Source organism: Talpa europaea (assembly GCF_964194135.1).
Source record: "Talpa europaea genome assembly, chromosome: 10".
In the NCBI taxonomy this organism is placed as follows: Eukaryota; Metazoa; Chordata; class Mammalia; order Eulipotyphla; family Talpidae; genus Talpa; species Talpa europaea.
This window is the reverse complement of record NC_140077.1, coordinates 35,739,386-35,811,474: the sequence shown is the minus strand read 5'-3', so window position 1 is coordinate 35,811,474 and position 72,089 is coordinate 35,739,386. Positions and strand designations below refer to the sequence as shown.

The 72,089-nt window shown below is 42.5% G+C and overlaps 3 protein-coding genes across 3 annotated transcripts; 2 read left to right on the top strand and 1 right to left on the bottom strand.

Moving 5' to 3' along the window:
- Nucleotides 1-8,631: 8,631 nt before the first annotated feature.
- On the bottom strand, nucleotides 8,632-14,752 carry DYDC1 (DPY30 domain containing 1; the record flags this gene model as incomplete). The annotated part of the gene is made up of 6 exons (XM_084245661.1): nucleotides 8,632-8,661; nucleotides 9,806-9,898; nucleotides 10,429-10,485; nucleotides 12,308-12,400; nucleotides 13,815-13,916; nucleotides 14,606-14,752. 6 exons carry the CDS (start codon nucleotides 14,750-14,752, stop codon nucleotides 8,632-8,634), a joined length of 522 nt encoding a protein of 173 aa, XP_084101787.1.
- A 12,909-nt stretch (nucleotides 14,753-27,661) lies between these two features.
- DYDC2 (DPY30 domain containing 2) lies at nucleotides 27,662-47,761 on the top strand (the record flags this gene model as incomplete). The annotated part of the gene is made up of 3 exons (XM_084245438.1): nucleotides 27,662-27,808; nucleotides 28,173-28,295; nucleotides 47,756-47,761. 3 exons carry the CDS (start codon nucleotides 27,662-27,664, stop codon nucleotides 47,759-47,761), a joined length of 276 nt encoding a protein of 91 aa, XP_084101564.1.
- A 9,630-nt stretch (nucleotides 47,762-57,391) lies between these two features.
- On the top strand, nucleotides 57,392-66,026 carry PRXL2A (peroxiredoxin like 2A; the record flags this gene model as incomplete). Its single annotated transcript, XM_084244422.1, has 5 exons — nucleotides 57,392-57,569; nucleotides 59,667-59,758; nucleotides 62,663-62,803; nucleotides 63,157-63,321; nucleotides 65,913-66,026. The coding sequence occupies 5 exons, from the start codon at nucleotides 57,392-57,394 to the stop codon at nucleotides 66,024-66,026; spliced, it is 690 nt and encodes a 229-aa protein (XP_084100548.1).
- Nucleotides 66,027-72,089: the final 6,063 nt, after the last annotated feature.

Genomic DNA, 72,089 nt, shown 5'->3' with positions numbered 1-72,089 from the left:
ATCGAACCGGTGCTTCAGAGGCTGTGGGCAGCTTCACAACCCAGCGCTCAACCGCTGCGCCACCGGGGAGGCCCAGGAGAAAATTCTTAAAGAAGTTAAAGGCCGGGTCTGATGACCATGTATGTAATTCAGCAACATGGCAACCAAGGAGCAGGATTTCCAACAAGGAGCAAAAGGCAGCTCTGAAGCCAAATAAGTCATTAAATACCTAGAAGGCAGCTGAGCCTTCCAGTCTTTGTGGGAACACTGATTCTGAGTCTAGGGTTACACCAGAGGGCCAGGTTGGCATTTCCCTCTCTGCAAGGCAGATTTGTGCTAGGAAGCACCATGCCCATGGGTGCCGTCTCAGCAGTGGCTGAGCTGGCAGCAAAGGAAGGTGGCAGCTGGTCAGACTCCACCAGCTACACAAAACACATGCACCTTCCCATTGCCCACCTTGCCCCTCACATTCATTCTCTGAACATGAATTCAGCACCTCCTCCATGCCGGTAGTAGGGTAGGCCCTCCATAGTAAAGACAAACACAGGCATGCCAGATGACGCTAGGAGACCTGTTCCAGGTGACAGAAACAACACTGATGGAGGCCCACAGCTAGAGAGCCCAGAACCTTCCTGACAGTTCAAACGAGGCTGGGGTGTTCAGTGTGGGCTGGGGACTGGGAAGAGAGAAGAGTGGCTGAGGTGGTCGAGGCCAGATCATTAAGGGCTCTGTGCATTGTTTAAGGAGTTCAGACTTTTTCCCGATGACAAGGAGAAGCCAAAGAAGGATGTCAAGCAGATGTGCGTGGATGGAGCAAATGCCACGTGTCTACTTTTACAGAAACAAGCCACTGTGCTAGCTCCACACCATATGTGGAGAATGTACTTAATACGGCTACCCTGGAGGCAGGGAGATTATATGGCATAGCCCAAAAGTAGAAGTGGAATTTGATACGTCACTGGATATAGGAAGGAGTGGGAGGATTCAAGGATGAATTCCAAGTTTCTGACCTGGGTGAATACGTGGGATGCCAAAAAAGAGTAATAATGACAATTATTGTGTTCCCAGGGTGTGTGTGGCACTGCCAAGAGGTGAATAAGTGCTGGTGTTCTAGGCAGGACCAGGTGCTGTCAGTGACCCGTTGCAGTCTCCTAACCTGCAAACACTAGTGTTGCCTTTTACGTGCACTCCCCAGGTCTCCTTCCAAGTAAACAACTTGCTCAACCCATCAGGATGTATTAAATAAGCATCCAGAAAGTTTAAACATTTTTATAGATATGAAATACAAAAACAATCCCACACCCTGATAAATAGTCTCTACAAGGATTTTAATAAACATGTGATCCTCTATTAAATAAGCAGTATTTCGAAGGTTGTTATTATCGTTAAATAAACAGTACTCATTTTACATAAGCAAACACGCTTGCCAGGGTAAATGTCCAACTGAAGTAAAAATGGAGCCAACATGGGTGTGTTTAAATTAGCCAGTAATTTTGGAGGAAAAAGCAGGAAGTTGGGTGGGCTGGAAGAGCAGCCCACGATTGGCCAGGTGTTCCCCAATAAAGGGGACTTTGGTGGAGGGAAGGAAAGGGGGGATTGCACAAGCCCAATTGTTACTAGGGGATCAAAGATGGTGATTACATCTCTGGAGTTTTCTGCTTTACAGCTGTGCTGTAATTGATTCTTAATATATTTAAAGGAGAAAAATGTGTCAAACATACGGAGCAATGCAAAGCAGTCAATACAAATGCGAAGTAAACTATACCTGTTTCCAAGGTATTGGCCATCACCTCTCAAGTTTAAATTTCTTCACCTAGATGATGGCTGGGAGGTATTTAGCCATCTACTCACATCCCTAAAGACTGCAGTTAACACACATAACTTCCATTTTGAAATAAAATCATAATGGCCAGGACCAGTCAGTATAAATCAGTTTTACTTTATATTTTAAAATCTGAAGATGATCTCAACTTATTAAATGTATAGAAATGTAAAATATTGCTTCTGTCCCTCTAAATCAACTCACCATACACTCAACAAGACAAATGGAAATCAGGGAAGTGTATGAACTGACAGAGAACTCTATGACCTCAGCCTACACTTTACTCACTGGGTTACATCACTGACCTTAAGTTTTGCAATACTATAGCTAAAGGGTATGGTAGTGACAGAGCCATCTTTTTCCAGAATACCGTTTCTTCCCTAAACAGATTCTCATGCCAAACAAGTAAACAGGGTAGTAGAACATTTTGGAAGCAAAAATCAGAGAAAAAAAATGTCAGTAAGTAATTGAGCTTTAGTTTTCTGTGATTTTTGGCTGTCACTTACTTACCCTAGAAAACATACTTTCAGCCAAAATGCTGCTCCCATCCAAACTATTATCCCAAAAACAAACAAAATTTGGGCAGGACTATTTCATACTTGGAAAATGTCCACTTAAGTTGTTTCATTTGGGGGTTTTAAAAGCATATTTAAAATCCTGTGTGGAAGCAGCGTCCCATGCCCACACTATCTTAGATGCCAATTTTCTGTGTTAATAAACTTACGCAGATGCTTTTGCATTTACAAAGCACCCCTCTAAACTCCCCAATGACTGAGCAGAGAGTGCAGTCTGAATTTAGCAGAGGGGGAAACTGAGGCCCAGAGAGATTTGGTGATTTATTTGTGGTCACACAAAACTCAAAGGCAGCTCTTCCAACTCCAAGTATTTCCTCCTTTTCCCATACTGTGCTGCCCGCTAACACTGCTGCTCCCCTTTTCCCCCCTAATTCAAGATGATAAAAAGTAATTACCCACAAAGTGTGGTTACTTATCTGCTGCAAGCAACCCTGATGCTTCTGTTTCCAGAGCTTAGAGGAAGCCTCTCACAGCCTCATTTGCAGATTGTGTGCCATTGAATGCTCCAGAACCATACCCCAAAGGCCCCTGGACAACAAAGCAAACATCACTGCACAATGTGATCTCCTTCCACTGACTTTTGAGCCACAAGGATCACTTGTATGGCAGTACTGTGTCCAGTGAATCATCAGATGCCATAAAGGAGAAAGTAACACTGTACTCATCCTGAGCTCAGAACCTACAGCATGAGACAAAGGCACTGACAGCACTGTGCCCAGCATACCCACCTCCACCATACCAGGCACCCTCCATGGCCTTTCTTACAACTGCTGCACTGCCGCTCTGCCCTCGGACTCAAACTCCTCCAGCCACCCCGTATCTACCAAACACTCCACCCTTCTTTTCTGGCCCAGTCTCCACCATATATACTGCTAAGCAAACCCTGGGCCCTTGTTATTCAGTGTTCCCTAACCAGCAGCTTCATCATCTGACCACTTGTTAGAAATGCAGACTCTGGGACCCCGGCCCCCCCCTCCCCAAGCTAAACTCAGGAAACAGAACCTACACTTTAACCAAACACCCCCATGATGTCCTGGGGTATCAATTCTTTGGACTCCCAGTTACCATCACCAAGTTCAAACCTCCACACCAACCTATTCATCTATTCCCCTAGTGTATTTAATTCAGTGAGGTTTAACAAAATAATCTGGGCTACTTTATGCTAAAATAATGAATATTAATGTATAGCTAAAAACTCCTACAAACAGTAGACGCTGATGGAATGCTACCGAGAAAATAAAGGAGTAGCAAGAAAGTCTTAAAGTCAGAGAAAATGTGGGTTTGTATCTTAGCTCTCTCAATGATTAACAGTGAGAATCTCAGAAACTTCAGTAAGTCTCTGAGTTTCCACTTCTGGTTCTGTAAAGTGAATTGTTTTGGTAGCTATCAATTTACCTGTCAAAGGCAATAGACACGCTAACTATCTTGCATACCATGGTGGGACATAGTGTTCTCTTTCTTGAATGAATGAATCATAACATCAGAGATAAGTGACTTTCAAAATAGTGTTGCTCTAGCCAATGAGACCTGATGGGAGACAATCTGGCGTAACTCAGCATTTCTTGTAACTTATAAAATTGCATCTGCCAAACACCGTCAGGTTAAATACTAGAAGTCACACACTGCACACCTTCCACCTGGTAAGTTCTCCTGCATTAACTTAAACTTTGGAGTCCTTTGATTCAAAATCTTTTTTTTCTTTCACCTTGTATGAAAGTGCTTAATCATCAAATTACAAGACCAAAAATATTTGTAGGGGTAGAAGGAGATTGAGGTGTTTAATCTACAATAGGTTTACTTTTTGCATTCAGAATATCAATTCAGCAACATCACCAAAGTGCAAGTAATAAATTAAAATTGCTTTTACTATTCAATATAACTGGTAAAATTATTCTTTACCTGCTTTTTAAATTATTGATTTGCTTACCACCTACATTTGAAGGGAAATTAATTTTAAAATCTAAAATGAAATACATGAAAATATTCATAACAGGCAGATAAAGAAACAACCTAAGTGTCCAACAGTGGATGACTGAATAAAGAAGAGTTGGTATATATACACAGTGGAATACTACTTAGCCATAAAAAGAAAGAATTAGACCATTTGCAATAACAAGGATGGATCTTAAAGGGGATTAGGTTAAAGACAAATACCATAATTTGTGAACTATAAAGAAACAAGGAAAATAAAACAAATTCTTAAATCTGACAACAGAATGGTGGTTACCAGAGAGGAAGGGGATGGGATAGAACAGGTAGAGGGAACGACCTGATTGGTAGTGGTTGGTGAATGGTCATTTGATGGTGGGCATGGTATGATAAATATAGTTGTCAAAGTGAAACTGTATGCCTGAAACCCATATGGTATGTAAACCAATATTACCTCTAAAAAAATAAATTACGTAAAAATAATTTGTAAAGATAATCCTTAAATCAGACAGTATATCTTATTCATGTCTCAGAATCAATCATATTTCAAGGCACAGAACATGATGGAAAAAATAGTACATCTAACTAAAATAAAACTCATTATTTTTGCCAAACAATAAACACCATAAACTAAGTTAAAAGACAACCTACCACCTGAGAGATTTCCCAACACATATAACCAACAAAGAAAATCATTAAGAAAAAGACAAACAAATCAATAGTCAATGTAATCAACATTGAACATGTGATTCCCAGAAGAGCAAAGCCACTGTCCAATAAACATGAAAAAATATGCAACGTCACTAATAATCAGGGAAAATGAAAATTGAATAACAAAGAAGCTATCACACTACACTCCAGTGATGGGTAAGACCATTGAAGTGTGGCATTACCAAGCATGAAAAAGGACACACACCATAGGAACTCCCATATCCTGCTGGTTGGGGCAAAATATGACCAGGTTGGAAAGCAATTAGGATTGTGTAGTATCTTGAAAATAAGCACCAGAAATTGCACAGGTGGACTTATGCATCTTAGGGCAGTGTTTTTAAAAGTGTGATTGCACAGCAGCAGCAGCAGTAGCAGGGAGTATGTTAGAAATGCAAATTCTCAGGCCCACCCAAGTCTTACTGGGGGTGCATTTTAAGAAGCCAAACGAGCCAGTATGCAGGCAACCAGATATCTTCACATGCATGTTATTTACACATAAAGATACATACATGGGTGTATGTATAAAATAAAGCATTTAAGAAAGTTTAAACAGCTGCCAATAGAAGAGTAGCCATACTGGTACATCATACAGCAGTTAAAATAAATAAACATGCATGTATAAATAGAGGTAAATCTTCAATTTATAACACTGAATGAAAACAAGCTGCAGAAGGACACCTAGAGTGTAACTCAACATTAAGTTAAAATATCAACCCCAGGGGCCTCCCTGGTGGCACAAGGGGTTAAGTCTCAGCACTATGAAGCTATCTGCAGCCACTGCAGCAAGAGTTAGATCCCTGGCCAGGGAGCATCTAACCCACATGGTGCAGCAGACCTCTCCTGTCTCGCCCGCTGCTCCCCTCAGCAGTGTATTTCAGTGGAACCACCTGCTCTGCTCCCCAGTCTGTCTCTGGTGAATCCTCTCACCCCCTGCACCTCTGGCAGATACCTATTTATGCTCTTGTATGCATAAATAAATAAAATAAATCTTTAAAAAATATATCAACCCCTATCTATGTAATTTCTGGATAAATATGCATCTGTAGGAGGACATCTGGAATGTTTCACCTGGGAAGTATATCTATTGATCTTGAAATAATGGCTATATGAAGAAATGAGAGGCAAGGGATGGAGCAGTACAAAGAAAACAACTGTAGGGCCTCCCCGGTTGGCACAGCGGTTGACCGCTGGGTTGCGAAGCTGCTCTCAGCCTCTGCAGCACCAGTTCAATCCCCGGCTGCCAGGCGAGGGTCCCACATGGCGCGCAGACCTCTCCTGCCTCCCGCTGCTCCCCTCAGCAGTGTACTTCATCACTCTGCCTGTTCTACTCTCCGCTCTGTACCCCAGTGTTTGTATAAATAAATACATTAATTTAAAAAAAAAGTTCAAAGTTCAACCTGAAGATTCTTTGAAAAAAAAAAAAACTGTAAAACGGTTTTTTTTTTTTTCAAAAAGTTGTCAACTATATGGTAAAAGATTAATAATAACCCTTAAATTTGGGGGGGTAAAAGATATTGTTTATATTAATCTGTGTACACTTGTGCTTTTTTCATAACAACTTTAATATTTTAAAGTGGTATATCATTATACTTGTGAATACTAGAAAACCTTATTTCTTTAATTTAGGAAATATTTCCTAAAAGTCTTCTCTTTTTCCTTTTTAAAAATTTTTTTATTGTATTTATATTGGCTTACATCCCTGTTTCCATTACGGACCTGTAGGATCCCCCTCTAGGCGTTGCTGTCATAGTGTGCCCACCACCAAAACCCCCAGTCCCCCAACACAGACTTGTGCTCCCTCCCTTCTGTGTTCTCCTGTGTCTCTTCCCTTCTCTTTGCCCTTCCCATTCTGGTTACCCCCATTCCACAGTTAGGTTTCAGGGTTAGTTTTCTAGTTTAGCTTCATTCGATCTTTACCATTGAGAAAACCTTATTTCTGTACAAAATGAAATTTTTTCAAAGCCACAGCCTCAAGCATTAGGGCTCTTAAAAACTGATTCTTTGTGACATCTAGTGGTAGCAGAAATAGTTACAACTTAATACACCATTAGAAACAGACTGGATTCAAGAGTATTAATAGCTAGACTCTTGGTTGAATTACGTATTCACAAAATTTCAAAGTCTTGTTTTTTGTGTTTGTTTTCAGTGGTCTATGTGTGAATGCTTTCAAAGTGGATGACACTTTGGGGCAAGGTTATTATCTCCTATACAAGAATTCTGTGCTCTGCCCCTGGTGTCCTGAAAAATGAATCAGTTATACCAGACTAGTGTCCCCCAAATAAGAGCCCCCCTGCCAGCTTACTCTCTGGGTCAATGAGAAGCTCTGGACTTGTCCTTTACACCTGTGACATACCTGAGCAGGCCTCCCTCCCCAACCTAGGCCTGATCTCTCTTGAGACCTCAAGGCTCCCCACTCCAATTGCTCCAGCTTTGAGGACGCCCTTCACACCCATCTAATCACCCACCACTTGTTTTCTTTACATCCGCTATATTGTGAATGCCTTGAGAGCAGGAACCATTTTTTGCACAGGTTCCTCCATGAGAATCTCATAAGAGTTGTTGGCAGGTAGCAAGCACACAATAAACGTTCATTAAATGAATCTGTGACAGCACAGGTTCACACCTTCATGACCTTTGGCCTCAACTCTGACAACAGCATCCTGAGCAGAAGCCATTCTAAATACCACGCAGAAAACATCTTAAAGCCTCTCTGTCACATAACGCCTCTTGCTCACTGCCCACCCACAATGAAGTCTTTCAGTGTACTAGTCCTTCTTCTCCACTCCACTGCTGGCACATGCTGCCTCAGCTTCTTAGGTTGAAATTGAATACATTTTGCAGTCTGGTCCAGATTGACTTTCTTGAACTTTCCTCCCTTGAACTTGAACATGCCTTCCTGGATCTGCTATCATTCAAGCATCGCACAGGTTTTCTCCCCTTCATTTCTCTGTTGACATTTCCCACCCTGCCCCAACCTCCTAAATAATCTTTGTCTTCTGTGGGTTATGTGTGTGTGTGTTTTGTTTCATTTTGTTCTTTTGCTTTCAGGAGGCGAGAAGCGACTTCTCCCCACATAAGAAGTTGACAGCGCTAACTTCCACACTGGTCTTTTGGAGCTTATGTCATGACGTACTGTCTTGCCTGTGCCCTTGTGCACTCACCGCCTGGGGCATCTCTCAATGACTCGACCACCTGTCACACCCGTCTGCACACTCAGAACCTTGCTAGCATCATTTCCCTTGCAATGAAGGAAGCCTTTGCAGCCCCCGCCCAGGAGGAAATGCTGTAACTAAAGCATCTCAAGTACTTCAGAGACCTACTTTTTCACTCTTAACTTCTGAAGAACCAGTAATTTTCACCTCAGACAATTGTTCTCCCGAAGCTGGACACATTCCTTCCAGCCCATCCTGCTGTTGCCCTCTGTAGCACTCCTGGAAGCTCTCCTTCCTGTTCTCTCTGTGCAGTCATGTGGGTAACCAGTTGCATTGGGGAATGCAAAACACTGTTTTAAAGTGACCCTTGAAGCCCAAGTTTGGGAGACAAATGCAATGGGGAATCTCATACTTTGAAACTTGAAACAAGCAGAAAAATTTATTACTCTTGGGTTGGTTGAGACTATAAATCTTGATCAATGTTTAACGCAACCTAAAAGCAAAATAAAAGTGAATATACTTTAATACATTTACAACTGTGAAAATTCAAAGGCAAAAAAATAGTTTAGAAAATTTTTATGTGCCTAGGTAATGGGACTTTCACGAGTTTCAAATTATTTCAAATAAAACTCAAATTCAATATCATAGTGATTGCGTTCTCAATGTATTCATGAAGCCATCTTTTCTTCTGCTTCTCTTGCTGTCCTCACTGATGGTTATCCTTACCCTTCATGTGGGACTCCTCTCTGTACCCATCCTTTAAATGTCAGAATTTCTAAGGGTCTCATCCTGACCCAATGCCTGCCCCACATTCTGCATTCTCTTCTGGGTACCTTGCTGGCTCACCTAGCTTCCCTCAGCATGTATGCCAAGGATGGCTGGATTCTTCTCTCCCCAATTTGTCAGGGCACACTGGTGAAGGTGACTAAAGACCTCTCTGCCACAATAGTCCTGGCTTCTACCTGCTGATCTGTTTTAAACAGTAATAAGTTATTCCTTTCACTCTCAAAGCCACTGGTCACCCTGACAATGACTATTGTTTGCTCAATTGTCTGTTTCTCCTCTAAACAAGGTCAAAACTATCTCTTTTATTCATACCAGAGCATCAGGCACAGTTCCTGGCAAACAGGAAACACTGTGTGTTTCTCACAAAAACAAACCCACTTGTATACAATGAGAATACGTGCTTTTTCTGGGATATTTTTTCAGTTCCAGTACTTGCTCTTGAGAATTAAAATGTTGGCTCCCTCCCCAAATTAAAGGCTATGATTTTCACCAAATGGTTTAAAATACATATTTTGGAGACACTTTTGAATTTGCAAAGCCTCACTCCAAAGCATGAAGACACCCTCCTCGCCCCCACCCCCCAACCCCCTGCATGCCACATCAGCTCCCAACTGCCTTTCTGTCAGTGTCGACAGGATCTGTCAAGGGCAGGCATGTGCCCACCCTCACCCTAGTGGCCCCCGTTCACAAAGGGCAGAGGCCAGTTAGGGATATGGTCAACACCCGGGAGCGGGTTTTCTTCCTATGAAGCAGAAGGCCCATTTGTCGACCAACCCTGGTCTCACATGCATTAGGCTTACCCAGAGTAAAATAATCTATTTTTCACGGAACATTTTCCTACAGGCACTTACATCAGATAGCATCGGCTCATCAAGCTCCTCCACTCTGCTCAAGTTAGGCGCCCCGTACCGGTCGCTAATTTCGGCTAGTGTTTTGCCTGATTCCTAAAATCATAAAATTCATTTTTACTTTCAAATGACTTCAAAATGAATATATTAATTTTCCTTTGATTTTGACAAGAAACTTCAGAATTACAAATTAAAATCCGACATTATTAATTAATGGGATACCTGTTATGACAAGACAATCCTAGAATAAATGCTAAAAGTTGCTAAAAGATACAAAAGTGTCTACTCTGAAAAGTAAAGTAAATCATTGTAAGTAATCCTGGAGTTAATATCTCATGACATTCTGGTTTTCAAAAATGCAAACACAAACCGATGTCCAAGTTTTATCCAATTTAAGATATAGAGATGTAAACCTACTTTACTTCAAGAAACATAATTTGGGAGAAAACATTTTGCTTTAAAGCACATCATATTTGTGGGTTGTGATTATTAAACTATTTGGACTATCGCTTTTGATTGTTTCCTTATTAAAAATTTAACCAGTAATGCATCAGAATTAAGAATTACATTTCAGGATACTTACTCATTTCATATAACATAGAGGAACTGAGTAACTTTAGTCTCACCTCTAAATGGGGGGCATCTTCACCCTTAACTATATTTTCCATATTCATTCTTGCCTCCTATAATATATAAAAATGAAGAAAAATACTTTATACTTTTCAATTTGATTCCATGTTTGATTTTTATGCATTTTATTTGATAATGTTGTAGCCAATTTAAAGCAACACTGTTGTCATAAGGAGTTTGTTTAAGGAGTGATCTGAACACTCAAGACTGCAGACACATTTAATCCTCTCTACCAGCAAAGACACCCAAATTTGTTGATTAAATGCAACTTCTTTTAAAAATGAAATGTATATATATTAAACCCGAAGCCAAGTTATTAGCAAAATGTGAGACATGACAAAAGTGTTAATAGAGAGATTTTAAAGAGAACTTGGCAGGTAAATGCATTTTAACATAGTAAGAAAAGTAAATATTAAATGTAGGAATTGAAATATAAAAAATGAGGGAATTCATCTGTGAACACACAGATCATGGGTGTGACACTATGGAGCCACAAAACAGAGTCCAATTCCTCCTTTAACTTACAGACTTGAAAGCATTCAAACAGAACTCTCAAGTAACCTTAATAAAAATAGCTTTAATTTTTTTGTCATTTTGATCACTGTCTTCTTGACATGTTCTAGTTTTTCTTTCTTCATTTTAGATCAGTGAATCTTAACTGGAGAGAAAGGGCACATATATTTATGTGTGTGTGCAGGCATGTTTATCATCTGTCCGATGCACTCAGTGGAAGTCACTAATAAACATTTTATAAAGCCTGCTTCTGTTTTTAATTACGGCATACACAAGAGAGTAACAGTTGAGTAGCAGATACTACCTATAAACATACCATATGAAATACCCCCTTGAAAAGTATAGCTCAGTGTAGGGTAAATGGTTTTCAGGCTTTTCCGCCCTGACAGTAGGATTGCCCTGCCTGATGGGGCTCCTGCAATTGTTACATTGTTGTAAGCTGTGTTGTTTATTTCCGTGGGCCAAGATTGCCTTATTGAGATATCTGCAGGAGAAGCAGAGGCAGGAGAGAGGCAGGAGAGAGAAAGGAGAAAGACATCCAGAGAAGCCCAGAGTGAAGACTTGCAGGGGCCTTGGAGGCCTTCTGGCCTCCTGGCCCCCCAGCACCCCTGCCTGCCGTGTACCTGGTTGCTGCACTATGTATAAAAGCTCAATAAAAGCATGAGAAAGCCACTGAGGGCTCCAGGACTCTTTTTTATTCCGTCTGCTCAGATCATAGAAATCCTGCTCCGTCCCATCCTGCCCCTACACTCAGTTATTCAAAAGTTTGGTTTATTTGATACTTACCCTTGGGACACCAGGAAAACAGTGGTAAAAACTAGAGGTCTGATATACAGACACAGTCAATGGAGACAGAATTTTCCAGCATAAGTTACTGCATGTTTTATTTAATGAAAGACACGAATATCCCATCTAAAACATGTTTTTAAATGTAAATTATCATTGATAGCACATCTAACATGAAGAAAAGAGATTTATTACTATCTCAGGTACTAGAACACCCTCAATATTAACAAGAACTTAACTTCATCGGCTACCACAATTAGGAACAACTATCTCTTGACTAACACATTGACACTATCTGAGAACTCTACTGTTCACTAAGCTGTTGCACATGCAAGGTTTTATTTGATCCTTATTACAACCCAGTGAGCTATTTCTAATAATGTATACTATTGCCCCAATGTTTCAAAAAGGTTAACTGAGACTGAAAAAAAAAAAAGGCTGTAAGATTTGTCTAAGTTGCACAGCTATTGTGTGACAGGTGTTTAGACTAAGAATGCCAAGCAATAACAACTGGAAGAAACTGAGTAATCTAAGAGATTTTTAAATAAAACAGACATTTATAAAATTTCAAATCACCTTCTCCATTATTTCTTCCATTTTCTTTAGTTCTTCTATTCTCGCTCTTTCTTTTTCTTGCATTTCCAGCTCTAGCTGGAAGGCCAGTTGTTGCTGAATATTTAGGAATAAATAAGTCATATTAGAGTCAGATCAATTGAAAAGAATTAAATTCATCACTTTGAAATGTCCCAGGATTATTAAGTTTATGTCCACCTAAATTTCAGTAATGTGTAAAAAAAAAATGGTCACAGTCACTCAACATTCAAGGATTTACAAATGTTTTAATTTACAAATAACTCCTGAGGTATAAAATTAAAAAGGAAGCTTCTTTAAGTGTTAATTATAGAAAAACACTTTCTACAAAATCTAGTCATTCCTCTGTACTTGTCACTATAGAGGAGACTGCAGTAATTATTTTTCAGATAAAATTTCTTTAAACATAGATGGAGCCTCAAAGATAGCCAAACCTTGGTTGTAGACAATTGATGAGAAAATCTTAAGACGATTATCTGAAATCATAGATAATCTACAGTTTAATTGATCCCAACTTAATACAAAGGCATGTTAACCATGTGTCCTACTATACCTCCTACCTTACCACCTCATTCTGCTGGCCACTTCATAGAGAAGAAAGTGTTACACACAAACTGTTTTCCACTTCATGCCACAAAACCTACACACCCACACACACCTATGCCATCTCTCCTCTTTCCCTCAATCCAAGAATCCAAGAAGGACCCCTCTACTTGCCTAACCTATATACCAGGCCCAATTTTTTCCTGTCTCCATGGAAAGCTGACTCTAGGAATTAACCCCTCTATTTCTTTCTTCTTCTTCTTCTTATTTTTTTTTAAACACTAAGCTTGGTATTGCTTTATTTATTTATTTATTTATTTGTTTGTTTGTTTGTTTATTTAATTTATACAAGCACCAGAGCGAGAGCGGGGAACAGAGCAGGCAGGCAGAAGGACCGAAGAACACTGCTGAGGGGAGCAGCGGGCGGCAGGAGAGGTCTGCGCACCATGTGGGACCCTCCTCTGGTGGCCGGGGAGCAGCCGGGTATCAAACTGGCGCTGCAGAGGCTGCGGGCAGCTTCGCAACCCAGCGCTCAACCGCTGCGCCACCGGGGAGGCCCAACCCCTCTATTTCTTAACATCAACCACTGCCCTTCCATTTGGTTTCCTTAAAGAAAAGAAAAAAACCTTCCCTGGAAATCTCCTTGAAAGCATTACCTGCACTCACCATCTCCTTTGCTTTACCACACTCTATCCACACTGCCCCATCAGCATCAGCAGGGATCTAAAATCACCAGTCTTGCTAAGACAGTCTCTCCTCCTGGCTTCTGCAAGAGCATGCTCTCACTACCTCACTCATGCAGCTGCCCCAGCAAAGAAGACACATACAAAAAAAGAAGCTACGAGAAGCCATAGCCAGAGATGGGGAGGGTTTTTTTTTGAACACTTGGGTTGTACCACATAAAGGTAGACCTGGTAATTGCAGTTACCTCTGAACTCTCTTGTCTTACCTCCTGAAACATGAGCTCCTCTGCTTTGAGCCTCTCCATCATTTCCTGCTCCATTAGAGCTATTTCTCTTTCACGTTCCAACTCCACCATTTCCCTTTCTCTCTAGCATTAAAAACAATATCACATGACTAATCGGAGAAAAAAACTTTGTAAAAACAACCTTGAAGGCATCTTACTGGCCGAAAATAGGATAAGTGTTAAGCAGAGTATAGTTTATCCATTTGGAAACTGTATAATAATTTGGGGAGATGTGTTTTATTTAAATAAAAATTAAAATTATACACTGAGTATGATCATAATTATGCAGAAAAATCTACAATATGTAGAAAAAATCAAGAAGAAAATACCTAAAAATTTTAATAAAGGTCTCCTTTGATTATTGTCTTCTTTCTACTTTTTCATATGGTCTGAGCTTTCATATAATAAGCACTATTTTTATAGGGAAGGAAATAATAGTGAAGTTTAAAAAAAAGTCTGACCAATTATTTTATTTTCTAGTTTTCTTTTTTTTTAAAAAAAAAGATTTATTTATGCATACAAGAACTGGGGTACAGGCCAGAGATGTGGGGGTGGGGAGGTGAGAGGATTCACCAGAGACAGAACGGGGAACAGAACAGACAGACTGACTGAAATACACTGCTGAGGGGAGCAGTGGGTGAGACAGGAGAGGTCTGCTGTGCCATGTGGGTTGCTCCCTGGCCGGTCAGGGATTGAACTCATGCTGCAGAGGCTGCAGATTACTTCATAGTGCGGTGCTTAACCCCTTGCGCCACCAGGGAGGCCTTACTTACTGCTTGCTCTGCAGTCACATTTTCTTTATATTTGTAAAGCCACAAAGCTAAATATTCTATTGGATCCACTGGACGAACTTTTGCCACTTCTGCAAGACCCTGCGTTAGACATGCCCCGAGGTGCTTTTGAAGATATGCTGACTCCATTCCTAATTCTTATACACCAACTTCTAAAAGATAAATACTTTGCATTAGCACAGGATATTTTCAATTAAGATACAATAAAAGTGAGGCCAACAAAGCATTAATGCCATCAGTCATGGGAACTTATCATCAGGGACGGCCCCAGGAGACAGTTTCCCAAAAGATTCCACAGAAGATACCACAATTAAAATAATTTCAAAATCCTGAAGGACTCTCAAGTCCAAAGGATAATGTCGGTATTGAGTGAAAGATGACAACATGCCAAGTAAAGCGAGTCTAACAGACCTTGCAACATACCTGAAAAGTGTAGTTACCATCCCAAATGCATTGTGCAGTATTCCCAGTGCACCAAGTAGATGAGGACAGCCGGGCACACAGAGCCTATGTGAACACTCCAGGATCACGTAGGTAGAAATGGCATTCATACCCAACTTTTGATTCCAGAGTCATTATTGTAATGACTCTGCCAAGAAGCTCCTCCCCAGCCATGAGAATCATTTTTTAAAAATATTACATTAATACTACAAAAGAAATTAATGAATCTCCATGGCCAAAGAATAAAATAAAATTCAACCTTCAAAGAACAGCCTATGAGGCCCCTCACCCTCTGGCCCCAATTTTGTCTTCTGGCTCACCACCAAACATCTCTTCCACATCTAACATATACTAACTACACTAAACTTGTTGTCAATTTCTGATCACACCTTGTACATTTCAATCTCTATGACTTTATAAATATATATATATATATTACATCATCATGCAATGTATGATTTCCCCGTATACCATCAATTCACCCCGTGCATCACCAGTTCACCTGCGCACCATCAACATAGTCGCTTGTACTCTTCCTACCCCATCCTGATTTTAGACATGATGATCTCTCAGTCTCTCAGCTAGGAAAATAACTCAACTGCAAGATGTCATAGATCATCTCTCATTCCCTGAGCTTTCTTAGGCCACACAGTACTTGTTACACTTTCTGAGAATGACCTGTGCATGCCCTTATTGGTTCTCCTACTAAAGATAAGTTCCTCTAGCTCCTCAAGAAGTGTGTTTTAATCATAGTGGCAAATGAATAAGCTTCAGTCTCCTAGTAATGGTCCAGAGCATTCAATTGAAGATGAACAGGAATAATCTTAGACCAAAATTATTTTTTTGATAAGAAAGTAACAAGCACTATATTTCAGGTGCTTTGAAAAAAATTGGTCACTCTCAAATTACTCTATTGGCCTAGACTTTTTTGAGAATGTGATGAAATATATAAATTGTTAATATACGCAGATTATCTATTATTATGTGAGGCATGAGCAATTGTAGAGGATAGAATGCCAGGGTATCTAGACCTGTCCCTAGACAAATGTACCTAATATTCTGCATAAAATTTCAGAAACAATGAGCACTGGAGGCTTGTCCATAGATCTTACTAATGTTCTCTCATATGATAATAATGTGAGTGCAAAATGGTGTGACCCCTATAGAGGGGAACTTGGCAATATCTAGAAAATTACGTGTGTATTTGCCCTTTGACCCATGAATCTCACTTCTGGGATACTATTTTGGAAAAACACGAAATGATATATACAGTGGTCGTTTTGCAATATTACTTGGAAATAGCCTAACCAAGTCTCTATCCAAAGGTGCATTATTAAGGGATTGATGGGCTAATGCAACACACTGGATTATTGTGCAGATGTAAAAGGGAATGAGGAAAATCTCTACAATTGGGAGTTATCTCTAGGACAGATGTGAAGTGAAAGAAGCAAGGTGCAGCAATTGCACATACTACATAATCTGTTAACAACCAGTGAGGAAACGAATGTGTGCATATACATAGATGCAATCATCAAAACTAAAACTATGAAACCAATGACTGGTATAAATGAACCTGTTTGCCTATCGAGCTGGCACTGGTGTCTAAAGCACAGAGAGAGTAATATTCCATTGTGTATATGCACCACATCTTCTTGATTCAGCCATCTATTTTGTGGCATTTGGGTTGTTTCCATAATATACACAATGGAATATTACTCAGCAATCAAAAAAGATAAACTTATGCAATTTGCAGCAACATGGATGGAGCTGGAAGGGATCATGCTCAGCAAAATAAGCCAGAAAGAAAAACAAAAATACTGGATGGTCTCAGTCATAGCAGGAATTTAGAAAACCTAAATAAGGAACCAGGAAAAAGACTAATTATAATAAAGTAAAAATCAAAATCAACAAGCAACTATAAACCAGAGACACACATAGGGTGGGGGGGGAGAAGGGAGTTGGATCAAAACCAGGGGGGTGGGAATTGTATGGGGACTATAACTAAGATGAAAATGCACACATTGTGCAAAAATGAAAAATGATATAAAAAATACATAAAATAAAAAAATGAAAAAAATAAAGCACAGAGAGAAAATAATTCTTACAACTGAGTCGGGAAGACGGTATCTTCACCGTGCTTCTTCAATGGAATATAATCCAAAGACAAAAATAACTACACCGACATCTTAATGTCGTTTGAAGTAGAGCTCATACAAAAGAAAACAAACTCCTGTTCCTACTCCAGAAAGAAAAAAACAAGGGAAGGGACCATAGTCCCTACGGTGGTTCTCAGATCCATGGGCGCTGCTGCATTACATTATCAGTGGGATGCCAACGAGGCTGTTAGTTACCTGGTTTGGCGTTTTTTTCTATGCATGAAACAGAGATAATACCCATCTCATAAAACTGTTGTCATGAATGTTTTTCATTCACTAACAAGCAAGCATCTTGGCTCAGCATAAAAAAGCCCCTTCCCACAGAAACAGTCGCTTCAAATCTGGAGAGGTTTTCTCAAGAAATAGAAGCCCCCAGATCCAGCAATTTGGAACCCAGAGTGCAATCCAGCTGCCCCACCTCCAGGGAAGTCTGTGGGACTTCAAGACACACCTTTGTAATTAAACACAGAAGAAGGAGATATTCTGTGACAGTGACCATCAACATACTCAAAGTACCACTGCCTCACTAGACTTCTGGCATAACAGTATTTGACTCATTTGGACTGCCAGTTTCCAAAACCCCTGAAAGAGCACACCAACAAGATGCCGGTCAGTACCAGCGGCACAGTGTCCCAACGCATACGGCAAATTAGAAGACAGGCAGCAGGGAAAAGAAAAACTACATGCAACATAGCAACTCCTCAGGAAAAAGACACACCACAAAAAGAAAACCACCCACCAGCTTGCAACAACAGTGACTTGGAAGAACTTCTGAGCCTTCCGGAAAAAGAATTTAAAATTGCCATGATGAAAGAACTGACGGAAGTCATTACGGAAAACAATGCTCAGAAGAATGAAATTGAGTCCCTAAAGAAGGAAATGAAGGAAATACAGGAGATCAAAGGATTAACAGAAGAGCTAAAGAATGTTGGGAAAAGCAGTGAAAACAGAATAGAGGAAATGGAAGAACAAATAAGCACTCCCGAAGACACAGAAATAAAAGAACCAAAACATAAAAGGAAAGAGAAGTACGAATGAAAAAGACTGGCGAAAGACTTCGGGAACTATCTGACTCCATGAGGAAAGGAAATATAAGAGTTATAGGAATCCCAGAAGGAGAGGAAAGAGACCCAGAACAGAGAAAATATTCAAGGAAATAATTGAAGAGAACGTCCCAAATGTGAAGAAGGAGCTGAAAATAGACATACAAGAAGCAAGAAGAACACCAAACTTTGAAAGGAAAAATGCAGCAAGACACATAATAGTAAAGTTCCCCAGAATCCAAGACAAGGAAAAAATAATGAAGCTGACAAGAGGGAAGAAACAGGTAACATACAAAGGAAAACCTATCAGACTGACATCAGACTTCTCTGAAGTAACACTACGGACAAGGAGAGAGTGGAGAGACATAGTCAACAGACTCCAAGACAACAAATGCCAACCAAGAATACTCTATCCTGCAAAGCTCTCCTTCCTCTATGAAGAAAGAATAAGGACCTTCCCAGACAAACAGAAACTCTGGAATTTCATTACGACTAAACCCCCACTCCAAAAAATACTACAAGGAGTCCTCAAGCCAGAAACTCAGAGGGACGAATAACAACGGAAGAAGGCCAAAAAAAAAGTTATTAAAAGAATAAATAAATAATATCAAAGGAAAGACAAACACAATGGCAAATACAGATGCTAACATCAATATTAACTCTAAATGTAAATGGACTAAACTCTTCAATAAAAAGACACAGAGTCGCAGGCTGGATTAAGAAACAAAACCCAACCTTTTGCTGTCTGCAGGAAACACATTTAACTACAAAAGATAAAAATAGACTCAAAGTTAAAGGATGGAAAACAATCCTACAAGCAAATGGACCAAAAAAGAAAGCAGGAACAGCTATACTAATATCAGATAAAACAGATTTCAAACTCAAAAAGGTAAAAAGATACCCCAACGGTCACTATATTATCATCAAGGGGACAATACTTCAAGAAGAAATAACACTCATTAACATATACTTACCAAATGAAGGAGCACCAAAATATATCAGACACCTATTATCATCGTTGAAAACAGACATCAGAGAAAACACACCACTATCAACAATGGATAGATCAACAAGACAAAAAATAAGTAAAGACACTAAAGCTCTAAATAAGGATGTAGAGTACTTGGGCTTAACAGACATTTATAGAACACTAAACCCCAAAAAATCTGAGTACACATTTTTCTCAAGCACACACAGATCATTCTCCAGGATCGAACACATACTGGGACACAAGACAAACATCAACAGATACACCAAGATCGAAATCATACCCAGCATCTTTTCTGACCATGAAGGCATCATACTAGAAATAAACCATAAAAAGAAGGCAAGGAACTCTCCTACCTCATGGAGATTGAAACCTACACTGGACTAATGAGGAGATCAAAGAAGAAATTAAAAAATTATTTGAGATGAATGACAAGGAGGACACCAATTTCCTAAATGTATGGGATGCAGCAAAAGCAGTAATAAGAGGAAAACATATAGCAATAGAGGCTCACATCAAGAAACAAGAAAGAGGGCCTCCCCGGTGGCGCAGCGGTTGAGCGCTGGGTTGCGAAGCTGCCCGCAGCCTCTGCAGCACTGGTTCAATCCCCGGCTGCTGGCGAGGGTCCCACATGGCGTGCAGACCTCTCCTGCCACCCGCTGCTCCCCTCAGCAGTGTATTTCGTCAGTCTGCCTGTTCTGTTCCCCGCTCTGGCTCTGGTGAATTCTCTCACCCTCCCGCGCTTCTGACTGTACCCAGTGCTTGTGTAAATAAATAAATAAATCTTTAAAAAAAAAAAAAAAAAAGAAACAAGAAAGAACTCAAAGAAAAAACCTAATCTCAAAGCTCAAAGCACTAGAAAAAGAACAACAAAAATACCCTAAAACCAGTAGAAAAAAAGAAATAATAAAAACCAAAGCAGAAATAAGTGAAATCGAAACTAAAAAAACTATCCAAAAGATCAATGAAACCAAAAGCTGGTTCTTGGAAAAAATATATAAAATAGACAAACCCCTAGCCAGGCCCACAACAGAAAAATGGAGAAAGCACAAATAAACAGGATCACAAATGAAAGAGGAAAAATCACAACGGACACAGCAGAAATCAAAAGAATAATCAGAAACTACTATGAACAGTTATAGGGAAACAAGTTCAACAATCTAGAAGAGATGGACAAATTCCTACAACTCTACAATCACCCAAAGCTAGATAAAGAATAGAACACCTAAACAGACCAATTACATGCAGCAAAATTGAAATGGTAATCAAAAACCTCCCCAAAAACAAAAGCCCAGGACCTGATGGATTTACAAATGAATTCTACCAAGCATTCGGAAATGAATTAGTGCCTATCCTTCACAAACTCTTCCAAAAAATTGAGAAGGAAGGGATAATACCAAACACATTCTATGAAGCCAACATTACACTAATACCAAAACCGAACAAGGACAACACACAAAAAGAAAACTACAGGCCAATTTCTTTAATTAACACTGATGCAAAAATCCTCAATAAAATTTTAGCTATCAGAATCCAACAACGTATCCATTAGATAATTCACCACGACCAAGTAGGATTCATTCCAGGGACACAAGGATGGTTCAACATCCGAAAATCAATCAACGTCATCCAACACAGCAACAAAAAGAAATATAAAAACCATATGATAATATCAATAGATGCTAAGAAAGCTTTTGACAAAGTACAACACCCATTTATGATAAAAGCCTTGGGATACAAGGAACATACCTCAACATTATAAAGACCATATATGACAAGCCAACAGCCAGTATCATTCTCAATGGTGAAAAGCTGAAAGCATTTCCATTAAGATCTGGAACAAGACAAGGTTGTCCACTCTCACCACTGCTGGAAGTCCTAGCCAGAACAATAAGACAAGAGAAAGACATACAAGGAATCCAAATAGGAAAAGAAGTTAAACTATCACTATTTGCAGATGACATGATAATATACATAGAGAACCCCAAAAACTCCACAGAAAAACTAATTCAACTAATCAGTAAGTTTAGTAAAGTGGCAGGATACAAAATTAACACACAAAAATCAGTAGCCTTCCTATACACAATAAATCTGAAGAAGAAGAAATCACAAAAACCATCCCTTTTATTATTGAAACAAAAAAAAATCAAATACTTCGGAATAAATCTAACAAAAGAGGTAAAGGACCTATACAAAGAAAACTATAAAACACTGTTAAAAGAAATAGAAGAAGACACAAAGAAATGGAAAGACATCCCCTGCTCATGGATTGGAAGAATTTACATCATCAAAATGGCCATCCTACCAAAAGCAATATACAGATTCAATGCTATTCCAATAAAAATTTCAACGTCATTCTTCAAAGAAATAGAACAATTATTGATGAAATTCATATGGAATCACCAAAAACCCCGAATAGCCAAAGCTCTTCTGAAAAAAAAAAAAGAAGGGAATGGAGGCATCACACTCCCAGACTTCAAACTATACTACAAAGCCATAATCATCAAAACTGCATGGTATTGGAACAAGAACAGACACACAAACCAATGGAATCGAATAGAAAATCCAGAAATAAACCCACAGATTTATGGTCAACTAATCTTTGACAAAGGAGCAAAGAATATGCATTGGAGCAAAGAAAGTTTGTTCAATAAATGGTGCTGGGAAAACTGGGTCGCTACATGCAAAAGAATGAAGCTTGACTACTATCTAACACCATGCACAAAAACCAACTCAAAATGGATTAAAGAATTTGACATAAGACCTGAAACCATAAAATACATAGAAGAAAATATAGGCGAAACACTACATGACATGCATATCAAAGACATCTTTACAGACACATCACCCAAAGCAGTGATAGTGAAGGCAAAGATAAAACAGCTGGGACTACATCAAATTAAAGAGCTTCTGCACAGCAAAAGAGACAATAACAAAAACAAAGTGAAACCCCACTGACTGGGAGTACATTTTTGCACACAACACTAATGATAAAGGACTGATCACAAAAATCTACAAAAAGCTGATGAAACTCAACAAAAACAAAGAAAATAACCCAGTCAAAAAATGGGCAGAAGAGCTAAAAAGAAACTTCTCTGAAGAAGAAATGCAAATGGCCAACAGGCATATGAAAAAATATTCAACATCACTTGTAATCAGGGAAATGCAAATCAAAACTACAATGAGATACCATCTTACACCAGTGAGAATGGCACATATTAAAAAAACTAGCAACAACAAATGTTGGCGAGGGTGTGGAGAAAAAGGAACTCTCCTGCACTGCTGGTGGGAGTGCAAACTGGTCCAACCACTATGGAAAGCTGTGGAGATTTCTTGACCTACTAAACATAGAGCTTCCATATGATCCAGCAGTTCCACTCCTAGGTATTTACCCAAATGACACAGAAACAGTAATTCCAAAGGGCACCTGCACCCCTATGTTTATAGCAGCACTGTTTACAATAGCTAAGCTATGGAAACAACCCAAATGCCCCAAAATAGATGACTGGATCAAGAAGATGTGGTACATATACACAATGGACTATTACTCAGCATTCAAAAAAGATAAACACATGCAGTTTGCAGCAACATGGATGGAGCTGGAAGGGATCATGCTCAGCGAAATAAGCCAGAAAGAAAAAGAAAAATACCGGATGGTCTCACTTATAGCAGGAATTTAGAAAACCTAAATAAGAGACCAGGAAAAAGACTAATCAATACAAAGTGAAAATGAAAATCAACAAGCAACTATAAACCAGAGACACACTACGGGGGCGGGGCAGAGGGAGGGGCGGGGAAGGGAAGGACTAGTGTCAAAATAAGGGGGGGGGTGCAATTGTATGGGGAATATAACCAAAATGAAAATGCATACATTGTGTAAAGATGAAAAAAGATGTAAGAATTATATAAAATAAAATATTTAAATTAAAAAAAAATAGACGCCTCCAGTCCAGGCTTGAGACAAAGCCACCCAGGGAAGTGGGAAGGGCTAGGTTAGACTGCCCAGTTTAGCAAATAAAAATACAGGGTGCTCAGTTAAATGTGACTGTCAGATACTTGAATGATTTTGTACTACACTGTGCTAGTGCTGAAAAGGTTCTCCCTTTTTCTCTGAAATAATTGAGACCCCATATCTTATCTGGCAGCCCTCCACCCAGGGAGCTCTTGTTCCTTCTCCACCGTGGGTCCACGGATGGGTACCCCGTCGCCTCCGGTCCCCCATAGTGAGGCATCGGTCACCCATGAGAAGTAAGAGAAGTCAGCCAATGGCCCGCCCTGAGCCCGGGCGCGGAACTCACCACGGGCTCAGCTGCGGGAGCCTGGGCCTCTGAGGAGCCCAAGGCGGTTCACAAGATTCAACGGCCAAAACAGTCTCCTCCCGCGGGTACCCAGCCTACCTTTAAGAACGGTTTGCTCAAAACGCGCCTGCGTCCTGGGGCGCACACCCTCCGCACCCGCCTACCCAGTACCGGGGAGCCGCGTCCCGTCGCTAGGCAACAAGCACTCCGGCCTTGGGTGCCCGGGAGACCGGTCGCCGGCAGTGCCCCGCGATCCCGCAAGCGAACAGAGAACACAGGGCGAAAGGAGCGGGGCACAGGAGTGAGTGGGGGCGCGGGGAGCGCGCGTGTGAGTGGGGGTGACACGCGAGAGGGAGGGAGAGAACTCGAGGAAGCAGGGTGCGCTGGCGGGTGAGCAGAGAGGCTCGGAGGGCGCCACCCAGACGGGAGGGAGCTCACGGTTAGGAGACTGGGAAGAGTTGCTACCTGGTGGCTGTGAGGAGTGCGGTGCGCTCTGGGAGAAATAAAGGAGCAATGGTGTGTGGGGAGAAGCTGCCACTAGTATGTGAGGGGCGGGGGGGGGGGGGTAGCACCCACAGCCCCAGAAACAATCCCTGCAAGTACGATGACCCTGTAGTTTCACGACTTCGCCCCTTTGCTTTTTCTAGTGAACTCTACTTGGTTCCTATCAGAACCAGTTCAGGTGCCCCCAACTCAGGACTCAGCCACTGCAGTATCCTGGCCTAGCCCTCTAAGCACAATGCTCTCCCAGTGTCTATAGCGTGCTCCGTTGGTTTTTTTAAATTAATATATTTTATTTTATATAATTCTTACATCATTTTTCATTTTTGCACAATGTGTGCATTTTCATTTTGTTTATATTCTCCATAAGGTTCCGCCCCCCCTTATTTTGACCCTAATCCCTCCCCCTCCCCCCCCAATTTATAGTTGCTTGTTGCTTTTGATTTTTCTTTATTATAATTAGTCTTTTTCCTGGTCCCTTATTTAAGCTTTCTAAATTCCTGCTATTAGTGTGACCATCGGTATTTTTCTTTTCTTTCTGACTTATTTCGCTGAGCATGATCCCTTCCAGCTCCATCCATGTTGCTGCAAATTGCATGTGTTTATTGCTGAGTAATATTCCATTGTGTATATGTACCACAACTTCTTGATCCAGTCATCTGTTTTTGGGCGTTTGGGTTGTTTCCATAGCTTAGCCATTGTAAATAGTGCTGCAGAGCGGTGCTGAGCAGGAGAAACTTCACTAGACGCTGGCTGAGGTAATCAGTGCTAGTGTAGGTACTGACCTATGGAAGGTGGGCCAGTTTGGCGGAAGGTAACATGATATATACCACACCCCCACCCCCTCCACCACTACCTCAGACTTTAATTCTCTTATTCTTTTTGAAGTCAGAAATCCAAAATAATTTCATAGGGCAAAAACCAAAGTCAACAGGGCCCTGGGTTTTTCAGGAGGCTTTAGAGAAGAATCCACATCCTTGCTTTTTCCAGCTTCTACAAGCTTTTCTCATTCCTTGGCTCATAGCCCTGAATCACATCACCTTTGCTCCCTCTACTTCCTTTTTCGCATCTTCTTCCCTGTCAGATCTTACTGTTTCCCTCATATAAAGGCCCTGATGATTACATTGTGCCTACCTAGATAATACAGTATAATCTCTATAAATTGAAACTCTTAATCATTTCTGCAAAGTCCCTTTTTCCCTATCAAGGTAACATTTATCAGTTCCAGGTATTAATACTTGCACACCTATGGGGTTCATTATTCAGCACTACCACCCTGGGTGTTTCATAAGAACAAGGACATTTCCTTACTCAGATTTCAGCTATCTGAAACAGAAATTTTAATCTGATATATCCCAGTTATATAATCTACAGTTCACTTTGTTTATCCAGTTTTCTCAGCCATGTTTTTTATAGAATCCCCCCCCCACACACACACACATCCAATCCAGGATCATGTGATCATGTGTTGCATGTGGTTGTTCTGCTTCTTTGATTTCAGTCTTTCAGGAACAGTTACAAACTGTCTCTTAGTGTGGTTTTGTTTGCTTGTTTCCTCAATTAGATTCAAGTTTTGCATTTTGGGTAGGAATCCACACAACTGTATTAGGCCCCACTAATCTAAGCCTCACATCAGGAGACACATGTCACATTGCCCCTTTATTGGTGATGTTGACTTTGATGACTTGGTTACAGTTGTTTGAACCAGGTTTCACCACTTCAAGTTTCTATATTTCCCTTTGGAATTGATATATAATCTGGGTAGGGACACTTTGAAAATACATAAATACTGTACTTCTTATCAAATAGTCATATAATTTTAGCACAAATTGTTTCAGTTACACTATGATGATTACAAAATAGTGATTTTTTTTGAAGCTTTATTATTCCTTCCAGATTCTACTTGCCTCCATTCACACTCACTTATTTACTATTATCTGACTCATAGATCCTTATTTTATTCAATTAGTTATAACTCATTACAATCACTTATTTTGTTGGACAAATTGTCCTAGATTGGATATTAGCAGTGACTTCAAGCTGAGTCTTGTTTCCCAACCATTTTATTTTTTTAGCATCTTTTAACTTTCTGGGATAACAAAATGTTCTTGGCTTACTTGGACTTTCCCTTTTCCTTGGAATTAGCCATTTTCCCATGGAACAATGATTTCCTTTAAGTGGTGAAGGGTATTTCAAAACAAGGCTGAATGTTCAGTGTGCTTATTGTTACTGAGGTGTTTTTACTATAAGCCTTTGCAATACAAAGGGATGAGAATTTTTCTTCTATACCCATATCTATCTACCTATCTTTCCTTCCTTAAACTGAAAAATGCCTCCAGAAAAAAAATGCCCCCAGGGCTGGATTTAAGCCTTTATTATTAGCTCTTTTGGAGTTAAACTATATAAACTTCAGGAATAGAGTTGGTCAAAAATAGGCCAGGGAGGAGACCATTTCCTGTCACAAACTGTTAAAGTTAATATTTAATAAACCAGGGCCTCCCTGGTGGTGCAGCGGTTGAGCGCTGGGTTGCAAAACTGCCCACGGCCTCTGCGGCGCTGGTTCGATCCCCGGCTGTTCCCCGGCCACCGGAGGAGGGTCCCACATGGCGCGCAGACCTCTCCTGCCGCCTGCTGCTCCCCTCAGCAGTGTACTTCGGTTTACCCAGTGCATGTATAAACAAAACAAACAAACAAACAAATAAATAAATAAAACATGCCTCTATTAAAAAAAATTAAAAAAAATATTTAATAAACCATATGCCAGGTTAAGACTTTACATGTATGTATTATCTTTTTTAATCCTCACAATTGCAAGGCACAAGTCTTTGCTATTCTGTTCAACAGATGAGAAAGTTGAGACTCAGCGACACTGGATGACTTGCTGAAGATCACACAGCTGATAAATGGCAAAAGCAGCACTGGAACTCGGTCTGTCTGATCCCGGAGTCTGCGCTCATACAACACCACACTGCCACTCCTAATTTGTGGTCTACCTCAGGCTGAAATCTGATTACTAATAATTTGAAGGGTATCAACTCAACCTGAAATGGTTGCTTGCTTCAACAGTAGAGTGGAATGTTGTATTAAGGGCTGCAAGTCCCTGACCAGGAGCTACAGTGCCCAGCATTTTCCATCCCTTTCCTTCCCAGGGCTTCTCAGTAGTCCATTGTGAAATAAGTTAGCCTGCTGATCTGTCACAGATGACTGTAACTTCCACTGTCACAATGGTACAGTCGCTGACTGCTCACAGCTCCTCTTGGCACCTCCTGCCTACTTGGTTATTTCCTGCCTACTCAAGGGTAGAACTGTATGGGTAAGTGGAAGCCACTGCAATAGCTATCTATCAACTTCTCTCAGGGCTGATTATCTCCAGGATTTATTATCTAACCTAGGACAGCAGGCGAGTTTTAGGGAAAAAAGCCCATTTGAATGTTAGTGCTACCGGTAATTCTGTATTGATTGGTTCTGTTTCTATTGGGAAGGATAGGATCCAGAAACAGCTCATATTTGTCCTGAAATGAATCTGTTGGTTAGTATGTGTTTATTTTTTAAATCAAATTAGGTTTGTAAAATAGTGTGACTCTCTTTTGGTGCTTCCCAGGTCCATAAGAATGGAAACTGAATACCTGAAGAGGTGCTTTGGAAATAGCCTGACCCAGGCACTGGAGGAGGTGGCAAAAGTTCGGCCAAGTGACCCCATAGAGTACCTGGCTTACTGGCTTTATCATTACAGGAAAACTTCTAAAGCAAAAGAAGAGGTGTGTGTACACATTGGATTGGCTTGGGGAAGCCTTTTAGCTTTCCCAAGGTAACTTGAAATCCAAAGCACAATTCCAGAGTTGGCTTGGGGAATTTCTTATTTTATCCAACTTGTGAAATGCACTTAGGCCCAGATATTCCAGAAGTGTTGGGAGTCTGGGGACAGAAAGAGTGAAACCAACCTAGAAAAGCTGTGAGTTAGTGGGTTTGGATATACTAGCAAGGTAACACTAGTTATAGGAGTAAACTCAGGAGTTTGAAGGCCTGGGACCTGAGGTCTGTAAGGTGTGCAGGGGGAGTGAAGGGGTCTCTGTGCATGCCTCCGCGGGGCTGATCTGACTTGACTCTGTCACATCACCCCAGAATAAGAAAGAGCAGATCCAGCTGAAGGAGGAGCAAGATAATAGCCTCAAGGAAACTGAAGCAACAGAAATACTGAAGCAAGAAGAGCATCAGATTCAACAGAGAGATGAACAGTGTCACAAGGTAGGAGGAGGAACACAGCATTGGGCACACACATCTCAGTGATGGCCCCAGGAAAAACCAAGTCAGCTAGCCTGGGTGCAGAGCACTTAACACTCCAATTTGACTACCTTTTCTTCCATATTCATATGTTTATATGTAAATCAATCTTACTGACAATTCTTGTCAACAATATAGTTGCCAATGAAAAAAGAAAATGTTCAAAGGCGATTCCATTTCAGATTTCAAGAAATACCCAAATGTTACTGGTTTTAAAATCAGATTTTAAAAAAATGAAATATGTCACTGTGAGACACAGGGCAAGCTAGGGTTATTAGGCAGTTTCAGGGACAGTGCAGGAGGGACCCCTGAAGAATTTAGGGAGGCTTCAGAGATATAACCAATTCCATTGAGAAATAGCTTGCCCTGTGTCTCAACTGGGAGCAAAAATATTTTCAAATAAAATCCTTTGAGTCATTTTCAAAATGTATTTTGAAAAAGATCAAACATGGTTACTAGTAACCATGTTCAAGTGTACACTGCAAGTGTATACTATTTGCTTAAGTATTTTCTTCACTAGATGTTATTAGTTTATGTATCAAGCCACAGATGCCACCTCTGTGAAGCTATAATAGTGGTCATAAATTATTAACTTCAAATAGTTGAAAACAACTGTGTATTTATTAGTCTAACAAGTATGTCTTTTATCTCCAAGAATTTTTGCCACTGTCTTCTTGAAAACTTCTTGTGCCATTTTTCATTTTCTAGAAAGTACAAGATACCTGGATAGGAGATTGATTTACTGGGTTTGATATCTGACATCATTTTTACGATCACTATATCCTGTGTGTTAAAATCTTTAATGCAGCCTTGTACAATTCCCTAGCTTTTGCTAATTTCCAAAGTCAACTTTGATGAAGACATGAAAATATTAGGCTTATTTATATTTATACTAACATGCTCAGCTTTCTTCTCGAACATTGATAGATATATTTTTTTTAGTCCAGATGTTTTATTAATAAATTGAAATGACAATAGTTTCATACTATTGTTAGACTATAGTCTAAAGGAACTCTCTCTCAGAAATAATTCATTCTTCCAACAGCTGAGAGATGATAGAGGTGGTATCAGTAAGCAAAAGTTACCATGACCTTACTGCCCATACTAATGCTCTTCTGACACAAGCTTCACTGTTAATAGAAATAGAAATATAGAAGGCAGAGAAGGACTTCCACAACTCTACCTTGGTTTTATGATGCCTTTATTAAATAAAAATTGCTCACATGAATATTTTGAATTGTCCTTTTGTGTAGTGCTCAGGTTTATTATCCTGTAGCAGTATTTTTTTTAAAAGATTTATTTTTTATTTATGCCTACAAGAGCTAGGGTACAGGCCAGAGATGCGAGGGTTGAAAGGATTCACCAGAGACAGAGTGGGGAGCAGAACAGGCAGATCTACTGAAATACACTGCTGAGGGGAGCGGTGAGTGAGACAGGAGAGGTCTGCTGTGCCATGTGGGTCACCTCCCTGGGCGGGGATTGAACTCGTGTTGCAGTGGCTGTGGATTGCTTCATAATGCTGCGTCTAAACCCCTTGCGCTACCAGGGAGGCCCTATAGCAGTATTCTTTAGCAAGATTTAGTTAAAGAAAAGTAGGCTCTTCTTTTGCCAAGTGTGAAACAAAGGCGGTTGTAAGGGAAGATGAGGAATGAGAACCAACACAAGGCTGGGCTATGTACAATTCCTCAGTTTTTAGGGAAATGTTCATATGCAAGTTGTGGTTATGGAAATCAATTCTTTTTGTTAGAAGGAAATAAAGAGAACCCAACAGTGATCTCCCTTCCTGGTAAAGGAGGGCTGCATTATTCAAACAGAAGTTACTCTCCTAGTATAAATTGAGAGAGCTAGATAAAGGGCACAAAGGTAGAGATACATCAAATAAGATAAGCATCTCAGTTCTGGTTTCTTGTTAGCTCAAGGTGGCTTGCAAACTATCCCTGTCTATTGGTTACCTTCAGATTTTTTGTCATTCTATTCTAAAAACCGGTTTCAAACAGGCCCAGGATGGGCTGCATGTAAGGTTTCAGCAGACCTGCTGATTTAGCCAATGGGTTTATATGCACATGCTTAGAGCATTGTGAGATTTTTCTTAATATCTTAAAACCATCATTGCTTGTGTACAACTTAGAAAGTCTTTTGAGTATCCCAGATTGAATACGAATGTTCCAGTACATGTATTCAAGAAGGAATAGAAACAGAGCAATATGTGTGGTAGAGGTCATATCCAATTACAGGAATCAAGAAAAGATGGACACAGGAAGTGGCATTTCAGTCAGAATTGATCCTGGGACCTCTGGGCTAAGATGGGGGTAGCGTGTCCATTTCTCTCCTTTAAATTTGTGAAACTATTTATAATAAATGTTTTAATTCCTTGTCTGCCAATTCTATTTTCTTCATTTGTGGGGGTCTGTTTCTAAGAGAAAAGTACTTTTTCTCTTAATGATGGTTCACATTTTCCTACTTTTTCACAAATCTAATCTTATTTATATGCTGAATATTATAGATGACACATTTCAGAGCAAGTCTAAATTCTACCATTTTCCTTTAAAAAGTGCTGAGTTTTATTCTGGCAGACAGTTATTAAAATACTGATGGGTCATCTGGGTCCTATCAAGTTTTGCTTTTTACTAATGCAAGGCTATTAGGTTTTGTTCCTAGGCTTAGGCATGAAATGAAAATATTCTGTTCTTGCCAAACTGAGTATGATTTACTCTCTACCAATAACTTTTTTTGTTTTCTATTTAGCCACTGACATCTGTAGCTAGTTCCACAGAGCAGACCAAATCCATGCAGGAGAACGCAAAAGCCCTGAAGAAAGAGGCGATAGAGCAGGAATCCCTGCCAAGTACTTCTATTATGAGTCCAGGAGAGCCGCAAGAAATTTCTTTTTCAGTCATTCAGCCAGACTAACTACAATGTCCAAACTCCAGAAAAAATAAATTACCAGGATTTTCTACATGAAATTGCTCACAAAATGCATCCTAGCTCCAAATCTCCTCCTTAGGTTGTCAGAAAGTGGTGTTCCCAGTGGTACTTGTAAGCAGTGGCGTTGTAAGCAAAGCTGCAAGCTGATAAAATGACCAGGCAGAGAGCTTGTACTTGAAGATGATAAGTATGTATGGATTAAACCAAGAACTGAGGGACTTTGGGAAGAGGTGTCTGCAGGGACTCTGCAGCACAAGTCCTGTTCTGATAGCCATGAAAACCTCTTAATCATGTGAAAATTTGAACTAGTCACAGGCAAAAATAAACTCAAGATAAGGATTTCTAAAAAATAAGTGTTTGAGAATTTTTGGAGATTAAACAGTAAAAACACATCACGGATGGTCCTGTCTTAGTTTTAGCTGAACTTGCAGTCAGAAATTGTAAAAAGATAGTGTGTTTGGGGGAAGGTTCATTTCATCGTGGAGTGGTTATCTATTGTTAAATTAATTACTTCTAGGGTGTGACTAGGTTGATTTGTAAAGATCAGTGATTCTCTCCAATGGCCTCAATTTCCATATCTCCACTTTTGGTCTGTGCCTCGGGATACTTTTCGGTAGCAGTATGATACTTGCTAGAGCAGATTTTTTTCATTTCTGTAGCTGGTTTAATAACATTTTATCATTTCTACCCCCACCTACAGCTTCTGGTCTTGGTTGTCTCTTCCTAAATTCTTTACTCTTAACGTTACAGAGCAGGAAGAAGAGTACCCCAGAACCCTCAAACCTGCCTGTTCTAAATAAGTTCTGCCATCCGCCGCATCAAGACAAAACATATAAGACCTTTCTTGGAAAGGAACTTTTACACAATTAGTGTGCAACAACAAAAAGAGAAGATGGCTTTCAAATCAAGCACCAGAAGTTACACATCCCCTTGTAGGAAATGCCCAGCCAAACAGGGCTGGCCTAAAGCAGAGCCACTGATGCCTGAAAGCCTGCCCATAAGTCTTAAGGCACCTTCCTATGGGGACCCATAGAAAAGGGTCAGAAACAGCCAGACAAGTTGGAAAGGAAAAGAGCAAAATCAAAATCAAGATAAAAGCTGCCATTGTTAACCTCACCAACGTGTCTCTCACCCACATCTGTTTCAACCAGTCCAGTACCAAAAGGCAAGCGCAGCTTCTTCACATGTCTCTCTGCTCCATGTTCTTCCTCCAGGTCTCCTTCTGGCTCTCCATCCTGCCTCCTTCCTTCTCCAGTCTCCTCTCCAGCTTCTTCTCTTCCCTCCTCAGCTCCACCCTTCCTAGGGTGTGATCAGGGACCTGGAAACTCCCCTTTTCCTGGGGACCACCCTCTTACATTAGCCTCCATCACTTACTATGACCCACCAGATTCTATTGATGAGGAACCAAGGTTCAGAGGCTAATGACTGATCCAAGCTTAAACAGTTAGAAACTGGCACTTGGGTCTGTCTGTCAGGAGCCCACCTACTTGGCTGCCAGGGTGTGCTGTCTAGCACTTTCTAATGAGGGAAGTCCAATTCCCCTGCCCACGGACATTTTGCTTCAAGTCAATTAAAGTCTTTTTCTTACCTCTTAGATGAAATGAAATCTTCAAAGAGCTTTCAGATGCTCATCGTTATCCAGAAGCATTTAAGTTCAGTCATGCATATTTTATTGTCTTTATGATAAGCCAAAATTAATAGACACACTAAGCATTTACAATCCCAAGCAGGATATTTCAAATTCATGTTAGATCCTTTAGAGACCCTATAAAAGATAAGTCCATAAATTAAAGTTTTTCCCAGTGATAGAGCAGTATCTTCTAGTGCAATCATTCTTTTGAATAATAAGTACTGAGTGATATTACCATATTTTTATGTAGCTTATAAATATTTTTCAAAAGGTTGAATAATGTCCTGTGGGGAAATAAATCCCCCTTTTCTATCTTTAGAAAGTGAATAAAAAGAATGACTTGGGGGGAATATATAAGAAAGCTGTGATATCACAAGATAATTTCAGAATATGGGAACAAAAGGACTTAAATCAACTAAAGATGTGGTTATAAGAAGGTGCTTGTCAGCAAAGAAAAACTGGTGAGTGATTCTCCTGACAGGGTTAAAATTTGTAATTCATATGAAGGCAGTTCAATGTTTGAGCCAATAGTTCCTCCAGGATGGCTTGCAGCTGAGTCATTTTGCTTGTCTAATAGCAGTAGAGGAAAGACCCTGGGTCTTTCTACTTTCATATTCAAGTTCTAGTCGTCAAAAAGAAACTTCTGATGTCTTTTTAAAAAAAAGCAGCTCCAAATGTCACAGATGGAGGAGAGTTCCAGTAAGGCAGGCCTCTGGAAGCATGGTTACGAGTCCTGCTGGCACTCGATGGGATTTCTTGGGTCTGCTGTCTTCTCAAGTCAGGGGCAAAAGATACCTGATCTAAATAAATAACTAGAACATCCTTCAGTTGCTGTTGTCAGAAAGGATGACCTCCAGGAATAAAATGACAAGATCCAAAGATATCATTGTATGAAAATCTCCACTCATTGATGAGTTTAGCCAAAGTGAAAAGGAATAAACAAAAACATCAGGAGAAACACTATTTGGGGCCTTTTGGGCAAAAATTGCTCCACCAGAGGTGGCCGAAAGGAAAGAAAGAATCTACTTATATTGCCAAGAAAGAAGAAACTGATGGGCAATCATTAACCCTAAAATTGTAACCGATGGTATTTTCAACCAGACAGCAATTATTCCCTTCTCCACTCTCCCCCCAAAAGTCACCATTGGGGACACATCCCAAGACTATAATTGCCAGCATGAAATACACCAGATCATTTGTCTGAAGAAACATAATTCTGTGGATACAACTAGCTGAGGAGAGACTTTGCAAGAATTATTACCAGGGGAGATACATTCTGCATGAATAATGCAGGCCAAGGAAAAACACCCATGAATACTAACCTATAGAAAACAATGCTTATGAGAAAAGTTAGCCAGAGAAAAATTCTTCAATAATCATTATTGTCACAATTAGTGCATAAAATCTGGATTTCTCTGTCAGTTTGGTTCAAATGCTCCTGAAAAGATTTGTAAGGATTCATGTCTTGGTCAACCTCTTTTCTAGATCCAATTCCAGATTGAATTCCCCCTAAAGGAGATACTTGGGGAATTGGATCCCAGTTCACTTTAGTTCATTAATAAGATATCCATTGATGTCACTTGAGGAAATGTGCCCCAATCATTTTTCTTAAAATTATACGCACATTTGTGTGTACACATACATGTGTATATATATGCATGCATATATATATGTGTATATGAATGAGCCTTGTCTTAATTATTTTTATTCAAGGGTCTCATGACTCCAAGTAACCTTCCCAGACTAATTATTTTATGACTAATTTTATTCATGGGATTTCTTTATTCAACAACTGATTTTTGAAGAGCATTTGACAGAGAAATCCAAAGGGAAATTCCTTCCAAATTTTGATCCAGATGAAGTATTTCCAGTGCTACCTTTAGAACATAATTATTAAGAAAATGACCTTCAAAAGAGAAATTTCACCAGAACAGAAGATGTTCAGAAAATTCATCAGAAAAAATATTCAAGGATTAAGGTATTCAGGAAAAAAAAAAAAAAACACCTCAAAAGAGGCAGATGCTGAAGAATGGTTTGCTGACTCAATGATAAAACTAAGCAAATTTCAAAATCAAGAGAAATTATATCCACATAGATAGGCAAGGCTTGTGGGCAAAGTTTCTTGGGATGAATCTTCAGGAGCAGACCAGGTTTACCAACAAGGTTCTACAGGGTAATAATCGAGAACATGCTTTCAGATAAATCAGTATCCATCACCAGAGCTCTTTAAAACTAAATATCAAAAGAGTAACTGTCACGAGAAAAACTGCATAAAGAAACTTAAATGTTAACAAATTCCTTAGCAAATCCTAACCACAAATAATAGTATATAAACCTAGTTAAATAATACCATCTGAAGATCATGTGTAAGATTAGACAGGATAAAAATTTTATAAGCAAATCTTTAGGAGAGGAATAAGTAATGAATACTTTGAGCCAGAGTAATTCTCCCCTACAAAAGGGGTCAGAAAATCTATGGTTCCCACTCAGTGAAATTCCTTGGCACACACACTTCCAAAGGCAGAAAATCTTTCTCCAAAGATAGCCAAGACGAGATGTCTTAGTATTTGGGAGTCCTTTGGAGACAGGCTGAGCTGACTGAGCCCAAAGTCATTTGCCATGGCCCATCACCATGTGTTCCTGTTTCCTCTCCTGCAGAACTTATCTCAAGAGAGGTCCATTATCTCAAATCATGTCTTTTCAAAAAAAAAAAAAAAAAAACCCAACTAGATAACCAAAATAAAACCCAACTAGATAACCAAAATAAAGTTAATCCAAGGCAAAAATATTCCCATCATGTCATCTCACTTGAAGCTCTGTCGTCAGGGTTACCCATGTTAAAACTTGAGAAGGGGGGCCTCCCTGGTGGCGCAACCAGTTAAGCACCGCACTATAAAGCAATCCGCAGCCTCTGCAGCACTAGTTCCATCCGGGCTGGCCAGAGAGAAACCCACATGGTGCAGCAGACCTCTCCTGTCTTGCCCGCTGCTCCCCTCAGCAGTGTATTTCAGTCAGTCTGCCTGTTCTGTTCCCCACTCTGTCTCCGGTGAATCCTCTCACCTCCCGCACCTCTGGCCTGTACCACAGCTCTTGTATGCATAAATAAATCTTAAAAACAAACAACCAACTTGAGAAGGGCGTCCATCAATAATCCACCACCAGAGGGCAGTATCAGCAAAGTGGCTGACGGCAGGGTAGGAGCTCCAGGTTTAGTGAACATTTCCAAGCTTTGAGCCCTGCCTTCCACCCACCCCTTTAAGAGTTTTGTTTACACATCTTGCAGCATCAACTCCAGAATCTTGCAGTAGTCTATCCCAGATGCCAATTTACTTAGCATCTCACCTTTTCTTAAAGCAAAGATATGAGCATTTCCTAACAATGTCACAGAACAAAAACACACACATACACGCTAACAATTCTGAGAGCTGATTCCAATAAGAGTACTTTGATTTGGTATTTCATTTATTGTCATCATGAAGACATTCCACCATAATTATTATGCAGTCATTGAAAGCAATAATGTAGAAAGATGTGTGTTTACGTAGCAAATGTGTTATCTCAGGGGTATGTGTGTGTGTGCACGTGTGTGTGCATGTATGCATATAGAAATATATAGAAAGATGGTTATTTGATAGCATCTCAGCTGAACATTTTTGTTATACTTTTCTGTTATCTTTATAATGACTGTGAATGCTGTATAAAATTTTAAAATTATTTTAAATAAAGATATTTTTTCCATTGGGGAAATAAAAATTTTTAAAGGAAATTGTATCCAACATTTCTTTATTTTGAAAAGCTCAGCTCAATTTCTTTATTTTGAAAAGTATGGAATGTCTATCTGTAACTCTGCCTCTTGAGTGTAGACAGAATGTCTAATCCCCCATTTGTGTTTCACAGGATTCTCCACCAATCTCCAGGCTGGGTAAATAATGGAATGAAATGTTTTGGTTACGTTCTCTACCACTGCTTCCTCTAGGAGGAAATATAGCTCTCTGTTGAGATTGTTGGGTACCTGCTAGTCTTAGGGTCACAATTCTCTGCTGGGCAGACTAAGTGTATTAAATATCACACTATTTTATCTTTTTTCCCCTTGTAACCTGTCAGTACTTGTCAGAGACAAGTACCTACAATTCGGTGGAAAAATCTATTAGAGGCAGCTGGAGACACTACCACAGTTTTCAGTTTACCTGATTATCTATTTCCTGAACATAATTCTAAATAAACTGTTATGCTACTGAAATACAAGAACCCACAGAAACAGTATTGTCATAACACTGTACTTCAGATTATTATAATGGCCTTTGCAGTTGCTCATATCACAGTCAGTACTTATTATGATCACAATTATCACCATCATTAGCCAAATGTTTCTGACTCTTTCCTAACAGGCATAATCCTCCAGGTTTCTCATATTCAGTAAGTCAGTCTCCGCTTATTTCACCCATGAACATCTGTCTCCAAACTTCCATTTCCCTCTGACACTTAAATGAGCTAATTCCCATATGCACATAGTGTTGTGTGCCTGGTCCAAATCCTTGGTAACATCAACTGTCGCTGCTACTGCTGTGGTGGTGGTGGATGTGTCATTATACAAAACCCATATAATTTTAAACCTGCAGTTGACTCTTTGTGGATATCCCCATGCCCCCCCACAACCTCCATGTTGTGCCCAACGTCGACCAGTGCAGCCCCCAAGGACACAGACAGCCGATGCAAGAACACAAAGGACTTTATTACGGGCTCGAGTCTGGGCTCACGACAAGCACCGATGCAATGGCAGAGGTCGAGAGCCCTGAACAGAGGAAGCAGGGGTCTCTTATAGGGTCCCAGGCTGGCGCGAATTTTGAAACAAGCTGGCAATTGTCCATTGGCTACTACAAAGGCATTTTGGTGTGCACGGTTATAGTTTCAAACTGATTGAATGGTTAGTGATGCTGTCCCATTTATGGATAGGACTGCCCTCATTGGCGGCTGGGATGGTCTGCTTTTTCGTCACCAAGTGGAGTGAGGGTTGTGACTTGAAACTATGTCCAGCATGTGGCTGTATAAGGACTAACATATCAAGGTGGAGGATATACAAAATGGGGAAACCTTGGCTAAGCTTGGTTCCACACTCCACTATTTTCTCTGGACATTGACCAAAACCCAGACTGTGTTTCCTCTCGCAGCCATGGGGTGTCACCAGCACTTCAACAACTTTCATCTGAAATGATCAATAATTTCTGGAGGTTTTTCAGCATGGATTCTGTTGGGACCAAACATCTGCTTGTACAAAGAGCCAACTTTTCTGGTCTGCAGAAAAGTTTATTTTGTTGTCACAGAGGTTTACTTCACATTTAATTTTGTGTAAAATACTCCTGTTTTAACCTCCACATTTCTCATCTTAAGATGAGATAAGTAGATCAAGGGACAACTTGAAAGTAATTATGGTTAATTATTGAGCACCTACTAGGTGCAGTCACTGTCCTAGGATACAGAAGTCCCTACCCTGCTGGAGTTTACAGAGTAAACTGAGGTCAAGTACAAAGACAGAGTTAGAGGAAGGACAGAAGCCACTGGGCAGGTAATGCTGTATAGTTATGGGGCCTATCAATGTTGCAGCCCTAATCTGGGTCTGGACTAAAGGTTGCCCAAAACAGCAGCCCATGATGTTTGGGGGAAGCCAGCTGTCCTCGGGCTTGCATAATTGGTTTTTTTTTTTTTAATAGAGGCATGTTTTATTTATTTATTTGTTTGTTTGTTTTGTTTATACATGCACTGGATAAAGTCAGAAGCGCGGGAGGGTGAGAGAATTCACCAGAGCAGGGAGCAGAGCAGGCAGAAGGACCGAAGTACACTGCTGAGGGGAGCATCGGGCAGCAGGAGAGGTCTGCGCACCATGTGGGACCCTCCTCCAGTGGCCGGGGAGCAGCCGGGGATCAAACTGGCGCCGCAGAGGTCGCGGGCAGCTTCGCAACCCAGCGCTCAACCGCTGTGCCACCAGGGAGGCCCTTGCATAATTGGTTTTAGGTATGAGGTGGAAATTTATAAATGAAATGATGGTCTGTATGTGTGTTTCAGTTGATCATCCATTCATGTGGTCATGAATTAAAACTCCAGCTCTACCTTTTCCTTGCTCTATAACCTTGGTCAAGTCACTTAAGCTCTCTAAGTCTCCAATCCTCATCTCTAAGAGGAGGGTAGTAATGATTTCTTCATAGAACTCTTGTGAAGATTACCTGTCTAGCCCTGGACCAGGGAGATCATGAGCCCGACCACAATTGTTAGTTTTTATCTTCATTATTAAAACAATTATGTGTACACAAAACCATTAGGTGGAAATGCCTAACAGCTCACAATTGTGGAATTGATCCAGCACAATCCTTACAGGACAGGATTGTGCCCTACAGGAGGTTCTAATCCAATAGAGAAGCAAATCATACACTAAGTAATAGCCACACAAGGAATCATGTCCCAAGAAAGGAACCACAAGTCTTAAGAGAATCAGAATCATGAGAAGCTGCTGTAAAAAAGGAGAATTGGTCTAGACCTTTGGATCTAAACATCAGTAGGGGAGATAGGAACAATGGTCAGGGCCAAGTATCCAAGATGATGCAGAGGGGAGCCAACCCACTGACCAGGGTTCCATTTACTGGGTAAATTAGAACATAGCCTGTACTTACCAGGAGGGCCCATCTGCATCCCAATAAAGTCTCCTCCTTCTTTTTCAAGGCTTACAGTAACTGATAACCTGAGTCATAAAGATTGCAGCCTGAGGTCTCACATCTCTCTTATGAAGAGAGGAAATGTGGAATCTGCTTAAAGAACTTTCAGATCTGCCTGGAAAAGGACTAAGCCCCTATCTCAGATTCTGGTGCAGCCTGCATTCTATGACTACCCCTGAGGGCACATCCAGTGAGACCCATCTGCATAGCACAGTGTCCTTACACGGCATTACCAGCATTATCGGCCAGAGTTACACAAATCAACCTAAAAATAAAAAAAAAGCAGATAGTTTCTTGCTGAGAGGTTCAGGGAAGGCTTCAAGAAAGAGGGCAATATTGATCTGGATCTTGGTAGGGTTTAGGGAAAATACTCTAGAGAGAAGAGCAAAGCAAGACAGCGGCAGAGGATGGAATAAATGCCTGACCTTGTCTGCATTTAATGAATGAATCCTGGGCAGACCTAGTCCCATTCCTGGCCTTCCTGGTGCCCACAGTGTCTGCCCAGAGAGGAGTCACAGCTTTCACTGTGTACCTGAGTGTACAAGGCCCAGGATGGAGACTAGGTATTGCCTTGTGGGTGAACATGCACTCTTTCCATGGCCTTTGCCAGAAGGGGACCAGGGCTAATGACAATAGTTTCAGTTTCTGTTCGTCTGAAAGAGTATTTACATGATTTCAGTTTCTAGGTAACTATTTTCTGGAAAACATAATCTCATCAAAGTCCCGCACACTATATATGGTTATCTGCTTTTCCTTTAAAAAAAAAAAAAAAAAAGAAAGTTCAGACTTAGGGAGATAAGACACTGCCTAAGTTTATAAAGATAAAGCCTGTTAAAACTGAAATTCAACCTTGGCCCCTAGTCTAAGCTTAAGTCACAATCAATATTAGTTTCCAATGAGGTAAGATTGAAAAGTACATTAGGGTGGGTTAGAGATGGCCTTGAATACCTCACAGAATGTTGTATTCAGTGAGGATATTTTGGAGGCTCCACGCTCGTTGTGGAGCCTCCTTAATTAAGCCTAAACACAAGGGAGCTTGTAGACCCAAGCCTACAAGCCCCCCAACTTGCAGTCTAGAAAAACTGATTTGAGATTCAACAGCATCTGCTGTGGGTGTAGCTCTAGATCCAGAATTCAGGAAGTCTCCCCAGGTGCTGGGTGTGCTCACTCTGCCATGGTCAAGCAACTCTTCGAATGCCTATCATTGTCAGGACCAAGGTGGCACTGGTTTTCACAGTGAGGTACTGTTGTGCCCTGTAAAAATGAGTAAACGAGGAGGCTGATGAGGGTAGAAGGAAGAAAAGAGTGTGATTAATGAGAATTTGGTGTCTCCCAGGGCCTCTCCTCACTGCCCTGGCTTTATTTGGGAGTATCAGGGGCTCTGGGCTCCTCCTTTCCCCAATGGAGAAAGAGGGGAGACTCACCAGAACTGCTGGAGCACGAAAAGTATCCACTGTGAGTCAAATTACCTTAAATAAGTGGAGAAGTGGAAAATCTCTGTGCCTTCTATATTATTGCACGAGATAGGATTTCCTTCCTTTTCAAGGCTGAATAGTATTCCAGCATATGTTTATCCATTTATCCATTGATGGACATTTGGATTGCTTCCACTTCTTGGTTATTGTGAAAAATGCTGTTATGAACATGGTTGTATAACTCTCTTTTCAAGACACTGCTGGATTCTCACATCTAAGAGGCACTGAGTTCAGGTGTATGTTTTATTACTAGTTTTTTTTTTTTTTTTTGAAAAGAAAAAAAATGTCTACTCTGAAAGAGTAGACATATTGGAATTAACCCTTCAGATGGCCCAGGGACATACTCATTTTAAGAATTTCACACACTCAAAGCTAAGATTTTGACACTTGACAAACTCCTAAAGCTGCACCACCAGAAGGAGTTAGGGCAGTCCTAAACGTGGGCCTTGCAGAGAGAATCCTGCATTCTGTAGTGTTGTCATGAACTTCAGTCACATTATCTAGGGAGCCTCTGCAGAGATAATGCACATCTATTAATGTAAAATTTTATCTTAGGATGAGCCATGTATTGACTTGTTGGACAAAATGGGAGATTACACACCAGGTGTGTAGAAAGTCATCCTTCAAATGTAGTCATGTATACCTTACCCTGAGGGGAAAGCACTTAGAATTCATACATTTTCCTTTGAAAGGAAGGTTTACTTTTCTCTCCTGTGTAGATTGTTGAAAGGTCTGGTCAAAGATCAGGCTTGCAGGCCAAGGATCAGGCTTGCCATATTTACATTCCTAAATATTGGAAACTACCCCTCCAGCACAATGACTCAATGGGGTGGTGGGTGTTTTTTAGATGACTAATTGTTTAGTATAGGCGTGCCTGCTGGTTGGGGTGCAGAAGTTACTTAAATCACTAATCACAGAATCCTCTTCAGAGAAAACTATAGTGAAACTTGGCTGATCCATTGAAAGTTTCCTGTAGGAAGAGTCATGCCATTCTTCTTATTAACAGTCACCAACCCATTGTCTGGGAGTGTGAAGATGACGAGCACCATCTCTACCATGGAGAACCTAGTCCAGTGGGGGAGACAGGACTGGGGTGCAGTCCTGGGGTAATAGAAAGAGCAACAAACTATGGAGCCCAGAAGAGGGGAAGTAATTTGGGTAGACTGTGAGGAAAAGCATCACACAGATGAGATTTGACCCGGGCATTGAAGGATGAGGAGGAATTTGAGAGCCAGAACTCTAGGCTAGGGGAATGGTATATATTCAAAGATAGTGTAGTGTTTTGAAATCTATAAGCAGGATTGAGGCTACTAGAGGGAAAGGGAGGGTAGGAGCAGGAATAAAGGGGGTAGGAGGCTCATTGGTCTAGGGTAATACATTATTAGTGCTTTAGTTGTGGGTATGGTGTGGTGAGATGGTTTCACATCTGAGACAGTGTGAAGCTATTCCCCTAAATCATATACAGTGTTGTAAACCAATGTTACCTCAATAAAGAAAAAAATGAAAGGACAGTGCCATTAAATAACAGAGGGCATGTGAGGTTGAGACTTGTGAAGTCCTCTAATAAAGAACACTTCAGAACAGGGCCACAGTACTCCAGGGACTTCTGCCAAGAGCCTCTGGGCAGACCCAGTCCCATTTGTGGCCTCCCTGGTGCCACAGTATCTGACCAGCGAGAATCCATAGCTTTCACTGTGCACCTGAGTACCCAGGGCCCAGGATGGAAATTAGGGATTGTCTCCTGGGTGGCACAGGCACCATTTTATTTAGTACCTTGGTGGGGGAAGGGGTTGTGTGCTAAATCACTGAAGAAGAGAACTTGCCAGGTACAGTTTTGGGTGGTATTTCCTGGGGTGAAACCGAGGTGAGTGTGCTAAACACCCCCACTCTAAGTCACATTGTTACTATCTGGCTTCAGTCATATTAACTTGAATTACAATGACTATGGTAATTTTGATATTTGGTTATTCTTTTGTGTAATTTTGAAAAATATTCTCATATATTTGTGTGTCCTTATAAAATCTGAATTCAGCGTTAGTCAAATGCATGTAGTACAAATGCACATTGTTTATTCTCCCTGGGTTGAGTTTAATTGTTGTGTGAAAACCTTCTAAAAGATTACATTATGACTGGGCACTGAAATAAAAAGGTCATTGTGAATGCAGAAATTCAAGGAAATAGCAATGGAACATAAATTTGATAGTAGTAAAGGAAATTTTGTCATCAGAAGAATGACCTCATTTTCCTATTTCTTACAAAGCAACAATCAAAAAGTTCATAGTACTAAGAGAGAAGCACCCCTCCTCCACACATGTGCATGCACACATACACACACACGCAATCTATTGTGTCTTGCTGCTAAGATTGTAATGCCATGGGAAATTTGCCAAATCTCTTGAAGAAGATAAAGAAATCCCAAAGCAGTGAGCAGCTGGTGTCATCATTTTGTGTGTTTTGAAGGACTATCGTTAAGATGTCAAATATCTATTTATCAAAATTTCTTGCTAACTGTGGGTCTGCTAGATTTAAGCGGCCTATTCGGCCACCATTTTTTTTTTTGTAACCTGCAGTTCTGCATTCCTATACAAGGTCAGAACTGCCTGGTCAATCAGTCACAGGAGCAAAACCTTACAAGGTGCCTTTCAAATCAACCAAGAGCAGAAAGCTTGATCACCCTGGGAAGGGAATGCATCACGAGGTATGACTGGGAACACCCGGGGGGCCGATGACCGATGTATGACAAGGGACCCCAAAAGCTGATCAGTGGAACGCCTTGTTGATAAGACTGGAACTGTGGCCGGGGTCTGGGGTATAGTTTCAGTTACAACACTTGGTCATCAAGCAGATAAGAATTATCTGGTCAGCAGACTCATGTAACTTGGAAGCCCTAGATGACAAAAGAACATTCTTTAGTTTCACCCACCTTTTTCTCTTTGTGTTCCTACCCCGCATAACTGATGCGGTATGATTATTCTATCAAATAAAAAGGCCAGGATCTTTCTTGTTCAGCAGCATCCAGCATTGTGCTGCCTGCTCCAAGATATCTGTTTGTCAGTGTGGTGTTGCTGAAGCAACTGCTAACTTTGAGCAAAAGGCAACAGTGAAGTCCTCGGAAATGCTGTGTCACCCGTGTTCCTAATAGTCCAAGGATAATATTGTACAACAAATGCAGGTATCAGTGACTCTGAGGCCAAATATAATAAAGAAAAGTCAAGTTTTAGATGTGAAGATATCTTAGGAATACTTTAACAAGCTATTTTCACTTCTTTTTTTTCTTCTAAGCATATAGACAATGATAAATTAGATGGAAAACAAACCAGAACTAGTCCCATCACCGTACAGCAGTGCCCTGATCAATGTGATTGGCCAATCAGAGCGAGGCTTGGTCTGACTGCTCCCTCCCCATGCTAGAACCTGGAGCTGCCCTGTGAACACAGAGGAGGCACCAGCATTAACATGAAGCCAACACAGCACACAGACAGCATATGAGAAAAGCAAAGAACCTGGTTCACTGATGACATGATTGAATGTCTGGATTTCCTTAAGGCAGTTTGAGCTGGATTCTATTGCTTGTAACCCAAAGTGTCCATACTGAATGAAGGTTCAGTAAATGTTCACGAATACAGCAAATGATATGCGGATTTTTCAGGCAGCACCCCCAATCTGGGAACAGAATGATCCCACTATCCTATCCTCAGTCAGTTACTGATTCAACTGGTGAACCATTCGTCTATTAAGGGCTCCAGAAAGAGAATCTTAAAGCCCTTGCTGGGAGGCACACTCTGGAAGTAAAGCATTTTTACAGACTTTTAAAAAATGAGAGTGGAATTCAGGGATATTGGCAAGGAAGAAGTGATGTGAAGCTGATCCGTGCACATCAATTTTTGTGGCACATAACAATTTCAGCTCTTGTTTTGACATTCACACATCTACAGAATGGGAATCTTGTCCTGAGATAATGAAGATAAGCATTCATTTTTACTTTATTTTCATTTCTACTTTATTTTCATTTCCATCCTAGCTCCTTCACAAACTGTTCCTACTGAGTGCAGGCACACTGCAGGACTATTAGCTTTAAAAATCTTGTCATTCTGATGGCCTGGATCACTGCTGAGTGAACAGACAAAGCGAGCTCAACGTGGAGGTGACTGTGATCCTGAGTCACAAGTCTTTACCCATGTCTGCCTCCTGCTTGCAGTATTCTTTGCCTGCCTCTGAGGGACAGAAAAGTTTCCCAGTTTCTGTCAAGATAACAAAGTTGTTAAAAAGATTCCAGTTGAACTTAACTTCTACTTCCTCAAATTCAAAATCTAGGTTATTCTATGACCTTTACAACACTAGAATTCTTTTCTCTTTAAGACTTGGCATACAGGTGTTTTTGTTTTTGTTTGTAATCTTGAGCTTTGTACATAAGTTTTCCTGTGCCTACTGCCCATAATTTAGTCTTCTTGTCTGAAGACTGCTTTTTAATGAGTTTAGCTTATACCTTCTGGACAAATTGGGAGTGTGAGCAGTGTGTTAATTAGCTATCAGATCTAGCCTGGCTTTTGAAGTCCGGATCTTTGGAATGTTACATGAGTGTAAATATACTCATGACTTCTTTTGTATCTGGTGAATAATTTTATCACAGCAAACCTCAGGGAGCCTCCCAGGATTCTGACCCTTGAATAGGTCTGTCATTGAGCTCTGGAGAACCATATCCAAAAGAAATGGTTCCTGTTTTTTTCTAAGTGGCTCTTCTTCCTTGCAACCTTCCTTACTGTTCACCAAATATCCTATTTCAGCTTGGAGAGAATAAGTCTTCCCCTCCCTTTCACCAGGAAAGGAGAATGAGGCAGGATTGAGAAAGGTCCTCAGGGGGGAAACTCTGCTTAAGACTACACCAACATTGTACCAATTTATACCAAGTATGCTCAGGTCTTCAAATCAAATACATGCACAATCACTCAAAAATGATCCCTGTCACCACCAATCGTGACCCACACTCTCATAACACTTTGCAAGTAGATCTTGGTGCTGACCCTGGACCAGGTTCCCAGCCCCCACACGTAAAGCAAAGGAATTCAGTCTGGTTATGGGAGAGACTTCTTGAACATACTCAATAGTGTACAAGGAATCTGGAGTCCAAGTGGTTGTTTAGGAGTTTGGGTATCAGGATGGTCAGGGAAGACTTTGGACTGTATACCAGCAGCGTTCCAGGTGGAGGCAGTGCAGGCAGATGTCCGCGGTGCTTTGCCACTTCTTTGCACACTACCCTGACATGGATCAAGCTGTTGTTCCCATGATATTTGAAGTTCTGTATTGTGAATCAGTTCTTCCTGTCTTTGAAAAGGTGTCCTCCCAATCCGCCCATTTTCCTTAAACAGTGTGGACTGCCGAGTGAACGGAGGGAGGAACGGAACTAAGGGGTCAAGCCAACTCTAGTGATATTCAGAATCTGCGCAGTCAAGACACATGGGGGGGGGCGCGGGGCGGGGGCGGGAGGGGGCGTGCTCCAGGTGAGCTGTCGCTCACCACCCTCTGCCTAATGGCCAGTATTTGGGGGTGAAAGAGAATATGGAATGAGGCCAGAGGTTGGCAATTCTGAGTTTGCTCCTAAAGCTTAAAGTCACACTCATTGGAAAGTGTCGGTCCTAAAGATCCCCCTTCCCTATGGTGGGGTGGGTGGGTGAAAAAGCACCACGAGAAATATTGCTCAAGCCCTCTCGGAGAACGGCAAGGTGGTGACTGCCCGACATGAAAGGTGCTTTCAGATGCCATTAGGACAATCAGGGTCTCCTTTTGCAACCGGCAGAGGCCCTAGGAATGCGTCACGGTTTTAAGATCGCCGCTTTCTCAGGACTGAACGAAGCTGAAGCTGTGGGAAGAAAGCTCAGGCGCGCGCTGCAGGAGACTGGCACTGGCTCGGGGCTTTGATCCCAGGGGGTCGTGCAGCCTCGGCTGGGAAACCTGCACCGAGAAGGAGCTCCTCCCACAGTGGGCACAGTGGGCGGGGCTTATCCCCGGAGAGGGTGGAGGGAGGAGCTCCTCCCAAGGAGGGCGGGGCTTCCCCGGGGAGGGTGGAGGGAGGAGCTCCTCCCACAGTGGGCACAGTGGGCGGGGCTTATCCCCGTAGAGGGTGGAGGGAGGAGCTCCTCCCACAATGGGCGGGGCTCATTCCCGGAGAGGGTGGAGGGAGGAGCTCCTCCCAGAGGGGCGGGTCTCGGTCACGTGGGAGAGGCGCAGCGGCGCGCAGCGAGGCGCAGGCGCGCACCTGCGCAGGCGCGGGGTCCACTCCTGGGACCCTTGGGGTCCGGGAGGCTCAAGTCCGCTGTCCCCCTCGGCGTCCGCCGGGAGAGGAGGCGGGCGGGAGGGAAACACTAGCGGTACGTGTACGCTTAGGGCTCTGCGAGGCAAGTGAGGTTCGCGAAGGCGGAATCCGCCACGGCAGGTGAGGAAACTGAGGCAGGATCGGGAAGGCGGGCCGCGTGGCGGTGTGCGGGGTGTTGATGAGGCCCGGAGCCGGCGTGATCGCCTTTCGTTCCGACCCGAGGCCTGCACCCTCCCTCAAGGAGGACGCCCCCTCCAGCCCCGGCGGCGCCCCTTCCTCTAGCGCGGTGCTCCTCGGTCGGTGGGAAAACCCCACCTTTGGGGTTAGAGCACCGGGGGCCGGAACCCACCCAGGCATAACCCCCTTTTCCCCTCCCCCAGGCTTGAGGCTGGTGGCTTGATGGCACTGACCTGCCTGAATCGTAGGGACAAAAAAATTGACAAAAGGACTTTGCCCTGCGGCGAGTCTGCCCCGCGGGGCCGGGCCAGGGGCTACCGGGGCATAGTAGGAATGGTGGGCGCAATGGCTCGAGTTGAGGGGTAGAGGCCACGGGACCTGGCCGTCCTAGCCCCTGTGCTTGTATAGGGTCGTGTGTGTGTGTGTGTGGGGGGGGTTAGATTTATTTATTTATTTATACAAGCACTGGATACAGTCAGAAGCGCGGGAGGGTGAGAGAATTCACCAGAGCCAGAGCGGGGAGCAGAGCAGGCAGAAGGACCGAAGTACACTGCTGAGGGGAGCAGTGGGCGGCAGGAGAGGTCTGCGCGCCATGTGGGACCCTCGCCCGGTGGCCAGGGATCGAGCCCGCGCTGCAGAGGCTGCGGGCGGCTTCGCAACCCAGCGCTCAACCGCTGCGCCACTGGGAAGGTCCTGTAGGGTCGTGTGTTTTATGGGACCCTGGTTTCTTTTTTTTTTTCCAGAATCTCACATTCACCTATTTCCTCCTTTCCATCAAAGGGTATAAAACTCCTGACAAAACTTGGAAGAGCCCAAGTGTGCTGTAGTGTGGGGATAAAAAGAGGAACGAGACACCAGCCTGACAGTCTCGTGGTGGTTGTAGGAGCGGGGGTGGGGGTGTGTGTGAAGGAGATGGAGAGCAAGAGTAAGGTCCATTCTGACTAGGACTCTGGGGAGACAGCACACCTGGGGAGTCAGAAAGTGGACTAGGATGCAGGCCCAGCTGACCCTGGGCCAGTTTTCCTTTACCATAATATATACCACGCTTGTTTTTGCCACACAGTTACTTAGACTTTATTTTCGTGGGTTTTTTTTTTTTTTTTGTCCCCTTGTATTTTCTTTTGAGCTTGACCAATGGTTAAAAAGAAAATGATCACGTAGGATTTACTTTGAAAAACATTAACCAGCTTGTATAGTTTTGGTTGATTCTGCCCCCACCCAGCCCCAGTGACTGAGAATTGAGATCCAGAATGTACACCCTGCCTCCTTGGAACATATACAGTCATCAGGAACCCTTCATTTTGTGTACCATCAACATTTTAGGGGTTATCATTGGTTAATCTAGAATTGAGAAACAAGTATATCTTACATTTATAGCATTCTTTGTAAGGTAGTTTACACAGATTCCATATTTTGTCCTTTGATTTCTACAACTCTAGAAAATAATTCAGGGATAATTTTCATTTTACTGATGGAAAAACGGTGCCTTGTCCAGATTTTACAATTTTTAGGAATTTGAATTAGATTTTAGTTACTCTTGGTCTGGTCTTTCCCACATCTCCTTCCTTCAGAAAGGCAAGTAACTCGCTTGAGATTTATGCATTGTGTCTGAGATGTAAAGTTGTTTCTGATGGATGTCTCATCAGCTCATGTCACTTAAAAGGTGCTCAAAAAAGTTTGGATGGGACTAGAATTCTTGGACTTCCCCCTTACCGCCCCCCCCCCACGTCAATATCCCAGGAGTAAGGAAGTTCTACCATCCTACCTACCAGCTAGGTAATTTGTCGCTTCATGAAATGTGGCACAGAGGAACTCCAGGTTTCCCTATTCTGAGGTTTATGTGGCAAGAACTGTCTAGAGGCACTGTGAAGGAACCGGCCTCACCTCTGAGCTCACTGGCCTCTGGCACAGTGAGATTACAATTGGGCAGTGCCCTTTGCCATCTCTGGAGCTGGTAGTGCAGAAGGCAGTGTTATCAGGCTGCAGAAGAGACAGTCTGTGTTGCAGAGTCTGCAGAGCAGAGACTTGGAGACTGAGGCAAGTAGATAAGAGCTCATTGTGAGTGGCTAGTCCCATAGTACTCGATGGCAAGGGTAAAGGGGAGGGCATCCCACACTGCTCATAGGGCTCTGGGTGCCCGTATCATTGGGCTAAACTGGCATTTTCAAGCCTCTTAGAACCTTGTGACTCAGGGAGTAGAAATACAGAATGGCTTTTAGCTGAGAATGGGCATTGATAACCCTTAAGAAAACATTTGTCTGTGGATTGTAAGCTGCTAGCAAAGCATCAAGCTTGAGAAAGGCAAGCTCTCTAGCCACCAGATTCCCCCAGTTCTATTCAGGAGCAGTTTTGTTCTCAGCTGCCTTCTTGGCAGGGAACAGACTGTAGATGTTTAGACCACCCATTCCTGACCCCTGACATCCACCCCCATCCTTTCCGCCCCCCTCCACATACACTAGTCTAGCCTCTGCAGCTGTGTCCAGCGCAGGATAAATAGCCATGGACTGGGAGTTGTAAGACCTAGACCTGAGTCCCAGGAATCTACTGTCCAGTTCCACCCCTGTGTGATCTTAAACTAGTAGTGCCTCTGGGCCTTAATTTTCTCATTTCCTCAGTGATGGACAGGCAGAACTAGACTTTTGAGAGAAAGAGAAGAGAACAGGACAACAAAGAAGGAAGATGAAGCACTTTGTACCCTTGTTTACTGAGGGCCAAGGCAAGAAGGCCCAGGTGCGCTCATTGCCTCCCTGGGTGCTCATTTCTCCCTTCTTTTCTATCTCAAGCCAACTCATTCAGAGGAGGGAGGATTCCTGGGGTGGGACTGGGTTGGGCAGGTGTACCCTTCAAATTTGGAATATGTTACTGTCTCTACTTGTTTCAGGCATGAGTTAACCCATCCAGCACTGATATTTTGTTTTATTATCAATCTAACAGTTCCTGCCCAGAGGCAACTCCTGAACAGACAGGAATTCAGCCTGGGGAAGCAGGGAGAGAGAACATGTAACCCCCTCCCCCCAGCAGAAGAGTAGTAGTGGCAGGTGCTCCCATGGCTTTCTGGCTGTCAGTTCCCTGAAGTTGCTATAACATGGGACTTTTCAAGTCTCTGGATGTCAGAATTCAGACAGCTGTAGAGATTTTCTAGTTCCTTCCTTTGTACACACAAGGAATCCCAGGCCCAGCTTGAATGTCAACTTATCTGAGTTCACCCTGCCACAGAGCAGTGGTCTTAGGACCCAACTCAAGGTCATCAAAGCCCCAGACTTGAGTGTTTTCTGTAAGGTCAATCCTGTCCACAATTACCATCCATATTGAGCTGATATTTGGTGACTGGGAGTTTATTTTCCAAGTCTGCTTCTATGTGGTGCTTAAAGATTAAATTCACATCAGAGATTCATTAGCTTTTTAATGCCTACTAATTGCCAAGATTTGTTAAGTGCTGGAATTGCAGGAATGAACAAGACAGCGACCCCTGCCCACATATTGCTCCAGTATGTTGTGTAGAAAGACATGTAAATAACTAGTATGTACTAGTTATATATATATACTGGGTCCATTTGCTTATGCAGAGGTATATGCATGTTCACACATGTATGTACATTATATAATCAGGTGAGGGAGTAGTCAATTGTTGAATCTTTCAGGGAAGGCTTTGGAAGGAAGTGTTCCTTGTACTGGACCTCTAGCTAGTTGGCATCGGTAGGGAGAGCGTTCTGGCTAAAGGGAACAATATAAACAGCATTGCAGAGGCCTAAAAAAAACGTACAGTCTTGGCACATTGAGTGGTCCTGCAAGGGTGCTGAAGTGGCAGGGTGTGGGGCCAGAACAGTGGACTGAAGTAAGCCATGATGGGCCCTTTTGGCCATGCTGAGGAGTTCTTTGTTAATGAAGAGTCTGAAAGCAAGGAAAAGATATGATCAAGTTGGGGTGTGTGAGAATCACCTGGAGAATAAGTTGCAGAGGCCCTGACTGGAGCCAAGCCAAGTTCAGTTTTGTGAACTTGTTACTGAAGTAGGGCAGGGACAAAATGATAGGGACCTGGGCATAGATGGCAGCAGTGAGGTTGGGAAGAGGCTGGGTAGTTAACACATTTGATAGGACAGACAGAACTTCTTGACTGATTAGATGTGAGCAATGGAGGGCAAAGAAAAGTAAAATGTGACTCTGTTCTGAACAGTTTGCTACATGCTTGTCATGCACAGACTAGGAAACTGGAAGAGAAACTGACTTCAGTGGATGGATATCAGTTTTGGACATGATGCAACAGAGATAACATTCATTCCCCCTGCTTCCCCACCACCCCACACTATCTCCCCTCGCCACCCCCCTGAAGGTTAATACCAAGGTAGTGGGTGAGCTCCAGAAGTAGGTGAGGTCACCCAGGAAGGGAATGTGGGTTGAGAGGAGCCGCTTAAGTAACTTTAAGACAAGGAAGAGAAGGCAAAAAGGAGTAAAGAATAGATAGCAGGTGAAGGGTCTGACTAGTGCCAGCTCACCTCCTGGGTGTGGGTTGAAGAACCAGGCAAGGGAGCTGGCCACAGGAGCAGCCACAGAAGAAAGGACGTCTTCCAATGATTCCTGTTGGTGTGACACGGGCACTGCGCTAGGGGTTTCGCTTCATTGGCCAGTGCCGGATAGTAGAAGGGAGTCTCTTGGCACTTGACAAATGTTATAATCTGCATGACTGCAGATGACTCAAACTTTGTTCCACTTTTTTGAAGGCCTGGGGGGGCTTGGCAGCTTTCCATTTTGATGTGTTCTGGAGATTGATTATTGGCAGCTGAAGGAGCCTGGGGTTTTCTGGGTGGCCTGGTCTGCCTACGGAGCCGAGCCGGAGCGAGCATAGGGCCATAGGCTAGACTCCAAAGCCCCGCCTCCAGCCCGCCCCTGCTGCCTGATTCCTGCCTGCTCACGGTTGGCTCAGCCTCTTTGTCAGCAGAGCAGAGGTGTAGGCGCTGTGGATGGTGAGTGCCTTGTTTCCAGGTTTGAACCTCAGCCGAGGTTGAGGATAAGGGGCTGAGTTTGGGGGAGGAATGGTGCCTTGTGAAGCTTTGGCCTATAGGGAAGAAGTAATCTGGAAGTAGAATTGATCCGGTGCGAGGGGATGGTGGTGGTAGGGCTATGATGGGGAACTAAGAAGTGCAGACTCTAAAGTGAGCTGTTTCAATAGAATTATGTAGAATTATGCACTCTCTGGGCTGCTTTCCTCTGTGCTTTCTAGTCCCACTCCCTCACTTTGGAGTTGAGGGAAATGTGGCTGGGGGAGGCATCAACCCAGCTTGGATTAGGGATCCAGGCTGGGTCTCCTCCCCACCCCCAAGCAGGTCCCAGTCCAGAGCTGCCGCTCTGAGCTGCCACAGCTGTTGTCTGTGGTCTTATGCTTCACCTTCTTCCTTAGGAGAGGGCTGGATCAAATAATTCCCGCAGTGGGGAGCGGAATACTCTAGCTGTGTCAGGTGGGGACTGACTCCCCTGTACACAGCTTTGCTATTATTTTTTTTAAAAACTGACCCTTTCCTTAACAGAAGGGGGATAAAAAGGGGAGGAAAGAGAAGGGCATCTGTCACAATGGTGCATTTCCTTTAAAGTAAACATAATCTGACTGTATGTGATGACTGAAAAAACAAGTTGATGTTTCTAAATTCTCTTTAAGACTAAGGGGATCATGTACCCCTTGGCCTCCTGAAACCCACAGATGAATATGTGGGGAGGGAAGCTGTGACAGAGACTGCAAAAGTTGGAGTCCTAGTGATCTGGGTCCAGGTCATAGTGCTGCCGCCAGCTGTACTATGAGGAAATTTCTGAACTTCATTGTTGTCAGCCAGAAAACAGGATTATCTCTGCTTCATAAGACTGTTGAGTGAATGAAGTCAGGCCATACGTGTCAAGTGACACCAAGTAAACACAGAGGGGGACACTGAAAATGCATTTTGATATTAAGGCTCCCTCTGCCCCCTCCCCTTTTTCGTGGGTGGGAGTAGATGTGATTCAGGATTCAGAAGTTGCAATGGTACGCCCTCTTAAGACATGCCAGGGTATGAATTGTTTGGTCGCTTATGGGGTCTTCGCTGAGGGGCTGGACCTTCAGGTGTTTCCAGAATCAGTTTTCACTGCTTCCCACTGGCAGAAGAATCAGCTGCTGTCCACTGGGAGTAAGATGTTCATGGAGAGAGCGGACTCGCCTCTAGTGTGCCTATGCTCTCATATCTTAATGCTGCAGGACCTGAGGAGCACTTTCACCCTCCCCAAAGGGGAGGTTCTCAGCCGTACTTTCTGGATTGCAGCCAGAGGAAGGGTGGTGTGGGTAAACAATACTCCTAGGGGTTTTGAAACCCAAATGGTATACTCTAGTTCTTGAACTTGAATTAGAGAGGCAGGAACCTTTAACAGGTAAGTTTGAGTTTTCAGAGTGCCTTCAGCACTGGATCACCCCCAGCCAGCCTGCTGCTTCCCAGGCATGTTCAGCTTAGACCTAATCTTATTCTTCCAACCTGGCTCTCTGGACCCTGTGCTGGCTCCAAACCTCTTCCTCCTGGGTGCTTCTATGATTGCTCAGACCAGATGTACCCGGGTCTTATTTGGTGTAGTCATAGTCCCATGTTTATACCTTACCGTTCCTTTCCACTTCAGTTTCTGTTTTCTGTGTACTAGGCCAGTATCTCCTTAAGGTTTATGTATCGTTTAATTTTATGTCCCCCTCCCCCATTGCCATTTGGTGAACGGATTGGTGTTGAATAGATATTTGGAAATAAACGTTGAATCTAGTTGAGTCCGACTCCCTTGTACTTATGAGCAAGCAGGGGGGCAATGGAATCTGTTTGTCTCTAAGAACAGCAGTGGTGAGTTTGAAAGGTGCGGAGTTGCACTGTGTGGGTCCCTGATTTCCTGAAATTCACTGATGGGTCCCAGGAATTGAAGGATAGATGTCAGCTGGCCTTTGAGTACTGACACAGAGATATTATCCAGCCTGTGTTCACACATCACACCATGTGCTCCTGAATCAGCCGCACATGTCAGACGGCCAGGGAGGTTTTGAAAGTGTGTAGAGGTGCAGAGATTGTTCCAGGCTCTGGGGCAACCTCTTTTTATGGTAAGAGAAAACTCTTATTTTTCCCATTATTTCAGTGAACTGTAATCTATTAATGTGTAACTTTTCCAAGTAAAAGAATTGGAAGCTGGCCTGTGAAAGCATCTTTCCTGCTTGTCTTAAGAACTTTGGTCCTCCATAGTCATCTTCATCATTGTATTGAATTCAGTTCAGTGCACATTGATGGAGAGCTCACCGTGTACCAGTCGACGCTATGCTGGGCTTGGGGGATTCAGAGACAAAATGAGGGACAGAGTCAAAGGTGAGAAGCTGGCAAATAGGTCCAAATCAGAGAGCACATGGGTGCAGTTTGGGTGCAGTGTCATATGGGGGTGAATAAACATCTCTGAGGTGTGGGAATGGGAGTAGGCAGAACATCCAGGAAGACTGCAAAGAGGTGTCTGGGTCTTGAACAGGAGGAATGAGGTAGGACATTTCAGGCAGAGGCATGGAGAATGCTCACATCTTTGACTCATTTTCACCATCGCTGCCTCCACACAATGAGCTAAGGGAACACAGTGACCTGCGGGAACTGAAGTTGGGCCTTGAGGAGGGCCCGGCCCTCCAATGCAGCCTATCCCTATGGCGGTACTTTATTCTATAGTTTATTGGCCAGCCAAGCATAAGAGCCTGAATTCTTTGCTCTCAGACAGTGCTTCTCAAATATAATGCTCATGTGATTGACTAACTAAATTATAGTTTATGACCTCATATTTCTGAGGTAAAGCTTGAGATTCTGCATTTCTATGCGATGCCAAATCTGCCAGCCCATCAAGCCACCTTTGAGTAGTGGGATTAAAAGAAACTTCTAGTTTGTGCCCCCACCATCAGATACCATGGCAGTACCACCTCTCTCCCAACACATACACCAGCCTGCCATTTTTCCTCTTCCCTAGGTCACACATGCCAGATTCCACTTCCTTAAATGCTGTTTTCATTTGTTCCTTGTTACCCTCTACCCCTACTCCCTGGAAGAGTTGCCTTTTATTTCTTAAATCAGCTTCCCATGCTGACCTAAACACTAGCTTGGTCTACCCTTCTCTTCCCGAGGTCATGACCTCCAGGTTACTACCACCCTTACCTCATGGCAGGGAATTCCTCACAGCCCCCTTTCCTTGGTAGCGACAAGCAGATTTGCTTAATCCTTTGGAGAAATCCTCTCCCAGCCAAGTCCTGCAGAGGAGAGGTGAGTCTGTGGCTCGGTAGGATGAGTTTAGATGTTATATACATGTTATATACATGTTATATACATTAGATGTTACTCTGGGATCTCAGCATATGGAATCATGCTATTGTTTGGGGGGAAGGTCCCCCAGGAAAGTCAGATCTTAGCATGACTAGAAAACTAAATGGAAAGAAAGGTGTTGTAAACGTTGTCAGGAGAAGGCAGGCTGTATGGGGGCACCTGCTGCTATTACATGGGTGGGCAGCTTTCAGGAGTGCCCACCCAGAAGCACAAGGCTTCCCTACTAGAGGAATCCTTAATCCTTAATGAGCACTTAAACCTGCGCTACGAACCTGGCTGGATTCGCTGTAGGATCTGCTACCTGATGCAGACATCTTTTTTTTCTTTTTTTTAAAGATTTATTTATTTATTTATACAAGCACTGGGCACAGTCAGAAGCACGGAGGGTGAGAGAGAATTCACCAGAGCCAGAGCGGGGAGCAGAACAGGCAGACGAAGTACACTGCTGAGGGGAGCAGCGGGTGCGGCAGGAGAGGTCTGCACGCCATGTGGGACCCTCGCCAGCAGGTGGGGATCGAACCAGCGCTGCAGAGGCTGTGGACAGCTTCGCAGCCCAGCACTCAACCGCTGCGCCACTGGGGAGGCCCTGATGCAGACATCTTTTGCCCAGTCCCTCTGAAGCAGACACCCCAGCACCATGCTCTTCTTGATGTGATACCTGTTCTCTCAGTCTCCCACTCATTCCACAGACTTCTCTGTAGTTCTTTTCACAGGGGAAAACATGACAGGTTAGACCCTGATTCATAATGGCCATCTATTAAATGATACTATTTAAAAGGTGTTAGATGTTTAGGATATTTGCTTTCTTATTGGCTGTAGTTTCATGTATTGCCTTTTACTTGTTTTGTTTTAACATGTGCCTGCTGTATTTGTATAATAAGTAAAAAATAAAACTATTCTCAGTTGGGAAAAGTGTGCTGCAATTGCCTGCTCAGCATGGGTGAAGCCTGGTGGGGTACTGGCTGGGGACTGGACGAATAGGACATAGTCTCTGTTTCCGAGGGATTCACAAACCAAACAGAAAGAGTGGGTAACAGAAGAGTGTGACTGGTGGTCTGTGTACCCTCTGACCACAGAAGAGAAAACTGCCTCCTACCCAGGGAGATAACAGAGACACTATCCTCTGAAGGAAAAGCAGGCACTACCAAGGAGGGGCTGCGGAAGTAGTTGGCTCCCAAAGCACACAGAATGGAAGTGCACCACAGAGCTGAGGCTTTGGGCATGGGAAAAACAACAGTCAGAGAAGTGTCTGAGAGGCTGTCATTTCTCTGTCATCACTCCTGACTTACTGGTGACCTTCTTGGGACAGAAACCAGATGTTTGTTGTGTCTGCAAGTTCTTGTGTCCGTGGATGCTTAGTGACCCTCATCCAGTGCCATCTCTGATACCTCTGCTCCCCTCTTTTGCCTCTGGCCTCCTGGGTGGCAGCCCAGAGCCTTGCATGGGACATCAGATCCCAGCTATCTTGTGGGAACAGTAACGTCTTCTTCTTCCTCCCGATCTCCAGAAATGTCTTTTCTCCAGGATCCAAATTTCTTCACCTTGGGGATGTGGTCCATTGGTGCGGGGGCCCTGGGGGCTGCTGCGTTGGCACTGCTCCTGGCCAACACCGACGTATTTCTGTCCAAGTCCCAGGAAGCAACCCTGGAGTATCTGGAGGATATAGACCTGAAAACACTGGAGAAGGGTAAGCAGTGACCCCTCTGGCCTCAGTACTTTTCCAAGAGACTGGGATGCAGGCTTACTTTTTTTTTTTTCTTCCTAAAATAGCTTTCTCCCTCTCTCCCTTTTTTTTTTTAAATTAAAAAGCTAATGTAAACAACATTAGGAAAAATTTCCTAACACTTTCAATTACTGATAATTTCATTATCCTAACATCATAAACTTTTTCTTTTTTTGCATATTCTTTTTGATGTGTACATATTTTATATAGTTGTGATCTTGGTGAATGTGATATTTTGCATTTTAGCTTCTTCCTATCAAAAGTAGTTTTCACTTTCTGTTGTTGTCTATGATGATACTTGTTCCCTAATATGTAGTAAAAGCATACCTATGTGTTCTGAGGAATTTCAGGCTCTTGAATCGTCACAAAAAAAAGAACCCATAAGTCAAAAAATTTTGAGAAACGCTATATCCATGGAATTCCATGTTCCTGAACTCAGGGATTTGCTTATGAAATAGGTGTCTGGATTGCTCCTGGAGCAGCCGTGGTCAGCTATTACCTACAGTGCAGCTTTAGCACCTGGGGCTACACAAGGTCACACTTTTCGAATGGACCTTTTTTGTTGACCTCTTTTGGGGGACCTCATTTGGATTCCCTGGTTAACCACTAAGAGCCACACATGTGAATGTGATAGTTCTTGCTGTCTGCTCTTGGTATTTGATCTGTAACCTGGTGGGATTCCAATTATGCTGATAGTGTGGGTGCCATTTGCAAGGGAGTTTGATGATAGTTGGGGCTCACTGACTGGGTGGTCTCCAGATTGGCCTCTCAAAAAAGGAGACCATCATCTACTTAGAAAGTGAGGAAGGTTGTCAAGAGAAGGCAGGAACTGAGACTGTTTAATTTATGACATAAGTCACATACCTTAAAAGGGACTAAAATTTCCCCTGCAGAGAGAGAGCTGTTTAGCTTTGTTCAACCCAAAGTTTCCCAGTCTCATTTGATTGTAGCCCCTTCCTTTTTCACATAACACCCCCTAAGTACATGGGTTCATCTGAGAAATGCTAGAACAGTAAGTGTTCCTACATATTGAACCCTCACCAACTCTGTGTTACCAGAAGCTGGTATAACACAAACACATTTTATATCTTTTCATACTTCCTGCAGCCCAAAGTGGAGTTGCTAGACATGTGCATTTACAAATCAGGAAACAGGTTTAGGAGGAGACGCGGCATACCCAAGATCACACTTCTAGATAGACTCAGTCTGACCAAGGAGCCAGGCTGGAGTGCGTGACTGTCCTACCCTGAAGCATTTCCTTGGTGGACATTCTACCTCCCTCCTATTCATAATACTGCAGTTAATATATTTAGGTGGAAAAAAATTTCAACTTTTATTGACTTAATCCTTTGAATACTTTTTTTTAAAGGTTTATTTTATTTATGTATACAAGAGCTGGGGTGTGGGCCAGAGGCCCAGGGGTAGGGTGGTGGTGAGAGGATTCACCAGAGACAGAGTGGGGAGCAGAACAGGCAGATCTACTGGAATACATTGCTGAGGGGAGCAGCGGGAGAGTCAGGAAAGGTCTGCTGCGCCATGTGGGTCAGCTCCCTGACCAAGGATCAAACTCAGGCCGCAGTGGCTGGTGATAGCTTCATGGAGCTGAGATTCAACCCCCTGTGTCACCAGGGAGGCCCCCTTTGAATACTTTTTTAAGAGTTGGGGTTTTCTTTGGCAAAGCACATGATCTCTTTCAGTTTTTGACCATTTGTCTGCCCTAAAGGATTGTTACAATATCCAACAAAGTAATTTGTTGTTTCTCCAGAAATGTTTCTTTTTGAGATGTTCAAGTTTGCTAATAAATTTATATGGAGGAGAGTGATTTTGGGTATATAGTTGGGCCCTTATGCTATATTAATTTTCCTCAGTAGGATGAATATTTCCTGTCTGTGTATCCTGTTTGCTTTTCCCACATGTGAAATGCCTTTCCAGGTCCTCTGCTAGGCCTGGTGGCCTTAATGAGCTGATTAGCAGTCGGGCTGGGTGAGGATGGCCTGGGTGAGGCTGGGAGGGGTGGGGCTGGGCAGAGATGATAACCGAAATCCCTTTTCTTCTCCCCAGAACCAAGGACTTTCAAAGCAAGGGAACTCTGGGAAAAGAATGGAGCTGTGATCATGGCTGTGCGGAGACCAGGCTGTTTCCTCTGTCGAGAGGTTAGTGCATTTGAAGGTCTGTTTGGAGAAAGGATCCTTGTAACTGATGCCAGTGCATTTCCGGCCAGGACCAGGGACCTTTTGCCTCACTTTAGTCTTTGATCAACATTGACCCATTCCACTATTTGCTCTAGGTATTTCTTTTTGACATATTCTCCATTTCTGTTCATTTAACTGCTCATCATATCCTGAGTTAGCAGCACATTTGACTTTCCTTTAGTATCCTGAAGCCATTTCACTTTTGTTCTACTATTTGTGTCCTGGAATATCTTCCCATTTAATTAAGGGCAGGGATTAGATCCAGTTCCACAGTCCTGATATTCAGTGCAGGGATTTGCTTATTGAAATTGATGTCTGGGTTGTTCACTGAAATGGGCATGGTCAGTCCTTCATGGAGTATAGCTGCAGTATGGGGATTCCAAGGTCTCACTTTGAGAATGAACCTGCCTATCTACCTCTTCCTGGGGAACCTACTTAGGGTCCCAGGTAGACAGCTGAGAGCCATACATGTAAATGTTGTGGTTCTGTTGCTTTGCTATGTGCTGTTAGCATTGGATCTGTGGCCTGGTGGGATTTCATCATGCTGATAGTATGGGTGTGTCACTGGCATGAGTGTTTGATGAAAGTTGGGTGGTCTCCAGTTTGGCCCCTCAAAGGGAAGCTATTATTGTCTGTTTAGAAAGTGAGGAAGCTTGCCAAGGGAAAGCAGGGCCCAGCCTTGTCACTTTACAGATAGGCAAACCAAGGATGGTTCACTGGCCTGTCCATAGTTACAGTGAGTTGGTGACAGAAGCCCCAGATTCTGAGATGACTGCCTAGCATTGGGCAAAGTCAGGAATGACCAGTCTCCAGCTCTCAAGTAGTGGCCCTGGTCCTGTCCAGGTTGTCATCCTCGTTTCTTTGGTTGTCCACTCTGACCTGAAGCATTATCTTTCAGCCTTGCAGATCTCTCCCTTGCTGTGTAGTTAGGCTGGCATAGAATCTACTAATATGCAGTGATGCAGCTGTACCTTACATTCAGAACACATTCATGCCTGCTTATCTCATTGATTCCTCATCATATCCCTGTAAAATAAAGGTTATTTTACAGAAGATAAACTGAGGTCCAGAGTTGTGGCAAAGTCACAGTGCTGTATTGCCTGTTGCTTCTATAAAAAATTATCACAACCTCAGTGACTTCAGAAAAAACATCTTTATTATAGTTCTAGAGGTCAGAGTTCTGAAACATGTCTCATTGAGCTAAAGTCAAGGTGTTGGCAGCACTGATTCCCTCTGGAGGCTTTAAGGGATAGATAATTTCTTGTTTTTTCCAGCTTCAAGGGTCTTCATGGCTCTTTCCTTGGTTTTTAAAGCCAGCCCGGTTCAAGTTTTCCTCACTTTGAACCACTTCAATACTGACTCCTCTGCTTTCCTCTTCTACATTTAAGCACCCTGTGATTGTACATTGCAGCCACCCAGTCCAGAATAATCTTTAAAATGAGCTGATTAGCAACCTAAATTTCATCTGTTGCCTTAATTCCCCCTTGCCATGTAACAGAACATATTCATAGGTTTGTAGGATTAGGATGAGGACATTTTTGAGGGTGTTATTCTGCCTGCTGTAGAATTGAAGAAACTCTGGACCTTTGGTACATGTATGCCGGCAGATACTTACGTGGAGGCCTGTTGTGTCCTGGCAGGGCCAGGAACCCAAAGGGTTCCACGACGGTACCTCTGACAATGACTTGCTTTCCTGTTGCTTTGGTCTATACCCTGGCAAAGCATTTTGTGGAAACTTGTGTTTCTGAATGGGTGGTGTTGGGGTGGTGTTGGCAGTCAGAGTTATTTTGAATGGCCCAGGGCAGAGGTATGTCACTCAGTTTCTACTTCAGGGCTTGTGCAGTCACACACCCAGAGTCAATAGCCCAGGAAAAGTGAGTAAAACCTTTGATCTCACACACAGGTGGTCTCTGACTGAGTCACCTGCAGGCCTCTTTGCTCTAGGCAAAGCCTGCCACTCCCTGATCCTTTTGATAAATGCATTGTAATGAATTCTGCTTGATCAGTGATCCTTTTTTGTTAGCTTGTTCTGGAAAATAAATGAAAAATTATAGGTTGTTGCCACTATACAGCACCATTTATATTAGTGATAAATGGACAGCATTTGAAAAAATTTCCTCCTGTTTCTTTAATTCTGATACCAAAATTGAAAAAGGAATTTGTTCTTGATATTGGAGTTTTACCATGACACATGCAACTTGGTTTATTCATCCAGCACTCAGTTCCTGAGAATCAAGTCTGCCTGTTCTGATGAGCTCAGTACATTCTGTCCTCCCCATCATCCACCTTCACATCTTTCTACCTAGAATCTAGTACTTTCTACGTGCTAGCTGTGTGCCAGGCACTGAGGGGTACAAGAAATGGAGGGCATGGTTTTTAACTATGAGATGTACTTGGGAGCTCAAGAGAAAAATGGTAGACTCATAGAAAAAGTGACAAAGCAGAGATCCAAAGTTTGACTCTAGACTGGACTAGCCAGGGAGAACTTTTAGAACAGGGATCCCTATCTAGAGTGTAGAATATGTGCTAGTTCAGTCTCCTGCAGGGGAGGAGCTAGAAGATGAGTAGGAGACAGTTGTGGGGGTGTTTGGGTGCAGTCTCTTAGTTTCTGCATGTTCCCCAGTCATGGTTAGGACACCCGTAACAGGAGCCTCACCTCTCCTTCACTGCATGGAGAAAACAAGCCCGGACTGAGCACTAACTGGGACAGTCTTTTGCTGGCTACACGGGGCTTGTTTCTGGCATTTTGTTGCCTTTGTCGTTGGGCATTCAGGGCCAGCCATGCTTCGGGCCTGTAGGGAAGAGGGTACTGGTTGGCTGCAGAGCCGAGGAGTTTGTGTCCCTGCATTTCCCTGTCTTCTGCAGGAGGCTGCAGACCTGTCCTCCCTGAAGCCCAAGTTGGACGAGCTGGGTGTCCCCCTCTATGCAGTGGTGAAGGAGCAGATCAAGTCCGAAGTGAAGGATTTCCAGCCTTATTTCAAAGGAGAAATCTTCCTAGATGAAAAGGTGCGTGTGCCGCAAGTGGGGTTGTGCTTAGCCATAGGCCTTCATGCTGTCAGGCACAGGAACTCTGTACAGCTCTAGCAAGAAGTTCAAGTCACAAACAGTGCAAATCTGTTTCCCTAGGTTGGACCTCCCTTGAGGTCAGAAGCTGGACTCGGCAGGGTTCTCTGTTTCCTTGGGCAGTTGAGAGTCTTCCTGGATGGAGCTGCATGTGTGTTAGGTGGGGGGTGAGGACACAAACCAGCAGGCATTGGGTTTTTGTCAGAGAATGAATGCCCACTTGGAGAGCCTTTCCTCCTTGAGGAAGGCAGGCATACAGGCTACTCTTATGAGATCTGTCTTTCTCACTCCTACAGAAACAATTCTACGGTCCTCAGAGGCGGAAGATGATGTTTATGGGATTTGTCCGTCTGGGTGTCTGGTCTAATTTCTTCCGGGCTCGGAGTGGAGGCTTCTCCGGAAACCTGGAAGGGGAAGGTTTCATCCTTGGCGGAGTTTTTGTGGTGGGATCAGGAAAGCAGGTAAATTCCTAGTGTTCACTTTTAGGTCTCTGTAAGTGTGAGATCCTGCTGTGGTTGGGGGGATGACTTCCAATCCTAGAGGTTCCCAGCCCTCCTTCCAGAAATCCAGGGAACATGGTGAGAAAGGGAGGGAAAATTACCATATACCACGCATCTGCTCTTAAGACATGAATCTGCTCACGAAGGAGTGCCAGTGTTTTGCAGGTACGTAACTTGGGACAGAGGGATAGATAAGTGACTACACCAAGGAATACGCTGGCGATGCTAGGCCTGAACCCAGCTTTTCTGATGGCAAGTTGTTTTTCTGTGCACAAACAAAAACATTTTTATTCTGTCATGAATTTACTCCCTGTGGTATTCCCAGGCTGTCAAGGATGAACAGTAGAGAAAAATGAAAAGGGATCGGGGGAGAGTGGGCAAAAAGAAAAAGTGAAAATTTAAGAATCAAAACAGACCTAATGAGGGGAAGTGGCAAGGAGACGTGGGGAGATGGTGTCAGGGCTGCCCAGCAGAAGTACCAGACTCCTCTGCAAAGCAGCTGTTGGGGTCCTTACTACAAGGGTCCAGAAACAGCACAGGGGACCCTAAGGGAAGGTATGGAGAGAGAGCTCTGGCCCAGGAGGTGGTGGGTGGATGATCAGGTTGGACTGTGGCCGCCTCAAGCTGTGGTAACTATAACCCTTCCCACCAAAAGGTGGTGCCAGCAGGGACCGCAGGACACAGCAAGGATGGGGTAAAATTAGTGTAGGCTCATGGGCCTGGCGGGAGGACCTAGAGACTAGTAGTGGCTTGATTCTAGGCCTATCTCTGTCAACCTTGGGCATGAAATTAATACTTGGCCTCATCTGTAAAAAGACAGGTTTGGTCTGTGTTGGTGAATCTCACTACTAACAGTGACAATTTGGGAGAAATAGGAGCTTAGGCATAGGACTTCTTTAATTTCACACTTTCTAATTTCTTCCTTTTGTACTTTGGTGTCTGCTATCGCTTGCCTGTGTTAGAATGTAGAGTGAATTGTCTGATTTAACATGAACCTATTTGCTAATTTTTGGGTAAATATATCAGGTATCTTTGTGATAGTGACCACCAGCACCTGCCTTGGTCCAGCTGCTGGTATATATGACCTCATACATAATCTGTAATGTTAGGTATTTTTATTCCCATCTACATGTAAGAAAACCAGCCTACAATTGTGAAATAACTGAACCAAAAATGCTCAGGTAGAAAGTGGTCCAGTGGTAATGAAACTCAGAAACTCAGCTCTCCAGCTCCAGAGACCCTATCCTTTTTCTGGGGGTGATTCCTAAATATCCCTTGCACTTGGGCAGGCTACACCTCCAAGGATTCTCAGCCCCTTCAGGCTCTGGCACCCGGGGATTCCTTCTCCCTCCCTTTTTCCCCATTTCTGCTTCCCTTGGCTCCAGGGCAGGGCTTGGTTCACCTGCCAGCCTTCTCTTGCCTCGCCATGACTCACCTGGTGCTCACGGACTCCCCAAGCCTAGCTGGCTCACTCCTGGTTGCTGGGTGTGTTGTTTGGCTTTGTTGGTGCTCTCAGGAACTCCCAGCCTTTTTCCTTCCCAGTGGAAGGTTGACTGGACTGGCTGAACTTCAGGACTTACCTCTGAGTTTCTTGGGAGCAATTTTTGCAGTCCCACTGTGCCAGGAGCCACTCAGCAGGAAGGTCCTTTGAAATAATAATCTTCAAAGCATAATTCCTTTGAAGAAGTAATGTGTTTGCACTATAGATCATTTGAAAATGAGGAGAGCCAGTCTATAAACTTGACCATGCAGACTGTTAGAACAGAGATGAGCTAAGATGCCTTTCTTTTTCTTCTTTTTTAGAAAATGCGATCTTATTAAACTAGATGCTCTTTTTCATTTAACAGATTATGAACATTTTCCTCATTTCATTAATATATTCTTAGTATTTTTTGAAGGTCTTTATAAATAAAGGTACAATGAACATATTTGCAGATGTTTATTTTTAAATTTGAGTTCCCAGATGCCATGAATCAATGAACTCTCACAAGGATTCCTTGATGCTGATCTCAGACACATTTTTTATCTTTTTTTTGCCACTTTAGGGTACTTTCTGGGACCCTGTGTTCTAATGCATTTTGCTTCATAGTATTAGAAGTGAGTGGCCTCCTGTTTCTTAGGAAAACCAGAAACGTTCTCCCTTTTCAGATAGTCATTCAGTGTCTGCCAAAGTCTGACATCTGAGCCCCACTTCCTTACCTTCAGGCTTTTCTGTGTAAGCTCATTCCGTTCTCTTTGCCTGGAATGTTCTTTTACCTGCACCTCTACCTATAGCCATCCTAGTTACCTCCTGTGCTTTATCATCGTGGTGGTTTTCAGACTCTTGTATTTAATCACTCATGACTTCCTGCTCTGAAGGTGCTGCTTATACAGTCCAAATGCTTTGGTGTAGCTTGCCCAGAAGACTAAACTCCTCCAGGGCAGTCAGGTGGATTCGGACCTCTGTTCTCTGCTGTCAAAGGACAGAACTTGACGGATAGCTGGTGCTTCGTGTCTATCTTGTGAACAAGTAACTCCAAATGGCGACTGATGTTCCTCTTGTTTCCTTTTAGGGCATTCTCCTTGAGCACCGAGAGAAAGAATTTGGAGACAAAGTAAACCCAGTTTCTGTCTTGGAAGCTGTTAGGAAGATCAAACCACAGACTTTGGCCTCAGAGAAAAAGTGATTGTGTGAAACTGCCCTGCTCAGAGAGGACGAGGCACTCTCGGCTGTGTTTCCACTCATGGCCCGAAAGAGTTAGAAACCCATTTATGTCACATTCTCAGTAGAGATCATTAATATATTTTAATATTGTACTGTGTATAGGCCCAAAAAGGCAAATTACCCCCCTCCCCAAAGATTGATAAAATTCAAAAATGCTAGTGAAGTTTTTTAGGTAAAACCTGGAAAATAGGATGTTGCTCCTCCTAAAAACATATATGGTGTTTGAGTGCTGTTATTTGAAATTATTTTTATTTTCATGTCTTCAAAAATCTAGGAAAAGTTAATGATTGACTTGAAGATTAAGGATATAAGATTTCTGACTTGTGTGTTTTCTGTTAATAACTTGTTATATGATAGTAAAGTAATGTTCATATAAAGGAATTATGTTCTGGATGGCTTGATAAAGGTAAATTATAAGGTGAAATCCATTATTTTCTTGTTTTTTATTCTAACCTTGGAGATTTGTTTTTCTGGAAGAAATGATCATCTCTTGCTATTATAAAATTGATTCAGAAATTGTCTGTAAATATAATTTTTTCTGATAGAACTACTAATAAAAATATTTACCATAACCATGTCTGAATTTAAATCATTGGTGCCAGAGAGACTGAGCATGAAAAATCATTATTTTCCATGGGTGTGCTGTAAGGTGTGTGTGGGAAGAATGGGGGCGTTCTCCAGTTCTATTAATCTAAGAGGTTTGCAAATGACCATAAAAATTCATATAAGTGATTCTGCTGTCTCTAAGAGGATGGCTTTGCTATTTAAGATCAGTAACTGCTTTTAACTGATGGTCTTTAAACCTAATTTGGTGAGTGAGGAGAAGGAACAGACAAAATGAAATATAACAATCTATGAATTTGTTTTAGATTATGTCATGTGAGTAGGTATGAGGTCAGCAAGAATCCAAAGGGAGGCCTGACCTGGGGAGTCTGCTCAAGATATCAGATCAGCCCAGGAATAGGAAGGTAGAGATGGGAGTCCAGAGAAGAATATTTACCCAGGGGACCAGCCCAGACAGGAGGAGACCTAGAAAAGCAAGAATGGAGACAGAGGTTGGAGCTGGGGACATAGGAGAGTGCCAGAAGGGAGTGTTTAGAGTGAGTAGGGAGGCTGGTTCGGGACTGATACTGGGACTGGGCCTGACTTTGTGTGCTGGCTGTGTGGTATGTGCAGAGCGGCACTTCTGCAGACATCTTGGTAACACTGCTCACTACTAGAACAGCATCAGTACCGTGACTCATCCCCCAGCAGCTGCGATCCCTGGGATTCCAGCTACTGTTAACTCGGATAATTCTTTGGTGCCTGGAAGACATTTGATTCTGAAACAGTTCTTTTGCAACTACAAAAGAATAAATCCTGCAAGGACTTGCACCAGTGGATGCATGATCTTCTTCACCAGCTGTTTTACTCCTGGGTCCTTGTGTGCAATGGGTCTTGTGTGCAATGGTCCTTGTGTGCAATGGGTCTGGTGAACATGGCATTTGGGCAAGAGCACCACATTGTGTCATGAGTTGAGTTCAAATTCTAGTTTATGTGACCCTGACCAAAACTTTGACTTTAAGCTCTTCCACTGGTTAAACAGGATTGCTCCTTCCTGTCTTACCATTCAGAGCTGTTTGTTAGAAGCCATTGGGGAAATGATAAATATTTAAAATTACTTCTCAAATCTTAATGCACACACAAGTCCTCTTGTTAGAATGGAGATTGTTAATAACAAAGCTGGACAGTAATGAAAAGACAGTGAAGAGATTTTATTCAGTAACTACTGCAGTAAGGGAGAGGCCTCATAGAACTGATTTCAGTTGGACCGTGCACTGAAGTAACTGGTGTTTTAAAGGAAGAAGGAAGGAGAAGGAAGGAGAAGGAAGGAGGAGGTGGAACTCGGGCAAAGTCAGAAGGAGAAGATTACAATAAAGAAGAGGGATTGGTCACTGTGATTAGGCGATTTGTGTCTGCTAACTGGCTAGCTTGTCAATTTAGGCTTTTTCACAGAGAGTGGGGGCTAGTGCCCTGTCTTGATGATTACATTTCAAAGGGAGGACTCCCAGATCCCTGAGAAAGACTCACCTGGGTTACAGGAGATACATACATATATACACACATACACGCACACACCCTGAGAGGGAGAGGAAAAGGATTTGTAACTGCAATTTTTTTTTTTAAATAAATGCTCTCAGAAAAGGGCTGTCAGAGGCCTACAGTCAGGTGTTTGTTGGCTGGAACAAATGGTACATTTGCAATTTTGACCTTTCCCAGGCAGGAACTCCAGGTCATTGTTTATCATTCCCTCAGTGGCTTCTAATAAACAGCTCTGAGTGGTTCACAGGAATTAGTATGCCTATTTAACTAGGTCATCCCAGGGAATGCATTAGGTGTGCATTAAGGTTTGAGAAGCAATTTTAAATATTTATCATTTCCTCAATGGCTTCTAATAAACAGCTCTGAATGGTAAGACAGGAAGGAGCAATCCTGTTTAACCAGTGGAAGAGCTTAAAGTCAAAGCTTTGGTCAGGGTCGCATAAACTAGAATTTGAACTCAACTCATGACACAATGTGGTGCTCTTGCCCAAATGCCATGTTCACCCCAGAAGACCCATTGCACAAGAGGACCCAGGAGTAAAACAGCTGGTGAAGGAGATCATGCATCCACTGGTGCAATGTCCTTGCAGGATCTATTCTTTTGTAGTTGCAAGAGAACTGTTTCAGAATCAAATGTCTTCCAGGCACCAAAGAATTATCCGAGTTAACAATAGCTGGAATCCCAGGGATCGCAGCTGCTGGGGGATGAGTCACGGTACTGATGCTGTTCTAGTAGTGAGCAGCGTTACCAAGATGTAACGCTCTGCAGCCTTGAGCTGCTAGAAACTATGCTAGTGTAGTTCAAGTAAGATAGTTTGGAGTTCAAACTAAGATAGTTTGGAGAGCGGATAAAATCATTTGTGATGGGGGCCTCCCTGGTGACGCAAGGGGTTAAGCTCTGCACTATGAAACAATCTGCAGCCTCTGCAGCCCAGAGTTCGATTCCCCAGCTGGCCAGGGAGCAACCCACATGGTGCAGCAGACCTCTCCTGTCTCTTCCGCTGCTCCCCTCAGCAGTGTACTTCAGTCAGCCTGCCATTCTGTTCCCCACTCTGTCTCTGGTGAATCTTCTTACCCCCTGCATCTCTGGCCTGTATCCCAGCTCTTGTATACATAAATAAATAAATCGTTAAAAAAAATCATTTGTGATGAAAATTTTACAGTTCTCAAGAATGGTGGGGCCAGAGTTTCTGCACTGACTGAGCTGAAGGGCCTACTGAGGTGGGCTGGTACTGAGGACCTGGGCCCACACCGCAGACACTGTGGGCTGGTAGTCTGCATGTGCATCTGAGGTGCATGGTTTCTTCAGCTGACATGTTCCTTCTCTGGAGCGGCGTGTCCATCTACTGCACTGCCCCCGGGGCCTGCATGTTGTGCTTGGGAGCCCGTGCACATAGGTTGCATGGTCAGATAGTGGGCCACAGCCTTTGGGTCCACCACCAGAGCAGCATGAGTGACAAGGAATGAACCAGAAGTGTAAGTAACAATTCAAAGGGGGAAAAAGCTTCTGAATGGTAATCTCAACAAGATACAATTTATATAAAATTTACATAAAAATTTAAGACTTATACAAGCATTTAGTTTAGAATTCCATACATAAGTGGTAAAGTATACAACCAAGTATGTACATGAATGGTAAGAAATGTGCAACAGGATTTAGCACTATCTGGTTGTTTCACGCCTTTGAAAACCCCAATCCCCTCACCAGATTCTAGTTCAGTTAAACCATAATCTCTGGGAATGCATCCAGGCATAGATATTTCTTAAAGCTCCCTTTAGTATACAGACAAGGTAGAAACCACTGACTAATATTGATTGAGAAACAACTGTGACATCTTAGAGAAGCCCATGAAATTGTCCCCATTTTTAAACTAAGCCTTGGTCAGAGTATCTGTTTTAGATTCAGGCAAGAAAGACGTAGGCTCTAATCTCCATGTTGTTCAGACTGGAAACATGAACAAACTCTCCCAAAAGGCTGTTGAGCCCAGATTGTGCTCTTTGAATATCCAAGAAACTCCTGAAGAAATGGTTAATTGCAGTCTTGGGGTAGAAAATACACAAGCTGGGCCCAGAACATCTTGTCATACCTGATGTCAAGCAAGCTCTCAGACACCACTGGAGGCTTGTAGGAAGAAAGGACTCAAGAACCACCTTGAAGAGGTTCTCTTGCTAAAATGGGCAATTTGAGCATCTATAATTTCAGTGGATTGAAATACACCTGTTATGTTTAAATCCCTAAGCCCAAAATGACACTAAAAAAAAAAAAATGCACATTTTGGATGATGCTAAGAAATGAACTCATTTCAAAACCTGGAAAAATAAAGAAAAAGAAATAAGCATTTACCCTACCTTTTGTTACTAAAAGTAATAAGTGATGAGAGATGTTTCACTCCAAAGTAATTTCCCTTTTCTTCCTTGAACTCTTGGTTATTTAGGAGTCTGTTTATTTTTTATTTTTTCTAATGCTTAATGTTCACATGTTTGTGAATTCCTCAAATTTTCTTATGATAATAATTTCTAATTTCATTCTATTGTGGTTAGAGAACATTCTTTGTATGGTTTCAATTCTTTTAAATTCTTAAAGACTTTTTCTGAGAACCTAACATATGGTTTATATGGAGAATGTCTCATATGCACTCGAGAAGAATGTGTATTCTGCTGTTATTGGATGCAGTGTTCTATAGATGTCTATTATTTTAGTTGTTTCATGAATTGCTTGAAACAGTTTGTTAGTATATAGAAACTGATTTCTATGTGTTGATAGTGTATCCTGCAACTTTGCTGGTTTCATTGATAGTTCTAACAGATTTTCAATAATCTTAAAGGTTTTCTATATAAAAGATCAAGTCACTTGCAGAGATCATTTTATTTCTCCACTTCTAATTTGGATGGAAGCTTTTTATTTCTTGTTCTTGCCTAATTCCTATGCCTAGGACTTCCATTACAATGCTGACTAGACATGGTGAGAGCGGACATCTTTGTCTTATTCCTGATTGCACAGGAAAAGTTTTTACTTTACAATATTGATATGATGGTGGACTTGTCATATCTTGTCTTTATTATGTTAAAGAACATTCCTTCTATATTTGTTAAGAGATTCTGACCATGAAAGGGTAATGAATTTTGCCAAGGCCCAGTGCACCTCTTTCTCTTAAGGTACAACCTTCTCTTAAGAAGTACATACCACTTTTTCTCACATTCCATTGGCCAGTCTACAGGACTCCACTTAACAGCAAGTTTGCCTGGAAATGTCGTCTTTCTCGTGGATGGCTTTTTGCCCAGATAAACTCTGGTGATTTTATCCCTGGAAAAAGAAAATAGGGTGGATTGAGGGTTCAACAGAAGTGTCTGCCACAACATATTGATGGAAAAATACATGAAAAACTGGTAATAGTATTTGCCTCTAGGAGCCGGGTACTGGAGGCTGGGGGCGTAGATGGGAGAAAAATGTCCCTTTTTATGCCCTTTGAACCTTTATAATTTGTTCCATGTGAATGTATTAATCAATTGAACATTTTTAACAAAGTACTAAAAATAGCACCACCCTCTGTACTTAGTAAATCTCCATGACTGGTTCACTGGTCAGAAGTATCTTCACCCCCTGAGAAAAGGTTATAGATGTGTCATGAAACTCAGTCTACATCAAACTGTAGAACATACATATGGCTTGAGTTGCCAGGGAAGGCCTATGGCCAGAAGCCTGGAGAGGAAGGCAAATCCAGATGAGCACCTGGAACTGCTTTTCCTGAGCCAGTGGGTCCATTTGGCACTGAGCCATCTCTATGCCCTTCCTGACTATGCTGAGCTTGTTTGGAGGGAGAGAAGGTTGATTCTGCTGCCAGGCTCTTGCCCCAGCACTGCTTATGCAGAGAGAGAGAAGAAGGCCAGCACCTTCTGGACAGGAAGGGCTGGGGAGCGGGGCCTGGAGACACAGCCAGCTCAT